General features: G+C 44.5%; 1 protein-coding gene, 10 non-coding genes and 1 pseudogene across 11 annotated transcripts; 5 read left to right on the top strand and 7 right to left on the bottom strand.

Moving 5' to 3' along the window:
* The first annotated feature begins 307 nt into the window (after positions 1-307).
* Positions 308-380, top strand: trnaf-gaa (transfer RNA phenylalanine (anticodon GAA)). Its single transcript has one exon. It is a non-coding gene; the product is annotated as a tRNA-Phe (tRNA).
* Positions 381-1,137: 757 nt separating this feature from the next.
* trnah-gug (transfer RNA histidin (anticodon GUG)) lies at positions 1,138-1,209 on the bottom strand. Its single transcript has one exon. It is a non-coding gene; the product is annotated as a tRNA-His (tRNA).
* A 15,845-nt stretch (positions 1,210-17,054) lies between these two features.
* trnal-uaa (transfer RNA leucine (anticodon UAA)) lies at positions 17,055-17,137 on the bottom strand. The gene has a single exon. It is a non-coding gene; the product is annotated as a tRNA-Leu (tRNA).
* An 8,364-nt stretch (positions 17,138-25,501) lies between these two features.
* Positions 25,502-25,574, bottom strand: trnaf-gaa (transfer RNA phenylalanine (anticodon GAA)). The gene has a single exon. It is a non-coding gene; the product is annotated as a tRNA-Phe (tRNA).
* A 1,713-nt stretch (positions 25,575-27,287) lies between these two features.
* trnav-cac (transfer RNA valine (anticodon CAC)) lies at positions 27,288-27,360 on the bottom strand. Its single transcript has one exon. It is a non-coding gene; the product is annotated as a tRNA-Val (tRNA).
* A 1,522-nt stretch (positions 27,361-28,882) lies between these two features.
* trnaf-gaa (transfer RNA phenylalanine (anticodon GAA)) lies at positions 28,883-28,955 on the bottom strand. The gene has a single exon. It is a non-coding gene; the product is annotated as a tRNA-Phe (tRNA).
* A 1,024-nt stretch (positions 28,956-29,979) lies between these two features.
* trnad-guc (transfer RNA aspartic acid (anticodon GUC)) lies at positions 29,980-30,051 on the top strand. The gene has a single exon. It is a non-coding gene; the product is annotated as a tRNA-Asp (tRNA).
* A 621-nt stretch (positions 30,052-30,672) lies between these two features.
* trnav-cac (transfer RNA valine (anticodon CAC)) lies at positions 30,673-30,745 on the bottom strand. The gene has a single exon. It is a non-coding gene; the product is annotated as a tRNA-Val (tRNA).
* Positions 30,746-31,439: 694 nt separating this feature from the next.
* Positions 31,440-31,511, top strand: trnah-gug (transfer RNA histidin (anticodon GUG)). The gene has a single exon. It is a non-coding gene; the product is annotated as a tRNA-His (tRNA).
* A 13,504-nt stretch (positions 31,512-45,015) lies between these two features.
* On the top strand, positions 45,016-45,087 carry trnaa-ugc (transfer RNA alanine (anticodon UGC)). The gene has a single exon. It is a non-coding gene; the product is annotated as a tRNA-Ala (tRNA).
* A 5,714-nt stretch (positions 45,088-50,801) lies between these two features.
* On the bottom strand, positions 50,802-58,181 carry LOC148663030 (uncharacterized). Its single transcript, XM_088633023.1, has 7 exons — positions 57,931-58,181; positions 55,800-55,912; positions 55,104-55,157; positions 54,837-54,908; positions 54,517-54,732; positions 51,547-51,753; positions 50,802-51,266 (listed from the first exon to the last, which is right to left on the bottom strand). Exons 1-7 carry the CDS (start codon positions 57,980-57,982, stop codon positions 50,886-50,888), a joined length of 1,095 nt encoding a protein of 364 aa, XP_088489149.1. The 5' UTR covers positions 57,983-58,181; the 3' UTR covers positions 50,802-50,885.
* A 12,756-nt stretch (positions 58,182-70,937) lies between these two features.
* The window catches only part of LOC148663031 (uncharacterized), a 12,985-nt pseudogene continuing 12,509 nt past the window's right edge, over positions 70,938-71,413 (top strand).

Raw genomic sequence — 71,413 nt, forward strand, 5'->3', positions numbered from 1 at the left:
CTTTCCCGCCCCCCCTCCGCCCAAGCTCTGCTCCAAAGAAGCCCGGCAACCCCTCACACCTGCACGTGTCACAACCTAAGGTGCGGTCATGAGACACCCATGGGGTGTCGTTCTGTTCTTGCTAATTGTTTCCTGCCCGTCGCAGGCAGGAGTCCATGCGAGGAAGATGCGCTGGACAGAGCTCAGAGGGCGCAGCTGGGTGGCTTTCCTTCTGAGTGACGTTCCTGCAACACTCTCCCGCTACTCTTGGTGCGCTCATGCCACAACACAGGAAGGCTGGAGCAGGTGGCTGTGGGCTTTGCGCACTGCTGAAATAGCTCAGCTGGGAGAGCGTTAGACTGAAGATCTAAAGGTCCCTGGTTCGATCCCGGGTTTCGGCATTTTGTTTCATCGTGCCCTTTGTTCCTCTCTCCAGCGCCCCCTGCCTAAAGTGACGCGTCCCTTTCTCAGCCCGAAACGCAAGCGAGACACCAGCAGCGGTCCCTGCAGGTTTCCGTAGTGTAGCGGCTATCACGTTCGCCTAACACGCGAAAGGTCCCCGGTCCGAGACCGGGCGGAAACAGCCTCGTTTTGCACGCTCCTGTACTTCACAGAGGTCTTGAGCGACAGCTCATTTGTTCCCAATGTATTTCCGGTGCCTTCGTGCACTCTTGTACCAAACGCACGTTCCTTTTGTACGCGGAGCCGATCATTTGCAATTGGGCTGTGCCGACAGACCAGGACGAGCTCTGTCGGCTCAAAAGCAGCGCAGGACCTGCAAGAACAACAGAAAGATTAGGATCCAGCGGGGGCCTCTTAGTGAGCCCAAGAGCTCATCAAGAATCGGCTCCAGCAACAGGGCTGGGCACATTGTTCCATTCTCCGCCCACTCTCGGTGTAAACAAGTCCCTCCTGGTCTCTGCTTGAAATGCACTTTCCTGCGTTTGCTTTGGTGTAACTGGCTTCCCCTGCATGGGCGAATGTGAAGAAGATCCTTAGTAAGTCATTGAAAAAAACCGAGAAGAGGTCGGAGTGGCCTCTGTCGTTCATCAACGATCCAGTCAGGCAGTACTCCTCTGTAAAGCGCCGTTCGTTCACATCGATTGGCTTTTTTTTTGCCTTCATTCGTGCGAGTAGTAAAAGCAGACGCCCCTATTCTGCCGTGACCCGGATTCGAACCGGGGTTGTTGCGGCCACAACGCAAAGTACTGACCACTATACGATCACAGCGAGTTACCGAGACACACGCGGCAGGGCGGAAAGGGCTGTGCTCTCTTCGTGTGACATAATTCGGAAAAGTCCTGACGTTGCATTTCAACTGAGCCCCAGTATACATCGACCCTTCGACACTCTGAGTGACAACTCTCTTGCGTGTTAGTAGTATAAAGCGACACCTTTCGTCAAACTTTTGACAGGTACCACGCCCCCTTTTCCATCCAATGGTCGTCCGCGGTGTTTGGTTGTCCCGCCCCCCAGCCATCCAATGGCGTGTTGTTATTTGTGCATGTCCCGCCCCCTCAGGAGCCAATGGTGTGGTTCGGAACCCCCACCGGCCGGTCGCCCCGGCGCCTCGGGGTCCCAAAGCCCCCAGCCGGCGCATCCCTGGGTGTGTGCGAGTGTGTATTGGTTCGGAATGGGGAGCATGTCTGCCGCGGGGTTGAGTGTGCTCTATTATAACCCTAGGAAATTGGGCAGTTACGGCGGCGCAGGGGGTCTGTTGCGGGCCGCGAGATCCCGGGGTGTGCGCGGCGCCAGCCGTGGCCGGGTGGTCGAGTGGCTGTCCGGCCAGGCTGCTTATACGCTGCACAAGCCGGCGCGCGTACGTTTTAAGAGAAACAGGACGCTGGTGTCCGAAATGGACTGGCAGTGGCAGGCCGACTTGGTGGACATGAGAGAACACCACGCGTTCAACGACGGTTTCTGTTACATCTTAATGTGTATAGACATGCTGTCTAAATACGCTTGGGCCGTGCCGCTGAAAACCAAGACTGGTGGGGCCGTGACAGGCGCTTTCCGAAATATACTGCAAGAGGGGCGTGCTCCTAAAAAGCTACAAACGGACGAGGGTAAAGAATTTCTTAACAGGACCCTCCAAAATTTTCTCAAACGTGAGAATATTGAACATTTCAATACGGCCAGCGATGTGAAGGCTAGTGTGGTCGAGAGGTTTAACAGAACTATTAAAACAAAAATGTGGAGGTACCCGACACACAAAAACACCTTTCGTTATATCGACGTCCTTTCAGATCTTATTTACGCTTATAACCATAGTTACCACACGACTATTAAACGAACCCCGGCTTCTGTTACGCCCGACAACTCCCTTGAGGTGTGGAGAACGGTCTATGACGCGCACTTTAAGAGAAAACCGTCAAAGTTTTCATTTAATGTGGGTGATCGCGTGCGGGTGTCCAAAATAAAGGGAGTGTTTGAGAAGGGATATGAACAGACCTTCACAGATGAAATTTTCATTGTCAAAGAGCGGTCCGCGGCTCTGAGACCCTATTACAAACTGCAGGACTACGCAGGCGACAATATTAAGGGTTCCTTCTATGCCGAAGAGCTACAGAAGATAAACCCGGATGTTGAGAACGTCTACCGCATCCAAACGATTTTAGCAACCAGGGGTCGTGGCAAAAACAAACAGCTTTTGGTAAAGTGGCGTGGCTGGAGCGATAAATTCAATAGTTGGGTGAAGGCTTCTGAGGTCCGAGACATATAGAGGTGGTGAAAAATGAACCCCAATGGTTTCTATGTGACGCTGGCCAGTAATTCATCCTCAAAGATGTTTCCAAAGAACACTAACGCCTGTTTCACAGAGCATCTGGCAAAGGCGATTGACCTGGACGGGGGCTGGGAAGTGGGCCTGGTCGAACTACACTATCCGAATACACTAAACACTTTTGATGAAGACAAAGTTTTTCTGTTCATCAGCGAGGAGCTCAAGACTATCTGGAGCTGTACCTTACCGAGAGGGTACTACGGCAACATCGAGCAGCTCTTGCATGAAATGAAACGGGCTGCTGAAAAATCCAAGTTATCGGCTGTAAGTCTTAAATACAACCCCATTAGCCGGTCGGTAAGGATTGTTAGTGATAAACGGTTTGTTATGCAGCTGCGTAATCGCCTAGCGCGGATGTTGGGTTTCAATTCGGGTGTAGCGGGTGTAAAATCACCGCACCCCGTCGATATGACTGGCGGATTTAACACCATGTATATATACACCGATATCATAGAACACCAGTTAGTAGGCAACGTCTACGCACCGCTTTTGCGTTGTGTGCCCTTCAGAGGCGTGGATGGTGAATTCGTCACAGTATTGTACGACAAACCCCATTACGTGCAGGTGAGCATCGACCATTTTAACAACATCACTATTGAAATAAAGACGGATCAAAACGAACACGTGTCATTTGCATTTGGAAAGGTCATCGTCAAGCTGCATTTCAGACCTGTGAAAGCGTCAAACATCTAAAAGGATGACGGTCATCAAGAGCTAGGGGATCCTTCTCTGTATACGCACTACTACAAACAACAGGCTGGTTATGGATTACCAGGATTTTCAGGGCTACCGGTTCAGTACGGCGCTGGTATCGGGGGTATTTTCAGAGCGCTATTTAGAAAAGCCGTGCCTTTTCTGAAACGCGGGTTTGAAATAGCTAAGCCGCACATGGCATCGGCAGCTAAAAACATCGCCAAAGACGTGGTCGGCAACGTTACAAGCGCGGTCATGTCTAAGGTGGCTGCACATCAGCAGGAAGGTTCGGGTCTAGCATACATCCGCAGGGGTGTCAGTAGAAAAAGACAGACGTCATCATCCCACCGTCGGGGGCCGCCGAAACCTGATAAAAGAACGGCTAAGCGCAGACAGGCAACTCATAGAAGCTTCAGGTCGACCAAGAAGAGCGTGACACACCGCAATCAACGCGACACGAAACGAGACATATTTTAAACATGGCTTTTGTTCACGGCGGGTCTGCAGAATGCGCCAAGTCGGAGCTGGACATATTTCAATTAGCACCTACCCAAACAAGCGTCGAGAAAAGCTTTTACATAGAAGTTCCACCCCTCACGGCCCTCACGGAAAACGCACCTCTGGAGTTCTACGTCGCAGGCAACGGTGAAGATTATTTAGATTTAAACAACACGCTGCTCTATTTGACCTGTAAAATAACGGAAGCAGACGGTCGGGACATTGATGCGGCAGCCCGTGTGAGCCTGGTGAACTACCCCATCGCTGCCATCTTCAGCCAGGTTGACATCACCGTAGGAGACCGATTGATCAGCCAGAGCAACAACTGCTATCCTTACAGAGCCTTTATAGAGTCGGTCCTGAACTACAGTGAAGAGACGCTGAAGACGCAGTATTCAACAGGTCTCTTTTACAAAGACACAGCCGGGGAACACGAGTCCACAATTTTGGATGGTCCCAATCAGGGGTTCCGAAAAAGAGCATCATACACGGCGCAAAGCCGAAAACTGGAGCTCCTGGGTCACATTCACGCTGACCTGTTTTTTCAGGACAAACTACTTCTGAATGGCGTAGACCTGAAAATAAAACTCACGCGAAACAGAGATGCTTTCTGCTTAATGAACAACGCCGGAGAACACAAACTGAGCGTACTCTCTGCATCTTTGTTTGTGAAAAGAGTCAGAGTGTCACCCGGGGTCAGACTGGGACACGCCGAAGCACTCCTGACGGCCAACGCTAAATACCCCATAGACCGCGTACAGATGAAAGTCTTCAGCCTGCCAGCAGGGAGCCGTGTGTGTAACCAAGAAAACCTCTTTCTCGGGCAGTTACCCAAAGTGGTCATTTTGGGGTTTGTGGACAACGCGGCATTCAGCGGCAGTTTTACCCAAAACCCCTTCAATTTTAAACACTACAACGTTAACTTTCTGGCTCTCTACGCGGACGGGGAACAAATCCCCACTAAACCGCTTCAACCAGACTTCCAGAATGGACATTGCGTCCGTGAATATTTTAATCTGGTGGAAACAGCCGGGAAGCGTCTGAAAGACAAACCAGTTCTGGTGGACCGCGAGGAGTACGCGCGCGGTTACACATTGTTCGCTTTCAACCTCAGCCCCGACGACGAGTGCACAGGACATTATTCACTTATCAAAACGGGTAATCTGAGAGCTGAAATACGCTTCGCGCTCCCGCTACCCACTACAGTTAACATGGTTGTGTACGCGCTGTTCGACAACGTGATAGAGCTGGATATGAGACGTCAAGTCATTTACGACTTCAGCTAAAAAGCACTTGGAGACCACACAACCTGCACATAAAGATGAACACCAAACAGCTGGAAGACATTCTAACCCGAGACCGCTATACCCGAGACAGTTTTCTAGGCGTGTTCCCCAGTGATGCCCTACCGAGCGAGAGACTGGCGCGGCGCCCTCTGAGTTTAATAGTTAATACTCACCCACACGACCGCCCCGGTGAACACTGGCTGGCTATTTACTTACCCGACGACGAGGGCGCAGAATTTTTCGACTCCTACGGATTTTCACCCCAAGCCTTTTTCTTTCCCAAGAACATTAATGATTTCTTAAACAGAAATGCTAACTCCATATTTTACAATAACAGATAATTGCAAGATTCTTTTGCAGTGACCTGCGGTCTACACTGCGTCTTTTTTCTATACCATAGATGTAAAGGTTTATCTTTTAGAAACATTTTAGAACTTTATTCTACGGATGCAATCCAGAATGACCGCATGGTGGAAATGTTTCTGAAAAACCGACGTCGTGTCGTGAGACGGAGACCCCTGTACCCTTTCAAGCCCTTTGAAAATACGAATGTTCAATTATGCGGGTGTTTACGACAATTTAAAACATGTCATAAATGTTAATCGGTCGTCTAAAATAAAAATGAAATCGAACCATTTCGACGTCTGTGTGGTTATTATTTAAAAAGAACACAAAACATGGATGAAAATCAACACAATATTTTTATTATACATTCGCTGTTACAGCGCTCAAGCTTTTTTTAATACATGTTACAGACAAACCATTTTTAAACATATTGCGCACGCTTTTTAATATACATTTCAAGTCATTTAACACAAACACACAGACCCAGAGAAAAAAATGTTACAAAGACAGCCATGTGGGTCTAGGTATTAATGATCGTCTCCTTTCAGCGGTTATCTTAGAGACCGGGTCGACCGTCGACAACTCTACCGGTTGTTTTAAAGTTTTGGCCGACGCGGCACACCCCGGCGGGGCAGCCTTGAATTTTTCAAGTAGCTCTCGGTTACCAGCGTTGGCTAGCAAGGTGCCCGGCACGTTGATTTCAGCCATAGCCTCCATGAACACATCCCAACCTTTTGGCTTCTTACCGCCAGCAACTGCTTGCTGCTGCGTGAGAGCCCTGACAAGATCAATCATGTGAGAGCCCTCAACGGGTGCCCCCTTGTACACAAATTCCCCCTTTTCATTCCAGGCTATTAGTGGTTCATTGCGGGCCATGGTCTTTAACAATATCTCGGCATTTCTCCGGAACCTCTGAGACACGCTGTCCAAAATATACTCAAAGTCAGCCTCGCTCGATGACGGCGGTTGCGCGAACGTACGTGATAGTTCGGTGGGTGCATTTTCCGGTAGTACAACGGTTAATGTCCCCTTTTCGGAAGTCTCCTGGCGTACTAATGTCAAATACCGTTGCAACACCTGGCTGTACAATTTCACTTTTTCATATTCGGCCAGATGCGAGTTCTGCAGAATGTCACGCATTTCATCATCCAGGCGACGGGCGGTTATTTTTCTTACATCGCTTTCGAACCCAGACCGCTCTCGGAGTCGATCGAGCTGTTTCTGAGGTACCAGGTAGATTTTTTCAGCGTGCTCCATTATCGAAGTTGTAGAAGCCCCGTAATCAGTGGTACTGCAATACTCAACAGGGCCCCGATAAAACCACCGGACTGGTTCACCAAGAGTCTCTTTCTTTTAAGAGAAAGACCCTTTCGACTCAAAGTCTTTATAAGCTTACGCTTTCTCTTCAGGGTCCCAAACTGCTTAGCAGATAACGGTATGTTCCCTTTCAAGGTATTCAAGACGATTTCAGCTATGGCCTGTACAAGATCATTTGTAGCCCCGCAGAGAATAGCTTTCCGCTGTTTGGGGGTGGCTTTTACCAGAAAATTTAAGAGAGTCAGGTTTCTCCGAACGCGTGAAGACATGACGACGCCCCGAACGTGTTTTTTCGACTGAGTCGGTGGTTGTGAGATCACCGACTTTTAGATTTTTTAAACACATAAGCCGTGGCTACATCTGGGGGGAAAAGACCTGTTCGCAAGCGATAGTCATCTGGGGTGTCGGCATTTAAATCCACCAACAAGTAACCGAAAGGTTTTTTAGTAGCGTCATCGAACGCTTCCAAAAAAAAAATTGGCTTTACCGGGGTACATCTGCCGGGACAGGGTTGTAATCTGTAGTTTATCTCTAGGGTTTTTAAACAGCACCATGTACTTTGAATTTAACGCGATGGTTCTACTTTTCCGGCCTTGACAAAACACATTTTGGACGATATACATGATGCTGAGGTTTCGGTGGTGTACGTATTTGGTAAAAGCTTTTTCTATCTCATTATTTTCACACGCAGACTCCATCAAATCATCCACTATAATCAAATTTACTCTACCCGGCGGCAGTAGCTGGTCGTCGGAAAACGACGTCGGTAGTCCTTCTATAAACTGAATGTATGGAAATTTCACAAGCAACTCGTCGTATAGAGGTTGCCAGCAGCTGTAACACCAGACTATGTTTTCGGGTTTACGAGTCATAACGGTATCACCGCTCTCCAAGAGCTGTTTTATAAAATAACTTTTACCGCAATTCGAGGGTCCGGACAAAATGCACGAAAAAGGGTGTTTTAACCTGACATCCATCGTGTTAATATCCGTAGGGCAACGATGTCAAATTTTCTTGCAGCACCCGCTTGTCGTACACCACCTTCTGGGTTTTCTTTAAGGTCCGGGTCTCAATGCGCCAATCCTTTTTAACACGCACGATCATCGGCTGTTGAATAGAAATGTGTTTAAATTCCCGGCACTCTGCATAAGGGTTAACGCCATAGTCAAAAACCAAGTCCCGCAGACTCTCAAAGTTAACTTTTTCACAATTGTTCACATTGAGCGTAATGCCTTTTACCTTTAAACAGGCTTTCCCTCCAGACAGTTTGTACCCGTACGACTTGGGTCCTGTTGACACAAACTCGGTGATGTGTTGACCAGCATCGATTTCGCTGGTCAACACACCCAAGTAGTCGCCCAGTTCCGGATTCCACTCACCCTCCCGGCTCACAAAGATAATGGAATCTGTGTCGTGGTACAGACAACGGCCTTGCAAAGCATTTAGCAGATTGTATAACTCCAAGCGGGCACAGGCGGTTGTAAAGCTAGCGATGAAAATGTTAGTGTTTGAATGGCCCGTATAGTGGTGTTTAGTGTGTTTCCACGTAACACAGGCTGTGTTTTCATCGATAAACTCGCAGGCTGACACCTCATGATATGGCGTAAATAAGTACCTGAACAATTCATCGGGGTTTCTCACAATGGTGGTCTGTGGTAAATTGTCTCTTTGCCCATACTTGCCCCACAAACTGTTCAAGGCAATTTTTGAAAGCTGTCTTTTGGCCGGATTCTTTTTAATGTTGCCGGGGTCCAGCCGGACACCCTCTTTTTCATAATATTCGCAGATATATCTTTGTTGTTTCTCGACATCTGTACACCACTCTGGAAACCCCGAAGCTTCCTGCTTCCCTTTCAGATGCAGTTTGATGTAGTCGGTAAAAAGATCGTGTGAGGCCTTTTCGAAATGCCAAATTTCGTAAATTTTACACACTCTATACCCCAGGTCTAAGGCCTTCTGTAATTCGGGGGTGCACCAGACACCAGTCAAGGCGCGATCTTCATCACCGTGCTCACAGGGGGTGGTCTGTTTTGTTTCAGCACACGTACGACACAGCGTGAAAAACAGTTTTTTGTCAATTTTGGTTGGAAGAACTGGAAAGTACAAACGTCTGGGTGGGTAAACTTTCACCTTCGCTAAACCGAAATACCGTTTTAAATCTCCAAAGTTGTTATATATTATTCGGGGATGCCCCAGTGGGTATTTTTTAGTTTTGTTCACAAACGGATACAGACTGGTTAAATCATAGTAATGAATTTTTTCACCGGGCTGCGCTGTGTAATGCAAACAAATAGCATTTGTTCTCCCCGAAAAAGCGAATCGCGCGGTTGCAGAGGCTCTGGTAACTGCGCAGCTGTTAGAAATTTACCCAAGTCTCCATTTTCAACAAGCATGTCTCTGAACTCATGCTCCCACAAAACACGCACGTTAAAACCTCTAATTTTGAGAAAATTAATTTTAACCATCGTCTTTCTGTACAACCAGCCAAAAGTAGTGTTTGTCAGCGGATTAAAATCGTTTTCACAATAACAAACGCTACAACCGTGAAAAAAGCAACCGTTGAACTCAAAGGCTGTCGGCACTCTGTCAATTACAGCATAACCATCCAGAAAATATGGGCCAACCTTGAACTCACAGGCCGTGGTTAACGTGTGTTGGATTTTAACGGGCTCTGTGTGTTCGATGTACATAAGCCACTTTAACTAACCCCCCCCCCCACACACACACACACACACACCGCATGTCTCCAAAACATCTCAAATTATCTCTAATACGTGATTTTAAAACTTTAAGACCAATCCGTTAAAGTATGAAGAACAACACCCCATCATTTGTTGCCTATTAATACCTTAAAGACTTTTACGCTTGCGATGTGTGGAAATTTATCTCAAACTTTCGAAAAAGCTGTCGCGAATGTGTTATTAAAAATAAACTGTGTCTTATTACATTATTTTAAAAACTTTAAGACCAACCCCGTGTGTTTAAAATTTATTTTCTGGGCAAACCCATCATTTGTGTTTGCGTTGTGTGTTAATACTTTTAAAGTTTAAAACTTTTAAACTGATATGTGAATACTTTTCGCTCTCGATAAAACAAGGGGGGGGGGTCATCACAACATTGGTTGTGATGCGTTTTAAAGCATCACAACCAATTGAAAAATGTCTTGTGTTATGTAGGCGTGGTTACACCATTGGCGCATATTCTTAAACGCTCCGGACTGACAGGGTCGCAGCGCGTCCTTGGAGCTGTCAGACACCGCCCCTTGTTAGGAGCTGCGGAGATGGCTTCTTTGTGTGGAGAAACAACGGGGTCTGCTACTCTACAAAGTGAAGAGGTAGGCGGCTAAAATATTTTTTCTGATCGTGGAATTGTTGTATCGGTGCTTAACGTATGTCATTTTAATACTTGGTCTTCTTTTTAGCAAAACCCGACCCCACCCTCTGCACCCTGTGACAGCAGCGGGGGTGTGAGTTCAGCTGGGGTACCAGATGTTGAAGAACTGCCGGATGCTAACGATGATACCACGCTACAAATGGTAAATATTAAGGAAAAACCTTAGCTCAAAAGTTTTTTAAGCCTTTCTTTTCTTTTTCCTTTAATAGAATAAAGAGGATGTGGACGGGTCAATCTTCAGCCTACCGGCACAACTGAATGTTTCGTGTCTATGCTTGTGTGTTCGGCCAAATGTTAATAAAGCTGATGCCCAACCAGGTTTAGCTAACGATGTCCCTAATGAGCCCGATGTTATGTCCCAGATTGTGAAAGCAGTAGTTTATTGCATCTTCAAACACTGTTTAAAGAGGGTCCTTGTTGATGACTGCCCGGCCTGTTTGATTGACCATCCTGGGCAGCGGGGTCACACATGCCTGTCTGTCGGCTACACAGATGGGTTTGAAGATGTGATGTTTGCCGCTTTAGAAATTTATAAGTCTCATAGTTTAGCCTGAATTTTATCGACTGTTCTGTACACCGCCAGGTGTCTGGGTTCGTACACCATTAGAAATGACACTGAGCGGTGCATAAAACAGTTGCTGAAAAATATAATTGAGGACCGCTCCCCATACGAGCATGTACACACCATACTTGAACAGCTGGATGAAAAATTAGTAGATGTGACTTTTGATGCGTTGCAAAAGAAACACTATTCTTATTTTTACAGACGCAAAAAAAAAGATCTATGTAAAATGTGAATACAGATTTCACTCTGTTTTACAGACCCGGGTGTGCCATCGTCCGAAGAGTGAAGAATTTCGAATGTATACGTCTGAATGCTTACTAAGAGTGCTTTACACACTTCTCTCTACAAAGCTTGATATGCAAAACAAAGAGTCGAATGCTAATATCCTTAAATTTGTTAAAGAGATAGATGTGTATGTCAAGAACTTGAGTGAAATTATTGCAGATCTGATTTTTTCAGATCAGAAATGGAAGCCTGGGGTGTAGGGGAAGCCTACAGTGTGTATTCCAAAATACAGTGTGTTTTGCACAGAACCTGTGGTAACACCATCCCGCTGATTACGCAGGCAAATGTTTTTGCTCTGCTAGATCGGATCGCCCAGTGTGGTTCGCATGGCTTTAGACATGGGGAGCGGAAGGGGGTTATGAATGCTTTTTCAGATGCCTCAAAGTTTCTCAGCAATGTTGGGGTGGTGGTTACATGTACCGAACTAATTTTCCGCACCAACATTTAATTGTTGAATGCAAACAGGAGCCGGTAACGCGTGTGTGCTGCGTTGTTTCAGTGTTTAAAACACCTACTGTTGAAATAAATCGGTTCACATTTCACATGGTGTTTGTCCTGCGAGTTCTTTCCGTGAGACTTTACGCAGTCAGTGTGTGTGTGCTTACAACCCTGCTGCTTTTGAGACACGGCTTGTGCAGCGTATAAGCAGCCTGGCCGGACAACCACTCGGCCACCCGGCCGCGGCTGGCGCCGCTCACACCCCGGGATCTCGCAGCTCACACCAGACTCTCCATGCCGCTGTAACTACCCGATTCCCTAGGTTTATAATAGAGCGCACTCAACCCCGCTGCAGACATGGTCCCCTTCCAAACCAATACACACTTTCACACACCTAAAGCGAGGGATGCGCCGTCTTTGGGCTTTGGGACCCTGAGGCTCCGGACCGACTGGCCGGGGGGGAAGGCGGGAGTTCCGACCCTTAACAACACACCATTGGCTCCTGAGGGGGCGGGACATGCACAAATAACAACACGCCATTGGCTGGCAAGGGGGCGGGACAGCCAACCACCGCTGACTCCCATTGGCTGGAAAAGGGGGCGTGGTACCTGTCAAAAGTTTGACGAAAGGTGTCGCTTTATACTACTCAGAACACATGTAAGACTTACACACAGCTTTTAATATGCTATAGTGAATTTGCAGGTATCCTGGGGAGGGAAGAGAACTGATATTAAGGAAATACATATTTAAAGGGGATGTAAGTATTAAATGTGTTTTGTCACATCTGGGTGTTAACTGAATAACTTTTTAGCATTATTTATTGTGTTTTGACTCTATACTTGTGTTTCTCAGGAGACAGCAGAAATATTGATGTTTACATTTATATTCACATATAAATGATATTGACTTAGGTACTCCACTATTTACTTGTAGTTTGACTGGTGTCAAAAGTTGAAAATCTCTGCAAACATCAAGATGTCTAAGGACGTGGAAAGAAACTCAATCACATTTAGAGAAGGTAATGTTTAGATCGGATTAATTCGAAGTGTGTCTCTGGGTGCGTTTGATCTACCAACGTTGTGTTTAACTGAAGGACACCCTGACTGAGTGTGCCATAGAAACTGACATTTTTTGTATTTTTTCTACATTCACAGATTTTTGGCTAAAGTAAAAAAAAAAAAATCATTGTCATTTTCTTGCCAGCTGGCAGTAATTCTTTTGCACTGATAAGAAAGATGAGCATTTTATCTTTCGCAATGTGTGGATTTCTTGAAAAACAAGTTGTGCCAAAAGCGAAATGAAAACTTCATTTAAACATAATGCAGAAGCATATTGTCTGTAACAATAAACTGAGGGTGAAGACAGGAAGTAAGGCACTGCTGGGATTTGAACCCAGGATTTCCTGTTTACTAGATAGACATTTTAACCAACTAAGCCACAGCGCCGGCAAAGCACTGCCCTTTTTCAGCCAGTTGGACACACTGCTCTGTTATATCTTCGTTCGGTGTGCAGTGAGCCTGCTCACTGAGCAAGTTGAGAAAGGATGTGAAATGGCTTTTATCCGCCAATTTCATTACCAGGGAGCTTAATATGCTTTTGATTATCTACAGGGTGTCTAGTGCAACACAGGCGATGGACTGCTGGGATTTGGAGCCAGGATTTCCCGTTAACTAGACAGGTGCTTTAACCAACTAAGCCACGGCGCCGGCAGAATTCTCCTCTTTTACTGCCGCTTGGACACACCGCTCGGAGACACCTGCGTTCAGTAAGCTGAGTCGGCTGGCTGAGCATGTTGCCTCCTTTACATTCGGGCCCCGACACTAAGAGAAACGTACAGAAATGGCTTTTATCGGGCACTTTTCATGTCCAATGCGCTTGACATCTCCCACGGGCGACAGAGTTCGACACTTTTCCTTTCTTTCTTTCTTCTTTCTGTACTCTTTGATGAAAAAAAAGAAACGAGTAATCATGTAAGGGAAAATGTCTTTTTTCATGGAGAAAACGTGCACCAGGAAATGTTGTGTTTAGAAGAAGTGAGTTAACATGAAAAGTGACCTAATTTACCGGAGCAAATGCTCACCTAGCAAGGTCTGCTTTACTACTAGAGAGACGTAGAGTGAAAGACGTGATAATTTCACGCCATTGTGGAACAAAACGCTATTTTCTTTAAATTATAAATCAATTAGAAATTCAGAGCGACACATAAAGGCTTTGTCTGCTTAAAAGTGATGATTTTTAAAAACTGATAAAAATTTGGAAAACATGTTTCTCACGTAGAAATTTAAGATGGGGGTGGGGTATTACTAGTAGTGGCGCTGAACTCACCATGGTGCAATTCATTTATGTGACGGACTAGTGGTTTAATGGATAACGCGTCTGATTTCGGTTTATTAGATTGTCGATTCGACTTCTACCGGGGTTGTGTGATTTAAATCAGGCTCCTCAGAAATAGATGTCCGTTATGTAAATAGACCGCACCTGAAAGCAAACGTTGGGTCTGGTTTCCTTTCTTTCCTGCATGAAATAGCAAATCGTTACAAAAAACACCAGCTAATGTCCAATAGCGTTAGTCATTTAAGCAAACATGAATATACTGTAAGGTCTTGGTACATGGGAGTGGATTTCAACCACAATTAAAAAAGGACAAATTATAATTACAGGCTTCAGACACTTTTTCATACAAAAGTGACCAAACACTCCCTAACTTTCAGGTTTGCTTGAACCTGTAACAAAAAAAGCAGTCTGAAACTTCCATTCTCTGATGTCACTGTCTCTAAAGCCGGACGTGATGTTTCACGGATGTGTAGTATGCCTTTTCTCTTGTCATGTTCATGATGATTCGCTGAATAAGCTCCTGACTTGGTGTTCTGTAGTGCGCTGTTACTTTGTTCGATTACCTATGTGGTGTACAGCTAAAACCCGACTGCGTGGTGTAATTTCCAGGTTCAGCACCAGCAGCACCTGCAAACTCATCAGCTGACCTTGACGTGATTTGAACATGCAACCTTCTGTTCTGTAGTCAGACACGCTACCATTGCGCCACGAGGTCGCTCGCCACAAGTGCTTTTAATTCCCCCAAAGAGAACAATCAGCGTCCCTGAAAAAGATTTTTTTTCATTCTCTCCTGTGTGGAGCGCCGCTCTTCCAACGAGGGTCTCTTCTTCCCCGACCACAGATTATTCTTTCCGCCCGGCTCTCTCACAGAGAGCAGACACACCGTCTCCACTGATGTGTTTACTACATCTATAGATCTGACCCCCTACAGCCCCGATATTCCTGGACAGGATATTTACCACCAGCCTCGTGAACTTCTCATCTTGACCTCTCCCAGGAGGAGCACAATTAACACAGAATCCTCTCTCCATTTAGCAAATAACACAAAACACTGTTTACCTGTCAAGACAGAAAACCGGGCTGCTCCAGGTGAGGCTTGAACTCACAACCGCAGCATGACTCCACTAATCATGTCATTTTACAAAGCCTGAACCTGGAAAGAGATTGGAAGCCGAAAAGTTATGGTGGGCCTACTCTTTCAATTGTTCCGTCAAGTCTTTTATTTGGGAGTACTTTCAATTGATGTTAATCCTTGTCCCGATACACGTTCTGGGCCATGGTGCATCTTGAATAATGTTCTTATAGGCTTCAGTTTGGAAAAGTGCGCTCTTCAGAAGCTACCAAAACCGCTAATGGTTACATAACACTTAATGCAAAAGCAACGTTCGGGTTTGAAAAAAAATATTACTTGCTATGAATACAAACACTGTTACAGGAGGCGTGTTAGGGATATTTTAGCTTAGATCATCAATTCATCTTACATTTCTTCTCCATCTATATCAACAGCGTCATTGCTACTGAGCGCTAAAGGCAGGTCCTGGCAATACAATCTTCTTTAGAAAACATTTTTAAAACTATTTCCACTACCATACGTAAAGTAAAAGATAGCGATTGCACGCAACGAATAAAATCTCTTTTCCAGGGATGTTGTAGTTAGATGCAAATTACAATAGAAAATGTATCAGCTTTAACATTTTCTTTTGGATTCACAGGACAGTCAGCATGAGTCATCAAAGAGCCTGTAGTGGCAAGAAGTTTAAAAGCGCACAAGTGATCTGTCTTTGGTCAAAGGAATTGCTGGAGCAGTAGGATGCAGAGCAATATCTAGCAGCTGTAGACGATGTTTGGGGAAGAGATAATTCTGTTTTCAGCACAGGGAGTGAGAATGAGCTCAGTCCGGCTCCCAGCAGAATCCATTCTGGTTTGGTTACTGTCAGACTGTGCGTCTGAGGCTCTTTGGATCGCAACGTGAAAAAAAAAGAACAAAAAACATTTGCTCACATCTTGTGATTTCCACGAGAGAAAGAGAAGATATCACTTTAAAAAAAATCAAAACTGAAGATTTGGATCCGGGACCTCATACTTGTTAAATGATTAAAATAATAATTATGAAAATATCATGTTGTGTTTCTGCAACATATCGTGCACAGTATGCCATTTTTTTCTAAAAATACAGTAGATTGTACTTAATAAAAATGTACAATTCACCGCTGATATAAACAGATTTGTGCTGTGTTTGCCTTTGTTAGCATTTGTTTAAAAAATAAGTTCACAATACGATAAAAAACACAGAAAGCACAAACGTAATAATATAATGATACAAAATCAATACCAAATCATAAAGCCAATTAAGTACCTATCCTTTGAAAACAGTGACATTTGTATCTACTTTTGAATTACAAATCAGACAGCGTAGTCCCTTAATTCAAAGATCAGATCTTGGCCAAAACAAGACAACCAGATGTTAGCTGAATTCGGAACAAGAGCCACTGCTTCATCGTTTATTGAGCTTTTGATCAACGTCTGAGTGAAAAAGATTCGCTATTTTAACTATTTGATTAAAGTTCACAAAAGCACCTTTCTTCGAGCTGGAGTCGAAACAGCTACTTAAGGATTCCTAACTGTTTCTAATACAGTCAGCCGCGCTACCAACTGAGCTATCGAAGGGATTTAAAGTACTCCTCTCTGGCACATATTACCCTACGTAGTGAAATATTCCGGGTACTTAAATTCCAGTTCGACATCAAGTTTCCAACTCGTTTCCTTAGTCTTGTTTACCTTGAATTTAAGCCACAAACCAGGATTCTACTGTATAATCTTCCGGGGATGTTACAAAATGTTTGATGGGGCATTAATCATTACAGGCGGAAATTCACTCCTTTTTTTTTCTCGATGCATCATATTAAACATTTCATTTGGATCGAGAAGAGGATCACCATGAGAAACAGAACAAACTGTTTGATTCCGGCTTTATTGGGAGCTGTATCACAGCTAATGCATGTAAAGCCTTCAGTATGCGATAGTGAGAGTTCAGTTATGCCAGGGAGTGGGAGTGAAGAGAACTGAAATTTAGTAAATTCATATTTAAATAGAGTGTAAATCATCAAAGTGTTCTGTCACTTAAAACTTATTACAACACTACCAGGAGTGGGGATTGAACCCACGTGGACATTTGTCCATTGGATCTTAAGTCCAACGCCTTAACCACTCGGCCATCCTGGTCTCCAGCTAGGTGCTGTTCAGTTGTTTAACATTTAAATATGATTCAACAATTAAAAAAAATTAAACCAGCGCCCTGTCACAGAAACGTACCCCGGTCACCCGCGCAACAAGCAGGGGTACTCAGCACTATACTAACGAGGAGCACTTGTCCGGAGCTGAGCGTGAGCTCTGTTTACGGTCAGCAGTCATTTCCTCTTTTCCAAAGACATTTTCGCCTGCTCTCAGTAATTAATGTCGGTTTGAAGTCTGTTCCTGTTGTCTCCACTCTTGACAAAGAGCAGCCTTTCGTAGGAGACTCCCTCTCTCAAGAAGTTTGCCATCACCCTGCAAGAGAGAAGAGCCAACCGGGATTAACAGCTTGAAGTTCGAAAAAGATGTTGGCACGCCTGTAGCGTTTACACGAAACCTCTTAGAGTTGTGAGAATACTTGCTTTGTGTATAAAATACATTGTGAATGCTTTCTCAGCCTTTACTTTTTCGTTTTTATGATATTTTTTTACCAAGCATGAATATTCTTTTGTCCATATCTCCGCAATGGAAGCACAGAATGCCTTCAAACCAAATGCATTTTAAAGACCACGCCTTGTGGATATTTCCACAGCCTTTACATCAAACTATCAGTGAGCTAATTATCTTTTTTTAAACCTCCGGTTTTTCATCGATGCGTAATCACGCACGAACTGGAACCCGGGGGACCGCTGTGTGCACACGGTCACAACGCGAGAAATACTGTTCAATACGGCTTCATGCGAAAAACCCGTATATGACCATAGGAAGCAGAACAGCGCAGTCTCCAATTACCCAGACTGTAAGCCCGGGAATAAAGCTTTGTTTGATTTCTGAAACCCTTCCTTTACGTACTGTTTTCATTCAGGTAAGGGTCAACTATATTCACAATACTACTGACAGCAGCAAGATTAAAATATTCTTTACTCAGCGGCTTATTAAAAACAGCTCCCATGATGTTCATACCGACTTTTTACACAGAACACTGACACAGCTTTGTGTTCTGAATCTCTTTTTCTTATGCTTTTATTTAATGTGGCACAATGCACTGGGATAGGGGTATTCTGTTCACAAACCAATAGCATTTAAACCAAAGCACCCACAATGCTGAAAGTAAGTGTTTTGCACACTAAGCAGGTCCTCTGACTTTTCCCAGCTTTGTTTTGGGTTGTGGAACCTTTATTTTTTTATGATTTTCTGAAGAAAACAATACAGGTAATACACTGGGATAGGTGGGTTGACTTCATGGCTCAATAGCATTTCTAATACAACAGCCATACTGCTGAAATCAAGTGTTTTACACACCAGACAGGCCCCCTAACCTTATACAACCTTGCTGTGGCTGGTCAATATAGTTGACCCTTTTTGGAAAGCTTTCTCAGCCCGAAACGCAAGCGAGACACCAGAAGGGGTGTGTGCAGGTTTCCGTAGTGTAGCGTCTATCATGTTTGCCTAACATGTGAAAGGTCCCTGGTTCAGAACCAGGTGGAAACAGCCTCTTTTTGAGTTCACAGAGGTCTTGAGCGACCGGTCATTTGTTTCCAGTGTATTTCTGGTGCCTTCATGCACTCTTGTACCAGGACCTGCAAGAACAACAGAAAGATTAGCATCCAGCGGGGGCTTCTTAGTGAGCCCAAGATCTCATCAAGAATCGGCTCCAGCAACAGGGCTGGGCGCATCGTTCCATTCTCCGACCACTCTCGGTGTAAACAAGTGCCTCCTGGTCTCTGCTTGAAATGCACTTTCCTGCGTTTGCTTTGGTGTAACTGGCTTCCCCTGCATGGGCGAATGTGAAGAAGATCCTTAGTAAGTCATTGAAGAAAACCGAGAAGAGGTCGGAGTGGCCTCTGTCGTTCATCAACGATCCCCTCAGGCAGTACTCCTCTGCAAAGCACCGTTCGTTCACATCGATCGGCTTTTTTTTGCCTTCATTCGTGCAAGTAGTAAAAGCAGACGCCCCTATTCTGCCGTGACCAGGATTCGAACCGGGGATGTTGTGGCCACAACACAAAGTACTGACCACTTTACGATCACGGCGAGTTACCGAGACACACGTGGCAGGGCAGAAAAGGCTGTGCTCTCTTCGTGTGACATAATTCGGAAAAGTCCTGACGTTGCATTTCAACTGAGCCCCAGTATACATCGAACCTTCGACACTCTGAGTGACAACTCTCTTGCGTGTTTTCTCATATTTATGTAGTTTGCTTGCATGATGCCGGGAACAGCGTGGTTGTTCGCTGCCATATGGTCTAGCGGTTAGGGTTCCTTGTTTTCACCCAGGCGGCCCGGGTTTGACTCCCGGTATGAGAACGTGTCAGTTTTGCCTCCTGCTTTCCAAAAGATCAGCACCGTGTACGAAGGAGCCGCATTAAAACCACTCGAACGTGCGAGAAGAGGGGGCGCTTGTTTCCAGCCGAAACTTCTCGCGTGTGAGACAAGCTGATCATCGCTGCAGGAGGTGGGAGGGTTACTCTGGTAGACAGGGCTGACCTTCGGCAATAGGATTTATACTCTCCAAGATGATATTTGCACTTTCTGGAGAGGCGATTTTCTCCACTTCAGTAGCCCGATTTCGTCGATTGCGTGGAGAGGGCTGTAGAATGTGGCGCCGCCTTTCCTGCTCCGTCCATGACAGGCGTGCCGGTCTCTGGAGAGAGAGCACGGTCCATCAGCGCACTCCAATAAAGGCACTGGAAGCAGCTGAATCGCATTGGCGAAGTTCAGCGCTGGGCCGCTGGGTACATCTTACCACCGTTTCCGTAGTGTAGTGTTTATCACGTTTGCCTCACACGTGAAAGGTCCCTGGTTCAAAACCGGGTGGAAACAGACTTCTTTTGTCGTCACGCACAAAAGGGGATTGGGGATTCGCCTAGCGCTGTGATCGAACAGACCCACTCACCTCTTAGTGTGGCAGGATCTGCACAGTGTATGTCGCAGCGCATCCTGCTTTCACTTCAATGCGCGCCCTGATGTACCCCGGTCTCCCGCGTGACAGGTGGGGACAGGTGACAGGTCCTATACTAACGAGGAAGACATCGCTCTCTCCGACCCCCGGCATCGTGAAAAGGTGCACGACCATAGTGCCTTTAGTGTAAATAATGTTCAATCTGAAATTAAAGAATTATTATTCAAATGATTGTTTAGGAATTGTATGCTAGAGCTTAAAAAGTATGTTCCAAGGTGCTAAATTTGTGTAGGTAACAGTTTAAATGCATTTTTCCACTGTTTACAAATCATCAGTATGGTAACCACAGCAACAGGCGCCACGTCACTGTCCACGTCTAGGTGTCTCGCCTTCGTCACAATGAGCGGTGTGACGTCACCGACAGCAACTAATACTAATATTAGTGTCTTCATGTTAATATTAGTGTGAGTGCAATCGGTAGTTTTAATATTAATGATAGTTTTCATGTGAGTATTAATGATGATAGTGCTATTGATTGTTTTAATGCTAGTATTCCTGTTAATATTAGTGATAATTACAGAGATAAGGTTAGATTATTTACACTAGTAGTCATGTTAGTTTTAGTAATAGCATTACTGTTATTATTAGTATTATTAGTGTGGCAGTATTTTGTGTCAGTGTTAGGATGATAGTGTAAGTCTTAGTGATAGTGTTACTGTTGCAATATTAGTGGTATTTGTATTAGTGTTATTTATAGTGTATTTGTAGTTATGAGTGTATGTGTCTGTTTGTGTGTGGTGTTTGTGAGGAGTGTGTGGTGTCCGTCAGTGTGTGAGTGTGTGTTTGTGGATGTGTGTCTATAAGTATTCGTAGTGTCTATGTGTGTGTCTGTGAGTGTGTGTAGTGTCTGTGTGTGAATATTTGGATGTGGGTCTTTCAGTGTGTGATAATGTGTGAGTGTGTGTGCATATATCTGTCAGTGTGTGTGAGTATGTGTATAGGTGGGCTTGGGCTCCACTGCTGTGTCTGACCCATCAACAGGTGTTGAGGTCCAGAGTCACTTGTGAGCGCTTCCTGCTTTCACTTCAATGCGTGTCCTTATGTCGAGTCGTGTGGCGTGCAGAGGCTCTGAAAGCGAGAGCAATGAAAAGGTGCACAGTGCTGTGAAAGAAGACACAGAGAAGTGAAAGGCAGTCCTTTCTCTAAGGAGGTAGAAGAAGAGTGACTCCCCGTCGGGGAATCAAACCCCGGTCTCCCGCGTGACAGGTGGGGATACTCACCACTATACTAACGAGGAAGACATCGCTCTCTCCAACCCCCGGCATCGTGTCCCGACCCACCGTGCTGGAAGCCGACACGTGCTGTGATTCCTTTACGGAGCAGAAATGACAACCGAGGAGCCGAGAGATCATTTCAGCAATTCAGCATTTCGAAAACACAAACGACCAACTCGGAATGACTTGCTTTTGACGCTTTTCAAAGCGTTCTTTGTGCACGACGACTGCGCCGCCTAGCAGATACAAATGGGTTGTACAACTTTGAAGTAGCAAATGGAAGAGGGCTAAGTCCCCTCTCTTTTAGCCCAGGTTCGATCTGTCTCCCAGAATCACCAGGGCACACACACACACTGTCTTGTTTCTCGTACACGTATAGTGTAAAAATTAAGAACCCAGGACGAAGATGTGACACTCGAACAAACTCTTTATTATTTAACCTGTAACTCCGAACCAGTTATCTCCTAAATTCACTATGGCCTGTGACCCTGAGCAACCGTTATTCCCCGCTCAGCCCTCCATCAATCAACATGCAGTTTCACTACTGACGCACACAAATATTACACCTTCTCCAGCTGTTATGAATCCCCTCTCTTCAAAGCCTGGTGTGTTTTTTTTTTGGAGATGTTATATATTTTAGAAAGAGCACTGTGACGTCAGAGACACCAGCCAGAGCGCCGGGATCAGAGAGCGAGACCGCGGGAGGCGCGCGGAGCGCACTGCGGAGAGTTATTGATCACTTATCTATCGACAACCTATTATTTCAACTGAAGAACTGTAGAATTAACGATTAACTTTACCGATTGGTGAGTACTGATTCTTTTCCCATTCTTGACCCTTTCCTATTATTTAGGAATTTAATCCTAGAGCTAGATAATTATATTCCAAGTTGATAAATGTGTTTGAGTAACAGTTGAAATGCATTTTCCATTTGTTTACAAATCATAAGTATGGTAACCACGGCAACACGCGCCACGTCACTATGCCCGGCTAGGGGTCTCGCCTTTGTCACAAAGAGCGGCGTGATGTCACGGACAGCTACTAATACAAGGGACATTTAGCCTCTGACTGTTCAATGCTGCCAAAGTGCAATTTATGTGGCTCGGAAGGACACGTTTTTAAGAACTGCCCTCACGCCTACGCCAATAAACTCAAAATGAGAAAGGATGAGGCAGTGCTTGTTTCAGCCAAACCGGCCCGAAAATCCAAAGCAAACAACAAGTCAAACAAAGAACCCTTGTTGGACAAAGACTCTCAGCCTCCAGCCAGGATCAGTCCTGCTGTGGCTCCGGGGCCGGTGGAAGAGAGATCCACTACGCCCCCACAACCGCAGACTGCACCAGACAAGCACGAGGGTTTGAAAACCCCCGAGAACAGCGAGGACCCCTCCCCACTCCTGCTCCTCAGAACGAGGGCCAGTGTGGGGCCCCCCGGTGGAGCGGGTCCAGCGAGGATACCCAGGATTCAGCGGAGCTGCTTTTCTCAGACTCTGCAAGTGCTAGAGATGTCCTCCTCTCCTCCATCCAGTCCATCACGGAGGATCTGCAACAGCTGGTGGGTGAGGGGGAAGAGGAGACTGGTGCATCGGCTGCACCCCTTTCCCCCAGGAGCTGGACTTGAGGAAAAGGAAAATGACTCTGTTTTCTCCCCGAGCGAGGAGGAAGGAGAGCATGATGATGGGGACAGCTGGAACCCCTCCACCCCTCCCTCTACCCCCTTCCTTGAAATGGACTCCGTGAACGCTTTTACTGCTGCCACCCTGATGAAGGTTCATTCAGAGGATGGCTGGCAGGAAATTGGTAAGAAGAAAAAGAAAAAGAAGTAAATCAAGAGAGATATAAAAGCTTTGCAGATAGGTGGGATAAAGGGCCTTCTGATTGGTCAGGGGACAATAACAACAGAACCTCTGGCTTGGCCATTCTTTTCAAAGGATGGGCATTCAAATTGAAAAGTATTCAGAGGGTCATAGATGGCAGGTTGCTGTGTGTGGATGTGGAATGGGGGACCGTTAACCTGCGTCTAATCACTGTGTATTGTCTTACTGACGTGGGAGGAAGGGTGGAGCTACTCAAGGCACTCTCTACCCTATTGTTATGTAGCACAGATGTGATAGTGGGAGGGGAATTGAATTCTATCTTAGAGCACACAGATAGGCAGTCTAGCTCTCCGATAAAATTGGATTCCAGCTCACTGGCCCTGCAAAACTTAGTTCAAGACTTTAAACTCTCAGACACATATAGATGTATATATCCCACAACAGCAGGATATACACGGTCAGGGAGGAATAGCAGCTCCAGAATTGACTATTGCTTTGTCTCAGAGAGAGTGAAAGTTGTTGGGGTCACTCTTCAGCCTGTCTTCTTCTCAGATCATCAGGCTTTAGGGTGTAGAGTGGAACTCCAAGGCGGGACTCTCTTTGGCCCAGGCCTCTGGAAACTCAACACAAAGCTGCTAGAGAACGAGGGGGTAGTATCCCGCTACAAGGAGAAACTATCACAGTGGCTGTCCTTGCAGTGTCTGTACGGGTCAGTAGGAGAGTGGTGGGAGGAGGTGAAGGTGAGGACAAAGGCCTTTTTCATGGCTGAGGGAAGGAAGGGTGCTGCCAGACGGAGAGGAGTGCTAGCCAGGAAACAGAGGCAGCTGCAGCGTCTCTACACGAGACAGTGGCTTGGATGTGCTCGAGGATATCACCCTTTTAAAAAAGGATGTCCGGAGCATAGCGGAAGAAAGTAGTCGAGGAGTGCTGTTAAGAAGCTGAGTGCAGTTCTTGGAAGAAAATGAGAAGTGTACTCGCTTCTTTTTCAGGAAAGTGGTAGGCTCCAAGTCTGTCATGGAAAGTGTAGTTGATGAGGAGGGAAGAGAGAGTACAGAGCTGAGTGCTATCCTCTCCTGCATCGAGGCCTTCTTGTCACGGACGTCCAAGGGGACTAACCGTGGGGAGCAGGAGGGCGGAAAAAGACCCATATGCATAGCGGCGAGATGGGAAAAAGGCCCGGGCTCAATAGTGCAAAGAGTTCAGGAATGCCGTATAGAAACCTGTGCCCTCAGGGAGCGGACGTGGGGCGCCCTGGTGCTAGGCGGGTCTCAGGAAATCCGAACGTCAGTGCTGAGCGAGGACAGAGTGCAAGACCCTGAAATATTTAGCCCAAGGGAAAGAGAGGGACAGGAAGGACAGCAGACCAGAAACTAGGGACAGGACAGAGAAGGACCGCCCTCTGGCTGCAGAGGGCGTGACACTTCTACTCAAGACTGTACAACTCTACAGAGGTAAAGGATGAAGAAATTCACTTTTTTACCTCAAAGCTAGAAAACGTTTTGAGTGAAGAAGAAAGGGAAGTACTTGAGGGGGATTTGACAGTAGAAGAGCTGAGAGGCTATGGAGAGCTTAAAGAAGGGGAAAACTCCGGGTGCTGACAGGCTCCCTAAAGGGGTGTCTGCTTTTACTACTTGCACGAATGAAGGCAAAAAAAATGCCAATCGATGTGAACGAACGGCGCTTTACAGAGGAGTACTGCCTGACTGGATCGTTGATGAACGACAGAGGCCACTCCGACCTCTTCTGGGTTTTCTTCAATGACTTACTAAGCATCTTCTTCACATTCGACCATGCAGGGGAAGCCAGGTACACCAAAGCAAACGCATGAAAGTGCATTTCAAGCAGAGACCAGGAGGGACTTGTTTACACCGAGAGTGGGCGGAGAATGGAACAATGCGCCCAGCCCTGTTGCTAGAGCCGATTCTTGATGAGATCTTGGGCTCACTAAGAGGCCCCCGCTGGATGCTAATCTTTCTGTTGTTCTTGCAGTTCCTGAGCTGCTTTTGAGCCAATAGAGCTCGTCCTGGTCTGTCGGCAGAGCCCAATTGCAAATGATCGGCTCCGTGTACAGAAGGAACGTGCGTTTGGTACAAGAGTGAATGAAGGCACAGGAAATACATTGGCAACAAATGACCGGTCGCTCAAGACCTCTGTGAAGTACAGGAGCGTGCAAAACGAGGCTGTTTCCGCCCGGTCTCGAACCGGGGACTTTTCGCGTGTTAGGCTAACGTGATAGCCGCTACGCTACAGAAACCTGCAGGGATCACTGCTGGTGTCTCGCTTGCGTTTCGGACTGAGAAAGGGACGCGTCACTTTAGGCAGGTGGCGCTGGAGAGAGGAACAAAGGGCGCGATGAAACAAAATGCCGAAACCCGGGATCGAACCAGGGACCTTTAGATCTTCAGTCTAACGCTCTCCCAACTGAGCTATTTCAGCGGTGCGCAAAGCCCACAGCCACCTGCTCCAGCCTTCCTGTGTTGTGGCATGAGCGCACCAAGAGTAGCGGGAGAGTGTTGCAGGAACGTCACTCAGAAGGAAAGCCACCCAGCTGCGCCCTCTGAGCTCTGTCCAGCGCATCTTCCTCGCATGGACTCCTGCCTGCGACGGGCAGGAAACAATTAGCAAGAACAGAACGACACCCCATGGGTGTCTCATGACCGCACCTTAGGTTGTGACACGTGCAGGTGTGAGGGGTTGCCGGGCTACTTTGGAGCAGAACTTGGGCGGAGGGGGGGCGGGAAAGCAGACAAAGAGGTGACACCTCAAGGTCTGCACGATCACAGCTCTCCGCCGCCCCAGGCTTACGCTCGATAAGCTACTGGACACACCCGCCCCTCCTCACACAGACCGTGGAAAAGCCCCCGAGTGGGAGGGCTCTCTCTTCCTCCCAGGAGCTCTTGGACACGACGCCCAGACAGGGCGCGGGGAGCCGCCGCCTGCAAACACGGCTCCTGGCAGGACTCCACTCCGCAGGAGCCGCAGAGCAGAGGAGATGAGGGCAGCTTAGCTCCTGTGCAGAGACCTGAGCTGTTGTTGCTGTGGATGCTGTCTTTTCTGCACTCGGGGTAGGAGTGAATGTTGAGTTGCCCTTAGAAATGAAGCAGAGCACTTCAACGGCACGGGTGTGTGTGTGTGTGCGCCCTGGTGATTCTGGGAGACAGATCGAACCTGGGCTAAAAGAGAGGGGGCTTAGCCCTCTTCCATTTGCTAGTTCAAAGTTGTACAACCCATTTGTATCTGCTAGGCGGCGCAGTCGTCGTCCACAAAGAACGCTTTGAAAAGCGTCAAAGGCAAGTCATTCCGAGTTGGTCGTTTGTGTTTTCCGTTCAGACGCGAAATGCTGAAATGATCTCTCGGCTCCTCGGTTGTCATTTCTGCTCCGTAAAGGGATCACAGCACGCGTCGGCTTCCAGCATGCTGGGTCGGGGACACGATGCCGGGGGTTGGAGAGAGCGATGTCTTCCTCGTTAGTATAGTGGCAAGTATCCCCGCCTGTCACGCGGGAGACTGGGGTTCGATTTCCTGACGGGGAGTAGCTTTTCTTTCACCTCCTTAGAGAAATGACTGCCTTTCACTTCTCTGTTTTCTTTCACAGCGTCGTGCACCTTTTCATTGCTCTCGCTTTCAGAGCCTCCGCACGGCACACGACTCGACATCAGGAAGCACATTGAAGTGAAAGCAGGAAGCGCTGCGACATGCACTGTGCAGATCCCGCCACACTAAGAGGTGAGTGGGTCTGTTCGATGCACAAAGAACGCTTTGAGAAGCGTCAAAGGCAAGTCATTCCGAGTTGGTCGTTTGTGTTTTCCGTTCAGACGCGAAATGCTGAAATGATCTCTCGGCTCCTCGGTTGTCATTTCTGCTCCGTAAAGGGATCACAGCACGCGTCGGCTTCCAGCACGGTGGGTCGGGACACGATGCCGGGGGTCGGAGAGAGCGATGTCTTCCTCGTTAGTAAAGGACCTGTCACCTGTCCCCACCTGTCACGCGGGAGACTGGGGTGCATCAGGACGCGCCTTGAAGTGAAAGCAGGATGCGCTGTGACATGCACTGTGCAGATCCCGCCACACTAAGAGGTGAGTGGGTCTGTTCGATCACAGCGCTAGGCGAATCCCCAATCCCCTTTTGTGCCTGGCGACAAAAGATGCCTGTTTCCGCCCGGTTTCGAACCGGGGACCTTTCGCGTGTGAGGCGAACGTGATAACCACTACACTACGGAAACGGTGGTAAGACGTGCCCAGCGGCCCAGCCCTGAGCTTCGCCAATGCGATTCAGCTGCTTCCAGTGCCTTTATTGGAGTGCGCTGATGGACCGTGCTCTCTCTCCAGAGACCAGCACGCCTGTCATGGAAGGAGCAGGAAAGGCGGCGCCACATTCTACAGCCCTCTCCACGCAATCGACGAAATCGGGCTACTGAAGAGGAGAAAATCGCCTCTCCAGAAAGTGCAAATATCATCTTGGAGACTATAAATCCTATTGCCGAAGGTCAGCCCTGTCTACCAGAGTAACCCTCCCACAGCGATGATCAGCTCGTCTCACACGCGAGAAGTTTCGGTTGGAAACAAGCGCCCCCTCTTCTCGCACGTTTTGCACGTTCGAGTAGTTTTAATGCGGCTCTTTCGTACACGGTGCTGATCTTTTGGAAAGCAGGAGGCAAAACCGAGTCGAACCGCCTGGGTGAAAACCAGGAACCCTAACCGCTAGACTATATGACAGCGAACAACCATGCTGTTCCCGGCATCATGCAAGCAAACTACATAAATATGAGAAAACACGCAAGAGAGTTGTCACTCAGAGTGTCGAAGGGTCGATGTATACTGGGGCTCAGTTGAAATGCAACGTCAGGACTTTTCCGAATTATGTCACACGAAGAGAGCACAGCCCTTTCCGCCCTGTCGCGTGTGTCTCGGTAACTCGCTGTGATCGTATAGTGGTCAGTACTTTGCATTGTGGCCGCAACAACCCCGGTTCGAATCCGGGTCACGGCAGAATAGGGGCGTCTGCTTTTACTACTCGCACGAATGAAGGCAAAAAAAAGCCAATCGACGTGAACGAACGGCGCTTTACAGAGGAGTACTGCCTGACTGGATCGTTGATGAACGACAGAGGCCACTCCGACCTCTTCTCGGTTTTCTTCAATGACTTACTAAGGATCTTCTTCACATTCGCCCATGCAGGGGAAGCCAGTTACACCAAAGCAAACGCAGGAAAGTGCATTTCAAGCAGAGACCAGGAGGGACTTGTTTACACCGAGAGTGGGCGGAGAATGGAACAATGCGCCCAGCCCTGTTGCTGGAGCCGATTCTTGATGAGCTCTTGGGCTCACTAAGAGGCCCCCGCTGGATGCTAATCTTTCTGTTGTTCTTGCAGGTCCTGCGCTGCTTTTGAGCCGACAGAGCTCGACCTGGTCTGTCGGCACAGCCCAATTGCAAATGATCGGCTCCGCGTACAGAAGGAACGTGCGTTTGGTACAAGAGTGCACGAAGGCACCGGAAATACATTGGGAACAAATGACCGGTCGCTCAAGACCTCTGTGAAGTACAGGAGCGTGCAAAACGAGGCTGTTTCCGCCCGGTCTCGATCCGGGGACCTTTCGCGTGTTAGGTGAACGTGATAGCCGCTACACTACGGAAACCTGTAGGGACTGCTGCTGGTGTCTCGCTTGCGTTTCGGGCTGAGAAAGGGACGCGTCACTTTAGGCAGGTGGCGCTGGAGAGAGGAACAAAGGGCGCGATGAAACAAAATGCCGAAACCCGGGATCGAACCAGGGACTTTTAGATCTTCAGTCTAACGCTCTCCCAACTGAGCTATTTCGGCAGTGCGCAAAGCCCACAGCCACCTGCTCCAGCCTTCCTGTGTTGTGGCATGAGCGCACCAAGAGTAGCGGGAGAGTGTTGCAGGAACGTCACTCAGAAGGAAAGCCACCCAGCTGCGCCCTCTGAGCTCTGTCCAGCGCATCTTCCTCGCATGGACTCCTGCCTGCGACGGGCAGGAAACAATTAGCAAGAACAGAACGACACCCCATGGGTGTCTCATGACCGCACCTTAGGTTGTGACACGTGCAGGTGTGAGGGGTTGCCGGGCTACTTTGGAGCAGAGCTTGGGCGGAGGGGGGGCGGGAAAGCAGACAAAGAGGTGACACCTCAAGGTCTGCACGATCACAGCTCTCCGCCGCCCCAGGCTTCCGCTCGATAAGCTACTGGACACACCCGCCCCTCCTCACACAGACCGTGGAAAAGCCCCCGAGTGGGAGGGCTCGCTCTTCCTCCCAGGAGCTCTTGGACACGACGCCCAGACAGGGCGCAGGGAGCCGCCGCCTGCAAACACGGCTCCAGGTAGGACTCCACTCCGCAGGAGCCGCAGAGCAGAGGAGATGAGGGCAGCTTAGCTCCTGTGCAGAGACCTGAGCTGTTGTTGCTGTGGATGCTGTCTTTTCTGCACTCGGGGTAGGAGTGAATGTTGAGTTGCCCTTAGAAATGAAGCAGAGCACTTCAACGGCACGGGTGTGTGTGTGTGTGCGCCCTGGTGATTCTGGGAGACAGATCGAACCTGGGCTAAAAGAGAGGGGGCTTAGCCCTCTTCCATTTGCTAGTTCAAAGTTGTACAACCCCATTGTATCTGCTAGGCGGCGCAGTCGTCGTGCACAAAGAACACTTTGAAAAGCGTCAAAGGCAAGTCATTCCGAGTTGGTCGTTTGTGTTTTCCGTTCAGACGCGAAATGCTGACATGATCTCTCGGCTCCTCGGTTGTCATTTCTGCTCCGTAAAGGGATCACAGCACGCGTCGGCTTCCAGCATGCTGGGTCGGGACACGATGGCGGGGGTTGGAGAGCTCGATGTCTTCCTCGTTAGTATAGTGGCAAGTATCCCCGCCTGTCACGCGGGAGACCGGGGTTCGATTCCCCGACGGGGAGTAGCTTTTCTTTCACCTCCTTAGAGAAATGACTGCCTTTCACTTCTCTGTTTTCTTTCACAGCGTCGTGCACCTTTTCATTGCTCTCGCTTTCAGAGCCTCCGCACGGCAGTCGACTCGACATCAGGAAGCACATTGAAGTGAAAGCAGGAAGCGCTGCGACATGCACTGTGCAGATCCCGCCACACTAAGAGGTGAGTGGGTCTGTTCGATGCACAAAGAACGCTTTGAGAAGCGTCAAAGGCAAGTCATTCCGAGTTGGTCGTTTGTGTTTTCCGTTCAGACGCGAAATGCTGAAATGATCTCTCGGCTCCTCGGTTGTCATTTCTGCTCCGTAAAGGAATCACAGCACGCGTCGGCTTCCAGCACGGTGGGTCGGGACACGATGCCGGGGGTCGGAGAGAGCGATGTCTTCCTCGTTAGTATAGGACCTGTCACCTGTCCCCACCTGTCACGCGGGAGACTGGGGTGCATCAGGACGCGCCTTGAAGTGAAAGCAGGATGCGCTGTGACATGCACTGTGCAGATCCCGCCACACTAAGAGGTGGGTCCAGTGGGTCTGTTCGATCACAGCGCTAGGCGAATCCCCAATCCCCTTTTGTGCCTGGCGACAAAAGATGCCTGTTTCCGCCCGGTTTCGAACCGGGGACCTTTCGCGTGTGAGGCGAACGTGTTAACCACTACACTACGGAAACGGTGGTAAGACGTGCCCAGTGGCCCAGCCCTGAGCTTCGCCAATGCGATTCAGCTGCTTCCAGTGCCTTTATTGGAGTGCGCTGATGGACCGTGCTCTCTCTCCAGAGACCAGCACGCCTGTCATGGAAGGAGCAGGAAAGGCGGCGCCACATTCTACAGCCCTCTCCACGCAATCGACGAAATCGGGCTACTGAAGTGGAGAAAATCGCCTCTCCAGAAAGTGCAAATATCATCTTGGAGACTATAAATCCTATTGCCGAAGGTCAGCCCTGTCTACCAGAGTAACCCTCCCACAGCGATGATCAGCTCGTCTCACACGCGAGAAGTTTCGGTTGGAAACAAGCGCCCCCTCTTCTCGCACGTTTTGCACGTTCGAGTAGTTTTAATGCGGCTCTTTCGTACACGGTGCTGATCTTTTGGAAAGCAGGAGGCAAAACCGAGTCGAACCGCCTGGGTGAAAACCAGGAACCCTAACCGCTAGACTATATGGCAGCGAACAACCATGCTGTTCCCGGCATCATGCAAGCAAACTACATAAATATGAGAAAACACGCAAGAGAGTTGTCACTCAGAGTGTCGAAGGGTCGATGTATACTGGGGCTCAGTTGAAATCCAACGTCAGGACTTTTCCGAATTATGTCACACGAAGAGAGCACAGCCCTTTCCACCCTGCCGCGTGTGTCTCGGTAACTCGCTGTGATCGTATAGTGGTCAGTACTTTGCGTTGTGGCCGCAACAACCCCGGTTCGAATCCGGGTCACGGCAGAATAGTTGCGTCTGCTTTTACTACTCGCACGAATGAAGGCAAGAAAAAGCCAATCGATGTGAACGAACGGCGCTTTACAGAGGATTACTGCCTGACTGGATCGTTGATGAACGACAGAGGCCACTCCGACCTCTTCTCGGTTTTCTTCAATGACTTACTAAGGATCTTCTTCACATTCGCCCATGCAGGGGAAGCCAGTTACACCAAAGCAAACGCAGGAAAGTGCATTTCAAGCAGAGACCAGGAGGGACTTGTTTACACCGAGAGTGGGCGGAGAATGGAACAAAGGGTTTGTGTGTCAATTGTTTCGAATTAATTTCGAACGCAAAGAAAAGTAGTTTTCTTCCAAGAAATCACACATTTGTCGCATCCTCCATACTATACTTCTCTCTTGTAGTAGTAAAGCATTTTGATTTAAACTGAACAATATATTAAATGTTTCATCTATACACTTACGATTAACATAGGCAGTCTTGAACGGATTGCGGAAATCAAATATACAGATGGATTCAGAGTGTGCTTTCCAACTTTTGTGTAACATTTTCCTTTGATAGGGCGGAGTTGTTTTTAAAATCTGGATTAAATAAAAAGGAGTGACGTCAGTGTAAAACAGCTTTCCTTCATGGGGAACAACAGTTGTGTTCCATATTTCTAATTATTTTGGTTTCAAGATAGCAATTTAGTATGAAACATAAAAGCCAGCTGGATAAATCTGTTACACGTCATTTACAATGGTCTTTCAACTAATAGCCCGTGCAGGGATCAAACCCCAACTGTTGTTGCGAGTTGCATAAGGCTCTGCAACATGCAGATGAGAAACTAACCTCCGCTTCTTCATTATATACACAGTGAGCTATATTTGCGAGCCTACTGCCCCCTGCGGGCTCTGTATTTGATTGCGGTACAAGACCGGCCGTGGAGGTAAAGTGAGACGGGTGTGTACATTAAAAGGCTCATAGCGTCCCTGGGAAGGTTCAAACCACCACCCTTTTTGTTAACAACCGAGCCACAAAGACTCATGTACAGCTTAACACTCCTCGGTCTCAGTGAAAGTGAAAATTTCTGGAGAATCATTTGTCAATTTCCCTACGGGATTAATAAAGTATTATCTATCTCTCTTAAAGGAAAATCGCCAACAGTGGCCGATATCTATTAGAGTTTTTTTCATTCTATACTGCAATTTCTGAAGGGTACAGGCTTGGGAATTGGACCTTATGGTGAAGGCTGCGGGCTCAGCAGCAGCAGAACCTGATCAGTATCGGTTGACTCCGATATACTTTGACAACTTAACTTCTGGATTTAGAGACATTTACCTTAGTGTCGGTATACTAAGATGTTTTGGTAACGAGGAAGGAGGGACAAAGCAAATTGGCAGAATGTGTGCTATTTTGTTGACTACAAGTCTTCACATGCCAGAGGGTCAATATTAAAAAAAAAACGTAACAGTATAATCTCTTGTACTTCACAATTTAATAGTGTCTGTTACATTGTGTCTCACACCTCAGTGTCAGAATTGTGAGACGAGTTTGTAATCAGGAGGGAGGGCAATAGCAATTCAGCAGAAATTGCATTCACCTTTTCCCAATGCATTCTCACATGCCATTTTCTCACATGCCATGCTCAGAGGGTCATATTTTTAAAATGGTATCATAAAATGTCCTGAAGTTCAGGATTTTGACAGTCTGTTATATTGTGTCTCACACCTTGATGTCAGAAATATGAGACGATTTTAAAATCAGGAGGGAGGGCCCTAGAAATATAGCAAACATTGCATTTACCATTTGACAATGTATTCTCTCATGCCATGTTCAGAGGGTTGTATTTAAAAAACGGTACAGTACAATGTCCTGAAGTTCAGGATTTTGATAGTCTTTTCCATTGTCTCTCACACATCTGTGTCAGAATTTTTAGACATTTTTATAACCAGGAGGTAGGTTCAATCACCCTCTGCTCATCCTCAGTTAACCATATAGTCTCATATGCCATGTTCTAAATGTCCCATTTAAAACTGCTATATTAAAATTTCTTGTAAAATGCAAGAGTTTGAGACTTTTTATGATCAGAAGGCAAGGTCGTGGAAAATATGCAGGAAGTGCCAGTGAATTTACGTTTTGCCTTTGTCTTATTTACTCGTGGTATAACATGCCAGTTTGTTTTATTGTGAGTTGTGTTTCTGAAATGTGTTTCATACAAATATGCAATTTGGACAGTCTCTACTTACATATTCCCCTTTACTGAGGAAATGTACAATAATACATCCGGATAAGTATTTTTAAAAATGACTGTAGAGAGCCATCTACAGGCGAAAGACGACATAACATCACAGCAGTAGCATTTAAGATGGAACGAAAAACACAAAGCAGCAGCTGGTGAATAAGAAGCCAACTCCAGCCTCGTTAATGCAATAGCATTAGGTGAGGTGGAAAAATATTTCTTGCTCTGAATCTTAACATTTTTATAGGAGGTGTTCTAGGACCTCTTGCCTCAGAAAAAAAACTGCCAGTACATCAATTATTTCTACTCAATCAATAGCAGCAGTGTTATCAGTACTGAGCCCTAAATGTAGGTCCTATCATCATATAAAAAGTCGAAAGTATCGACTGCATTCAACTGATAAAATGTATCTTCTATGAGAGTTATATCTTTATCCAAAATACATCGGAAACAAATTTGAACGTTTTTTGGGGGGGATCCTGAAGACTGAGACTCAAAACTTTTTTTTTCCTTCTTTCCAGGAGGAAGGATTATTCAGATGCAAACATTGTCCCAAAATCGATGTACTCTTTATTGATATTCAAATCGTCAAATTCTTCATCTGAATGTCGATATTGAAATATGATATTGTACAAATTGTGGTTTTCTTTTTAAAGCAAATTTTATGCTTTAAATTAAATAAATTGTATTTATTATGAATGTGCCGGAATTTTTTCAGTACTTTAGAGGGTTCTGCCATTTTAAATGTTATGCTGTTCCTGTCCGATTTATCAAATGTGTCATTTAAATCTCCCGTCATTTCTATATCAGCCTGAAGGCCTTGAAGTAAAGATTGCAATTCATCCAAAAATGCAATTCATCCAAAAAAAGTTTCCCACTGGTGATACATACAAGGAAATGACTGTACATTTTCCCCCCAAATCAACAAATTTAAAATCAAATACCTCCCTCATCTGCAGGTGGAGAGAATAATGTCAGAATAAATACAGGTTTAAAAGTCAGGAGCATTGATCGTCCTATTTTAAAATGACACTAAAATGCTCACAATATATTAAAAAGCTCTGTAAAATAATAAAAAAATAAAACAAGGTAAAAAGAAATAATACACAGTTATAAAGCTCAGGAATTATCAATGGGAAGTTACAATGGGTTGATATGATTTAAAAAATAAAATGTTTGAAAAAATCCACTTACAATATGCTAAAAATGGCAAGAATACTTAAAACAGGTGTGTAAAATTGTAAAAAATAAATAAAAAAAGTTAAAAATAAATCCTAAATGGGTTTAAAATTCAGGAATGTGATTGGTCAGATGCTTACAATGAGTGTTGTTGGTGTTTCGTGTGATTTACCGAAATGAAAAAAATATTCAATTTAAAAACGGCAAGAGCTCGTATGAAAAAAAAGTTCTTAAGTATCTTTGTTGTAACAGCTGCGCCAGAACTAGTGTTCATATACATCAGAAAAGTAGCTGAACTTGACTGGTTTATATTCAGTTATATGCATTGGGGACGAAAAGGAGACTTACATGGATTTTATTAGGTTTGAGGAATCAGAAAATAATTTTTTACATGTTTATGCCTACGAGCAGAAATAACTTCCTGCTTTCAGCACTTTTATTGTTTCTGCTTGTAACCTCGAACAGAGAAACCCAGTACTGACTCATAGAAACGCCCCGGAGTTTCTGTGTTTCTGGGATTTAAGAGGGATGTACTGTATGAAGACAATAAAGGGAGTTTTTTTTCCCGCTGTAGAGTATGAAGGCGGTTTGATGAGTCTGGAGGGAGGAGACACGCATTCCGCACGGGGAGCGCAGAACAACGAGTTTCACCTGCAGCTCGCCGAGTCCTGTCCTATATAACCGCTGAGCCTGGGACACACTGAGTCTCTAACCAGTGTTTGAGATGTAAAGGGTTGAACCCAGAAGTCGAGAGTGGAGTTTTTGTATAAGTGGGAATAAGGTTTTGGTGGGTTTGGTTAAGGGAATAGGGTTTTGGTGGGTTTGGTGCACAGATGAGGTTTCGGTTTAGGTTTAGTTTGCTTTTGACACATTTGTAACGGCCATGGCGGCCTGTAGAGTCGGCATGTGCTGTTACTTTTGCGCACATTTGGTGTATAAGGGTGGTGAGGTTTCGGCTCACTCGGGTGATATTTCATGGTTGGACTTTTCAAGGAAGGTATTACAGAAAGGATTAAGGCATTTGATGTCAAATGCTTAATCACTTTGCTGAAGGGAATTGGTTTTGACATTAGTTTCAATCGGTGAAGTTACTGGAAGAATTTTGGATGAAAATAGAGGAGGAAAAAAAGATGTGGGCCTGATTAGAATGTTTGAATGGCAGAAGCTGATGGATCTTTCTAATGTGGTGTGAGCCTGGTCAGTACCTGGATGGGAGACCTCCTGGGAAAAACCAAGGTTGCTGCTGGAAGAGGTGTTAGTGGGGCCAGCAGGGGGTGCTCACCCTGTGGTCTGTGTGGGTCCTAATGCCCCAGTATAGTGACGGGGAAACTATACTGTAAACAGGCGCCGTCCTTCGGATGAGACTTAAAACCGAGGTCCTGACTCGCTGTGGTCATTAAAAATCCCAGGGCGTTTCTCGAAAAGAGTAGGGGTGTAACCCCGGCGTCCTGGCCAAATTTCCCATTAGCCCTTACCAATCACGGCCTCCTAATAATCCCCCTCTATGAATTGGCTACATTACTCTGCTCTCCTCCCCACTGAAAGCTGATGTGTGGTGAGCGTTCTGGCACAGTATGGCTGCCATCACATCATCCAGGTGGATGCTGCACACTGGTGGTGGTGGAGGGGAGTCCCCATTACCTGTAAAGCGCTTTGAGTGGAGTGTCCAGAAAAGCGCTATATAAGTGTAAGCAATTATTATTAATTAATAGGACTGTGACTGTTTGCATGTTTAATGAGATGGTGATGAAGGAAGATGTTGTTACATGGTTGTCTAAGTATTGTTTAGTGAAAGGTGAGCTTCAGAAAGTCTTGGATGATGATGGCATCTGGAACTGTGCATGGAGAGTACCTGTTTCATTGCATGAAGACAAAAAATGGTTATGGTGGATTTAAACACATTCCTTCTTTGATTGAATTAGGTGAAAATAGAGGCCTTGTGTTCTACCAAGGGCAGCCAAAACCGTGCAGGAGATGTGGGGAGATGGGTCACTTTGTGGATGCCTGTACAAAGGTGGTGTGTGGTAAGTGCAAGGAAATTGGACATGCATATACTGAATGTACAAGCGTGAGGAAATGTAATCTCTGTGAGTGTGAAGGTCATGTGTTTAAAGACTGTCCAAATTCCTTTGCAAATAGAACAAAACTGGGAAGACCATTGCTCTTCCAATAGCCTGCCACCTGTGGAGGCTGAAAGTGCTCAAATGAAATGTACAGAACAGAGGGTGCAGTCTAAAAGAGACATTGGATTTAGAAAATGATTGAACTCCGAGTAGAAGAGTGAGGGAAGATCATTTTCCGAGTCCTCAAGTAGGTTCTCCCATGGGTTTAGATGTCTCTAATATATGTGATCTTACTTACCAAGCTTTAGAACCAAAGACTCAAGGAGGGCAGGTGGTGAAATATCCTATGGATTGTGGGGGTGGTGGAGGAGGACACAATTAAAGCAAAAGGGGGGGGGGAGGCCTGTTGGGTAGGTGTCATCTACTGAATGATTGTAGCCAGAGCTTTTAGTCTCCCCTGGTCCTACTTTAAGTATGGCTCTTAATATTGTGTCAATAAATGTGAGAAGCATTCGCTCCAAGTTAAGGGCAAGGACTATACTATCATTTGTGAGGAAGGTAAATGCTGATATTGTGTTGTTACAGGAGTGTGGGTTACCCTTTAAAACTGCTATAAGGATATGGAAGAACTGTGGACATTGGACCCATCAATCTGGAGTGGGTCCAAAGAAAATAAATCTGACGGTATAGCTGTTCTAATTAAAAATAAGATGGTAGAGGTACGTCAGCACCTTGTAATGAAACCAGGGAGAGCACTGGTGGTGTATCTGGGTTTCATGAATGTCTAATTTAAACTCTTAAATATATATTGTCTGAGTTGCTCACATGACAGATATGTCCTAATTCAGGGACTGAGTATATTGATTGGGATGGGAACCAGTGGTTTTAGCTGGGGATTTTAATTCTCTTTTAGAAAGAGAAGGCAGAATGAGGGGCGAGAGGCGGGTCCAATTTGATAAATCATCAATATTATTGCAAACATTATGTAAAGATTTTAAACTGAAAGATGGCTTCAAACTTCATAGTCAGGGGAGGGCAGGTTTCACATGGGACTAGTCTAATGGGACCCAAGCCTCACGCATTTTGTTTTGATACGTGATTTTACTTGCAAGACCACAGGCCTAACCCCTGTTTTTTTTTCTCTGACCATTGTCTGCTGTCATGTACAATTTTTATTCCAACGGCTGTTACTGTGGGGAAGGGTGTGTGGAAGCTCGATATTTTGCTTCTGGAAGGTGAGGAAGTGACACACAGGTTCAGGGAAAGATATAAGGAATGGCAGTCTTTGTATGACCTGTTTGGCACAAGAGCACAGTGGCTGACCCGCTCTGACCCCCAGCTTCTCTCCCTGTCTGTGTCTCATGGAGTTAGACTACAAGCTGTGCAAACTTCCAAATCTGTAACATCATTTCAAGGGTGTATGATAGATCATTCACAAGATCAAATGGCTATTTATTATTGTAAGAACTGTAGTTCACTACTGTTCTTTTGACTCTTGAGCTTGCATTATACAGCCGTTGAGTGCATTTAGAACCTAAGAGATATCCAACTGATTCAACCTGTCTAATGAATGTTAAATGGGTTGTGACTTTTGGCAAAGTTTTTTGCAACATTATTTGTTTCATGAATACCATTCATCTCTATAACAATTTTCCTGTACCCTGAACATATGTTTTAAATTGCTTGATCCCATTTGGTGCAACCTTTCCGTTGTACTCTTAATGTGTTGTTTGCATTAGGAGTGTGTTAAATAAGCAGAAAAGAAGCCCGTTTCTTCTACTGCTTCTGATCTTATATAGTGGTCAGAATCTCTCATCCAAAAGCTGATGAGTGGGAGGGGGGGAAATTAGTGCAATTAAATTAGATCAATTAAAGGACAACAACCAGAAACACTGGTTCTCACACTGAACACATTCTCCTTCAATAATCTTTTTTACCAACAGGTGAGTGGAGTTGCCATGGGCACCAGAATGGGACCCAGCTATGCCAATATCTTTGTTGGCTGGGTAGAAGAACGCTTCTTCGCTTCCTACACTGGCTATGTCCCTGACCTCTACAAGCGATATATTGATGACTGCGTCAGTGCCGCCACATGCTCCAACAATCAACTTAAGTGCTTCCTGCACCATTTCACCAACTTCCACCTGTCCCTCGAATATATAATTAACATATCTTCCACTACTCTTCCGTTTCTGGACATCAACTTCTCCATCAACTACCCCAGACTCTCCACTTCTGTTTATTACAAACCCACGGATTCACACAGCTATCTCTTGTATAGCTCATTTCACCCCAAACATACTAAAAATTCTCTCCCTTTTTCACAGTTCCTTCGGCTACAACAAATATGCAGTGACGACGTCGACTCCCAGAACCAAACCCTCAAAATGTACTCCTTTTTCATCAACAGAGGATACCCCAGCAGTGTTATTGACAGGGCCCTTGCCCGAGCCAAAAACACCCCTCGGACCATCAACCCAATCAGGAACTCCCACCGTAACAACCGCATTCCTTTGGTGCTTCCCTAACACACTTCCTATATGCAGGACTGTTAACGACAACTTTTCCATCCTACAGGATGATCCCTCCATTGGGGCCCTCTTTTCTGACCGCCCCATCATCTCATATCGCCAATCACCTAATCTGCGCAACCTTCGTGTTCACACCTCCCTTGACCGCTCTCAGCAACCATCCACACCAGGTATTTTCCCCTGCAACAGAGCTCGCTGTATCGCCTGCAAGTACACATCCAACACCACACTCATTCAAGGCCCCTCAGGACAATTCTGGATCACCCAGATGGCATCTTGTACCTCCAGCAACCTTATTTACTGTATCTCTTGCAGTAAATGCCCAGTTTCTCTCTATATTGGAGAAACAGGAAGGAGACTTGGAGACCGCTTCAGAGAACATGTCAGGGCTGTGAAGATTGAAGATCTCTCCAAAAACCATTGTTTCTCATTTCACCTCTGATGGCCATGACCACTCTAATCTCTCCGTCTGTGTTCTCAAAGATGGTTTTCTGAACTCATACATTAGAAAGACTACCGAAACCAAACTTATCCTGCAGCTAGGATCACACCTTCCCCCTTCTCTAAACAACAGACTACTATTCTACTAAGTTTTTCTCCATTCATTGGAAGTTTCATTTCACACCTCTCAACACCTTTTCTGACTTCACACCTCTTGATTGGCCTCTCTTTCTGTCCCCTGCTCCCGCCTCTCACCCCTCCTCCCTCCCAGCCTTTGTTCTCCCACTACATTACCTTTGCCTACTGCCTTCTCTCTCTCACACCTGAAGAAGGCTCCATGGCCGAAACATTGTTTTCTCTCTTCTTTTTTTCAGCATGGAATAAACCTATTACTTGTTCCTTAACAACCGGAAACAATATCTTCGGTCTTTCCAGAGCTGTAAGTAGTCATTCCAAGTTTATTAACTTGTCTCTGTGCTTGTATGTACTCTTCCATAGCCACTGATGTTATTTACAACAGCTATTTTAAAAAAGTAAATTTGCATTCTTTTGGACTTCTTTCTAAAGAATTGGCACATTTGGCAGAGCGGTGGCTCTGTGGCTAAGGATCTGCACCTGTGGCTGGAAGGTTGCTGGTTTACATCCCACGGTCGGCAGAGGAATCCTACTCCATTGGGCTCCTGAACAAGGCCCTTAACCCCAACTGCTCCAGGGGTGCCGTATAAATGGCTGACCCTGCGCTCTGACCCCCAGCTACTCTCCCTGTATGTGTATCTCAAGGAGAGCAAGCTGGGGTATGCAAAATAGGAATTCCTAATGCAAGAAATTGTATATGGTCAATACAGTGATCATATCTTATTGGCACATGGTAATCTCCAAGGAACAAGTAATAGGTTTATTCCATGCTGAAAAGAGAAGAAGAAAACACAATGTTTTGACCATGGAGACTTCTTCAGTTATGATTTGATTTTTTACAATCATACCCACACAAACTTTGGAATTTTTAAAAATCTTGCAAACACAACCCAGATATGTTGACTTTTAAAAAACAAAAACAATTTGGGGGTATTTTTTTAAAGAAACACATACTTCTTTTCTAGTTTTTTTTATGTGGCTTTGACTGTCAGAAATCCTCAGTGAAAAGGTATGCAGATCCTATGCAGATGCAGGAGCAAGTAGTTATTGAGACAGGTGAACAATCCAGAACGTCAGGTGAGATTGTTAGGTGAAAGGTAGATCGAAATACTTGAAGTACAGAGAGAAGCAAACAATCCAAATCGGAAGGTGAGGTCCAAGGTCCAGAGGCAAAAGGGAGTTCAGTAACCAGTAAGCGAGATTCAGAGTAAACGCGAGGTAGAGCTCTCAAAGAGAAGACTCAATACCGAGTAGCGGGAAGCGGGTTTGAATGGTTAAAACAATGCTGCTTGCCGCACAGTAGAGCATGTGCTGGTGGATTAACACATGTTATTATTAACCCGCTGCTGGTACTGGTTAGTTCTTTTGTGAGTTGATCTCCCCGGGCTGGTGGTCGTGACATTGACAGAATGCTGTTTTGTGATTGATGCTATATCAAAATATAGGGTCCCTCAAAAATTAAACACAGAAATAAAAATATTTAATGGACTTGTACATCTGTTGCACTCCTACACTATTAACATCCAGTGGGTGTTGAATTTCAATTATGTTTCCACTTCATTCAGATGTGTTCCCTATTTTTCAGATTGTTGGCAATGCCACATGTTAAAGGAGGACAGAGGAGTAGGATGCCAGACCTGTGGTCAAGGGCTGGTGGAGTAGGGAGTGAGATCAAAGAATTTCTGAAGTTTTCTAAGATAGAAAAAAAAATTAGGTGGCATGACAATATGTGGTCAACACTGTCAAACAGAGTCCTTGGAGAGGATTGCTGCAGCAACAGGAAATGGTTATCAGTGATTTGGCATGAAGATAGAAAAAAAGTAAGAATCCAAGTGCTTAGGGCGCAGAAGGAGGTGAGTATTGGTAAGGATTCAAAACCAGATGACAGTACACAATCTATAGTCCATATTTCAAGTCAAAGTGAGGGACATAGTTTGGAAGGCAACACAGAGCTCAGAAGTTCATCAGGAGATACAGAAGATGCATGGGCTGCACACGGCAGCACAGACAGTGGTGACATGTTTGAAGGAGAAAAAATCTGTGTAGAATCAGAAAAAAAGCCTGAAGAGCACAGTGAATATTCCCAGGGGGAAAGCTTACCTGGGACATCACCTCAGGATAAAAAGGGATTAAGAAAGATTATGTCTGTGCCTAAAACTTTCCAAGTATGTCTGAAGGCTGAACAATGGAGAATAATACCACCTTTAAAAGGTACATCTAAACTAAGATGATCATGGACCCATATCTTATATAGAGAGTTCAGGAAGATAAATCCTTGCTGCCCAATAGCCTTCAAATACCAATACATCAGGAAAGAGAACAGTAGAAAAAAAACTTTTTTATAATTATAGCAGTCTGTACTTTCAGTTCCTACCTTCAGTACCTTCAGTTCAGTACTTTCAGTTCCTGTAGTGTAAAATACACAATGACAACAAGACACAAACCAATGGGCAATGATGACATCACAATTGATGTTGTACGAGTAGGGCAAATACAACACAGTGAAAGGGAAACACAATTTCGACAGGCACGTCAGCCTTATCGTTGAAAGATTGCCCGTGCCCTCACAAAAGGAATCAGCAATGTGTACTAGAGGCAGCTGAACAGAACTCCGCTTGCTGAAATTGCAGCAGCCAATTTATCTAGGGCTCACAAGCAAGTATTAAACTTGCTCGGCAAGTTCGGCATTTCATTTATTCTGCGGAAACATCGTATCGGAATGAACTGCCCGAGATAAAAGAGTAATTGCGGCTTCAGGTTGTTTTTACAGAGCATTGCGTTGTTCTGTTCATGCTGACTACATGCTTAAAAGTAGTCATTTACTGCAAGCGTTGCTTTTCCAGGTTTTTCTGAAATTCCTCGCATGTGAGCCAGCACTAAAATATTTCATTCCCGTCGCTGAATACATCGTGGAAACGGTATTTGCAACAGAATGCTGTCACACATGAAACCTCTTTGTTATTCGGTTCTTTAGTTTGAAAATGAAAATAAAACGGGGGTCACTTCATAGGCTTGAAAGAAGTCCAAGCAGCATAAAAACCCATGAATTCTCACAAATTGCATTGTGCAATACTAATCACTGGCGACAGTTATGTTCTCTGACTATTGAGACTCCCACATTGCAAGTTTTTTTTGAAGACTTTGAAACAGGCATGGGTGGGGTTTGAAACCACAATCTTCAGTTTAGGAATCCAACGCCTTACCATCTGGCCACTGCAACTTTGAGTAAACATGGGAATAATGTTGTTCAAATTATTTTTTTTCTGAATCTGGTTTACATCGCCTGGAGGTAGCAACAACAATAAAAGGGATACTTAACAAGGAGATACGCTGTAGCAGTGTGACTCCAACAGATGCTCCTGAAGAGGCTGGAGGTTTAAGCCAGCTCCTTAGAGCGCTCGGCCGCGTTACTATCAACAGCGGCTCTTCAGCTCTTGTTGTTTGACCTAGTGGTTTTATAAGGCGTGGAAACGACCGCAACTTCGTTTTCTGAGATGCTTTCTCTCACGTGGTGAAATCTCAACCTCTTTGACATCTCTGGCTATAGTTTTTCTGTAGAGCACATCTGCTTATAGTGCCCTTGAAGGCATTTTATTTTTACAGGAAGACGCATTCCATAACAATCTCCCCTGTTTTAGAAATGCTTCATAAGGCGTGTTTGATTCAATGGACAAACAGTATACTAATTGTACAATGCAGATCTATGCGGCATTCGTATTGGATTTGAGTGGGATTCTGAAATACTTCTTGAAAAGGTATTCAGATTTTCTTGAACCTATAATAAAAACACAGACCTGAAACTCCCTAGCTTCCAATCTCTGATGTTGCTGTCCTTAAACTCGGACGTGATGTTCTGCAGACGTGCAGTGTCCCTTTACTGTCGTTGTTTTCAAAACGACCTCCGTTGTCGGGCGCAGTTAATGTGGAACTGGCCTGACTGCACAGGAAAGTACAGAATGATAAAATGTTTCTACGGCTCAAAATGTCCCTTTAGACCCTCGTCATGTCTCTTTGAGGAACAGGTAGGTAGAGAGGTTTAACAGATGCACATGATGTTTCACACGGGGTGTTACCTGTTGTAGTGTTTCAAAAGATGTGTTAGCGGACCACAGATTATCTTGAAAAGATTTGGGTTTGCACTGGCTGGGATTCAAACCTGACTCAATTATTTGGAAGGCGCCTGTACTACCAACGCACTTCTGAGAAGCACCTGCAAATTATCACAATCCTCTCTCTCACCTACAAAGTTATGGAGACACAGACGTCCAATGAAAGCTCAAGGCTCCACTCAAGGCTTTATTCACTCAAGCCTCCACTCTTTTGTTGTGATGTCATTTTAATTAATATTAGCTTTGATAAGGTGTCATTTTTGCCTCTTAAAGGTAAAGTCTGCTCCTTTCTTCCTGGTATAGAAAGAACGTGTTCCATCTTTGTTTAAAAACACCAGTAAAAGTAAATTATTGAGCTCTACCGCCTGTGTGCATTGACAAGACATCTCAAAAGGACATATTAAATAAGAACACGATCCTTTCTGTTACCATTCCTGTGGTTGGGGCGTCGTTTCACCCTTTTACGTTAAATCATCAGCACTGCTGTTTTTCTATGCATAGTTTAATCAAGAGCACTTAAAAGATGCAAAAAGCTTTCAAATAAAATAGAATTTTAAAGACAGTCGAGTAAGGAAGTAGAAAAAAAGCACTCCCCCATCTGGGAATCAACCACCGTCGCCCATGTAACTGGATGCAAAAATAACAGATTAATTTGTGCCCAGTCTCTTGAAGCTTCGATGCGATTATTTTTCCTTCCTTATTTTTTAATTCCTATGAATTTACTCTGTAGTAGAAGAAACGCGAAAGTGGGAAACTGCAGGCATTCTTCATGAGTGGTGTGATCAGTGAGCATTTGCACATCTCTAAGTCTGTTCCATAACCTTTTTCATCGGGGATGTAGCTCAGTGGTAGAGCGCATGCTTTGCATGTATGAGGTCCCGGGTTCAATCCCTGGCATCTCCGGGTGCTTTATATTACAGTACTCACATCGCAATCTTCTGTTGAGTGAGAACTCTTTGCTTGTGTTCAGAGAGAGGCAGGTTTACACAATTAAATGCAGGCACACTCAACGTGTTGCAGAGTTGCGCTGCTGTTTTAAATGTACCTCTTTTAGTTCTGTTAAATCCTAAATTATTTGAACTAATAATATACTATAATAATATACAGTAAATATACTGATCCACATAAGAAGTGCTTTCGGTTTCTGATCATTTTTATTGAGCGCTGCTCTAAACTTTACATTTGCTCGGGCTAGTTTTCCCCATGAAAAAAAGACATATCCCTAACATAGAATATGTGAATATGGAATATAGAATATGGAGATCATCTCCAGCTTTGAGCTCAACTACAACAAGAAGTCATGCTAAATGAAGTATAGTAAGTAGACATCGCCAGACAACAGAACGAGAGAGTAGAAGGCAGGAATATATCTGTGTAGTTAATAAAATAGTTAAAACAATATAAAAACGTCTCTTTATTAAGACACACAACATGGCGACGAGAGATGAATGCTTGACGGACTCAAAGCGAGCAGAACACTGCAGATTTTAGTTCTCTTGCTGGTAGAAACGAACTTTTGAATTTTCGGACTTTTCGTTTAGCTTGCGCCATGGAAGATATGGCAGCCGCACCAAGAAGCTTTGCTTATGCCCAGCTTTTTCCACCGCCTCTACTGAACCTCGGAGCTCCGGATTTGTATACGGAATACAAGATATGGAGTCGTACAGATTTTTTTTTTAAATAGCCAGTGGATCTACAGAAGCTTAGGATGCCGTGAGACGTGCTACATTACTGCACTGTATCGGGGCTCCAGTGCAGCGGATTTTCGCCAACCTCCCTGTAGAAAAAGGTACACATGAACAGACTGTAGCTGCCTTAGACGCTTACTTTACACCGCGGAGAAATGTGGTTTTGGAACGGCATAAATTTAGGCAGAGAACTCAGGACGAATCTGTTGATGTTTTTGTGACTGTACTAAGAGAACTGGCTAAATCGTGTGACTTTGGAGTATTGGAAACTGACATGCTAAGAGATCAACTTGTGGAAAAATGTGCACATAAGAGACTATAAATTGCTGCAGGAGGAAGGGCTGACTTTAGAAATTGCTCTTACAGTCGCTAGAATTCATGAAGCAGCTCAAGCAGAATCAAGAATGCTTTCTGACCACAGTGACAAAGTGACACTGAACGGGGCGCTCGCTCATACTTTACAAACAAAAGCCGAGCAGCAGGGCGCAGTCATGCTAGAGAAATAGAAGAACAGGGGACGGCTGACATTACATGTTACAGGTGCGGACTAACAACGCACAAAGCAGATGAATGCGGAGCGTGAACAGCAAAATGTCTACACTGTAAGAAAACAGGACATTATGCACGAGTGTGTAGAAAGAGACGCTTCTCATCAGGAAAATAAATTTAATACAAATAAGGAAGGGACAAAACTGCGAGCAGTTCAAGAACCTTCTTCAGACACAGATGAATTTGTTAATTCCACTGACCCTGAAGGTAAAGAACTGTTCAAATAAATGGCCAAGAGATAAAAATGGTGATAGATACAGGAAGTCAAATAAACTTCATTGGAGTAGAACTTTTCAAGAAAGTGTTTGCACACAGAACTAAGCCTCAGCAGACTAAGAAGAAAAATTATGCCTATGCACATATGAGTCCACTTAAGTGTGTTGGCTACTTCGAGGCACAGCTGAAATGGCAGAAAAATGTAATAAAGGACAAAGTCTTTGTAGTTGAAGGAAATATAGAAGTGTTGTTGAGAAGAAAAGCATGTTTTGATCTGAAGATTCTGAATGTAGGAGACACTGTCAATGCGGTTGACCAGTCTTCAGAGAGGTTTAAGCGGTTAGCACAGGAATATGAGTCACTCTTTAAAGGCTTAGGACAGATCAAGGGGTTACAGTCACAAGGTTACAGTAGATGAGAAAGTTTCACCAGTAGCTCAAAGTCTGAGACAAATACCCTATCCAATGATAGAAGCTGTTAATCAAGAGTTAGATAAAATGTTGGATGATGGAATTATTAAAGACGTGAATGAAGGTGCAGAATCTCAAATATTCTGATAATACCTAAAAAAGACACCAAGGAAGTGAGACTGTTTGTGGATCTGCGAGAAGTGAATAAAGCAGTTATCAGAGAGAGACATCCAGTACCAATGGTTGGCAGCATATTGCAAGCAGTGCAAGGAGCCAAAGTTTTTGCAAAGTTAGATGTTCGAAAAGGATTCTGGCAAGTTAAGTTGGCCCTGGGATCAAGACACCTTACTACCTTCACCACACACAGGGGTTGTTACCATTTCAGAGTAGTTGCTTTTGGCTTGTCTAGTGCCCCAGAGGCCTATCAGAAGGCTATGGACTCAATGTTGTGTGAAATGCCAGGTGTTTTATGGTATATGTATGATGTTGTAGTAAATGCGGAAAATGAAGAACAACTAGAACAGAGGCTCAGGCAAGTATTCCAAAGATTCCAAGACAGAGGCTTAACTTTAAATAAAGATAAGTGTATATTTGGCCTGAAAGAGATCGAGATACTGGGACATTTGGTCACTGCAGAAGGAATAAAACCAGACCCGAAAAAGGTGGCAGCTGTTTGCAGTGCACCGAGACCTGAGAATGTTGCGCTTCTGCACTTGTTCTTAGGCACTTGTGGATTTTTGATTAAATTAATTCCTAATTATGCAGATATATCAGAACCCCTTAGAAAACTAACGAGGAAAGGACAGAAGTGGGAATGGAGATCGGAAACTGAGAAAGCCTTTGCCGAGTTGAAAAGAGCACTTGTAACTGAACCGTGTCTGGCATACTTCAAACTAGATGCGTCACCAGTAGTGATCAGTGACGCGAGTCCTGTAGGACTTGGAGCAGTATTGCTACAAAGACCAGAAGAAGCCAGTGGCATATGCAAGTCGCTCACTTACCCCAACAGAAAGGCATTACTCGCAAATAGAGCATGAAGCCTTGGGTTGTGTTTGGGCAGTGGAACATTTTAGGACATATTTATGGGGAGGCAAGTTCACACTTCAAACAGATCATAAACCCCTCATTTACATGTTCAATCCCAAAAAGGCAACATTGTTACCACCCAGGATACAAAGACTTGGATTGAGATTACGGCCATATGATTACAAAATTGAACACATAGTAGGGAAAACCAGTGTCGCAGACTCATTGTCACGTCTTCCTTTACCAGACACAGAAGACACTGGTTATGTAGACACCTATGTTGATAGAGTGCTTTCAATCAGCACTTATGAACTGCATGCACTGACATTTGAGGAACTTAAGCAAGCCACAAACGAAGATGACACATTGAAATTGTTGATGTCCATATTGGAAAAAGGACAATGGCCTAATCCAATTCCAGAAGAACTTCAGCCATACCACTGGTGTAGGTTGGAGTTATCTACATATGATGGACTGCTTTTAAGAGGACAGAGGATTGTGTTACAGAAAACAAAAATCAGACAAGCATTGAAAATAGCACATGAGACACATCAGGGTGTGGTTCGTACAAAACAGTACCTGAGAAGGAAATTTTACTGGCCCAACATGGACAGTGATGTTGAAAGACTAGTCAGGAATTGTTCCACTTGTGTGTTGAATCAGCCATTGTAGGAGGATCAACCTCTCCAACCACTTGAATTACCACCAAGGCCTTGGACAAAATTGGGCATTGATCTGGTAGGTCCCATTCAGAATGAATACATATTGATTCTCACAGACTATTATACCTCTTACCCTGAGGTGGTAGTTGTATCAGACATATCTTCAGCCACAGTTATTAGAGAGCTGATGAACATCTTTGCATGATTTGGTTATCCAATAGAGGTAGTAACAGATAATGGCAGGCAATTCATAGGACAGTTGTTTGAATAATTTCTGACTAACTGTGGAATTAAACACATCCGTGCATCACCTTACTATCCGAGCAGTAATGGCAAAATTTAAAGATTTAAATTTTGCCATTATCACAGATACCTGAAAAAGGCCTTGAGAGCAGCTGCGACAGAAGGAAAAAAATGGAGAGAGGAACTCCCTAAGATTTTGCTGGCTTATTCATCAACACCTCACAGGGCATCTGGAGAAACCCCAGCTAATCGTATCTTTGGACGTGATATCCGGACTAAACTACCAAACGTGGAAAAGAAAGAAGAAGAGCCAAGGGACATTCAAAAGACAAAAGATTTCCATAGACATCATGAGGAGTACGCACACAAAATGAAATTATATGCAGACGAGACACATCGATCAAAGGGATCACAACTTCAAGGTCGGTGATGTAGGGTTTGTAGCTGGCCTAGACAATGGTAAATTGGATGCCAAGTTCAAAGACACTCGCTATATGTTATTGAGAAACAGCTCTTGTAAGTCTTTTGAGTTAGTGAATGTGGAAGATGGCTAAAAAATAATGAGAAATGTAAAACATCTTCGACACGCTCCTCCATTGGACCATGATTTTGAATCTGCAGAAACAGAAAATGCTGAGAATACTGGACTTTCTGATGTGCAGGAAGTGCCGAGTTCCCAGACAGTGGAGAGTACATCCATAGGAGAGCCAGTAACTTTGCCCAGAAGTGAAGTAACAACCAGAAGTGGCAGGGTTATCAGGAAACTGGCTCATTTCAGAGACATTTAAAAATATAAGACTTGCACAGCTCTCCAAATGTTAAATTGCCCTATTTTGTTTGTGTTATCTATGTACAGTAGATGTTGCTTAGACTGCTAGAAATGAGGTGATATTTAGAAATGACTTAAGTAGAAATTGAACTAAAATTTGAGTTGGAACACATAGAAATAGTTGAAAAATAAAGTTGTAGGTGTTGAATAGAAATGGAAGGTTTTACATACATTTTGTTGTAATAGTTAATAACCGTTTACTGTTTGTTGATATAGAATTGTTACAATTGTATGGTAAAGTTATGGACTTTAAAAATAACAAAGGAAGGGATGTAGTTTAGTGAGTAGACATTGCGAGACAACAGAACGAGAGAGTAGAAGGTGGGAATATATGGTGTAAGGGCGTGATCTGTGTAGTTAATGAAATAGTTAAAATAATATAAGAACGGCTCTTTATTAAGATACACAACAGAGATATTTCAAACTTGATGGGAAATTAATTTTTTGACACAGAATCAGATTGAAATAACACAGACGACCGGGATATGTAATATCACTTTAAATCTCTGAAAGTCACAATCAGCTTGACACAAAGTACACAAGGAGTCTTGTCTGCACTAGAGTTCAAAGAACAGTCAGGCAGGCTCATAGTTCCTATTAGCTGTAGACCTCCACTAATTAAGACTGTAGACCTGAGGAGTTACTCTGCACCATTGAGTAAGAAAAATGTTTAAGGGCTTTTTCTGGTTTTGAGTCTCTGTAAGAGGCGAAGCAGACTTGGCTCTTGAATGCAGGAGAGAAATCCAGAGGATTCCTACCCACCCCCCCATGCAGGAAGGCCAATGTGCAGGGTGTGAATCCACACTCTGTAGGGGAATGTTGGGCTCTGTGGACACTGTGGACAGAGAGTCAGCACCAGGAATGGCTACTGGTGGATATTTCTTCATTACTGAAAACTCTGCCAGATGCTGTAGCACCCCCTGGCGTTCACCCATCTGCACAGCGCACAGTGGTTCCCTTGTCTGCACTGGTGCACCCTGTAGCAGTGGCCATAGTCAAGACAGGACACCTGAAGATAAAGAGTGCAGTGCCTCTCTCACCAGCCGTGGCTCAGTGTTTGAGAGGATAGGTATCACTGTTATGGCCTGTTCCTCTTGATCCGCTCGTAGACGTCTGACGCTGCTCTACCCACCCATACACTGGCCGTAGTGCCGACTATAGTTCCTGTGGCGATCCCAGCCTGCACAGTTATAGCGCCCCCGACCAAGAAGGCCCCAGCCACGCCTCCAGCCACACCCCCAGCCACGGTCAGCACAGGTATGGTCACCACACAGCCCACAGTCAGGCCAAACTTGATCTGATAGATCTGCAGGAACTTCTCACTCTTAGTGGCTGTGTACTCGCAGAGCTCCTCAAACTCCCACTGGCTGACTTTGTCCTTTACATAGTCCAGCAGTTCTGTCTTCTTTACCTCCAACATCTCCCTCATCTTCTTTGGACGTTTCAGCATGTTATTGCTCTACAGAACATTGAGGGGTAAGTACACTTCAGAGTAAAGGATAGCTCCATATATCTTTTGAACATTCCAGTACACCCCAGAAACAAGCAGAAGACTGCTCCAGAACACCCTGGACACAAGAGCCTATGCCAGAACACCCCGGACAAAAACAGAATGCAAATGTACACAAAGAAACAAGGAGTGTCCATCAGGACAGCCCAGAATGAAGCAAGAGGTACCCCAATTAAACTCCCACACACATCTATAAACTCAAAATATTCCCACACAATCATATATTTACCTGCTTATGCAGAAAGCCATCAAATTCCTGCTGCGCCTGCAGGAGAATTAACTCCTTCAGGAACTTCTCTCGCTCAGAGCCAAGGAACTGTGAGAGCTCCTGGAAGTCCTGCTGACTGACTTCACCCTGCACATGGGACAGCAGCTCTACCTCCTTCTGTTCTACAGTCCTCCTCATCCCCTGTGTGGGGACGGGCATGATACTTCTCTGAGGAAACAGAGCACAGGTTCACTTTAGAGCAGAGGGCATCACACTACACCCTCTGAATTGCACAGGGCTCCCAGAAACAAAAAGGAGCCAACCCCAAAATACCCCAGAAACAAGCAGAAGACATCCCAGTGGCATCCAGTAAAATACACAGACAATGTGACTTACAAACACTCTCTCATACCCTCCTTGTTTGTCACACTCTCACAGCCTCCGTGTTTCTAACTCTCACATGCTTCTTGTTTCTCATACTCTCACACCCTCCTTGTTTCACACACTAATACACCCTCCTTGTTTCACACACTCACACCCTCCACATTTCTCATACACACTCCTTGTTTCTCACACGAACACACCCTCCTTGTTTCAAACTCACACCCTTCTTTATTACTCTCACACCCTCCTTGTTTCTCACTCTCACACCCTCGATGTTTCTCACCCTAACACACACACCCTCCTTGCAAGACTTTAACATATCAAAGGATCCTCAGTTCCTCGCAATATTGTCTGCAAGGTGAACCTTTGTAGGGATGTCTGAGAACATTTTGGGGTAATGTTTCTTTCTTGAGGTTTGGGAGCGAGCCATAAACTCTACTGGAGCTTTCAGAGGAGTAAATGGTTTTCTGGAGGTCAGGTTGTCTCAGTATCTAGGACACATAGAGCGCAGAGACAGTAAGATCTGACTTCAAGCAGAACCTTTTCAAATCTTAGGTTCTTTTAAAACCCTGTGTGACAGAGGGATCTCTTTCACCGTCCACGGACGGTACAGTACACAACACACATTATCCCACAAGTTACACCTGTATTGCATCCACTTTCCTGTCAGTTAGCTAGCTATTGAGGGTGCACCCTTGTGGCTTGGCTGGCAGTTTCCCATTTCATACATGCAAAACATTACCAGAATTTATTTTGAAATCGGTTTCCTGTTATCTGTAGTAAATCAGACACAAACACAAACTCTGAAGGGCTAACGTTATATTTTCTGTTTATTTGTACTTAGCTGTGTGAGAGAGCTGATAGGGGCTAAGTGTGTTGGGACTCCTTGTTTGTAATTATCAGAGGAAGGGCTTATTATTTTTTGTGTATATTTGTTTCATTTCTTTACTTTTCCACTATATATAATTGTTTGTTGGTTTGTGGGGAGCACTGTCCTAATAAATCATCACTTTTGCACCTAAGTGCTATTGTGGCCGAGCCATTGTTCTGTTTTAAAATAACTAACTTGGGCACCCCTCCTGCCCTCCCTGTGACACCCTGCTCCCTGATATTGTGACAGAAAAGAAGTAGGATTGCTTTGTAGTAACAATAATGGAAAATAAAGAAATTCTTACTGATCATAACTGATAATTCTGTTGCTGCATGCTGTAGGTCAGAACCAGTAGGTTCTTGAAAAACCTCTAGCAGTCACAAGACTTTAACATTAGGGGAAAGAGAAACACAGAGAGGACATTGCTGCACAACAGCTTGAAAGCAGGAGTGTGAAAACATCAAATCTTGAAAAAGATGAGGGGACCCATGGTTAGTATCGCTGTCTCGCGCCGCTGGTGCCTTCATTTCAGTTCTGGTCCTGGGGCTCTATCTGGGTGGAGTTTGCATGTTCTCCTGTGTTCATGTGGGTTTTCTCTAGGTGCTCCTGTTTCCTCCCAAAGTCCAAAGACATGCTGGTAGATAAACTGGCTTCCCATGCTGGGAGTACCCTGTCTTCTGCCTGCAATCTAAAAATGCTCTTGGAAAACTAGTTTACACAAATGTTGTTGCGTGGAACCTTATTATTTTCTGTGACCCCTAATGTAACATTTATAATGTGCTGGCTGTCTTTGCAGTTTAGTTAATACATTTGATGTTGTTTTGTAATATTTTGCAGAGTCTATATGTATTTGCCCTTCATTGTAGTATTTCGTCTCCGAATAATAAACTTCAAAAAAAGAAAACAGAAGGATTATAAGTAGAACACACACACACTTCTTGTTTCATACTCACACCCTTCTTCATCACTCTCACACCCTTCTTCATCAGTCCCACACCCTCCTTGTTTCTCTCACACACAGCCTCTCAACCCTCCTTGTTTCACACACTCACACGCTCTCCTTGTTTCTCTCACATAGTCTCACACCCTCCTTGTTTCTCTCACACACTCTCATGCCCTCCTTGTTTCCTCGTTTCTCACTCTCATACCCTTCTTCTTCATCACTCACAGACCCTCCATGTTTCTCACTCTCACACACAAACCTTCCTTGTTTCTCATTCACAAACCCTCAAAGAAAAAAACTCAGTCTTCACTCAGCTTTCCAGACAAGCTTGTCAGAAGATTGTCAAACAGAGATCTTTAATTCAATATTCTGAAGGGGAGCATATCACAGAGAATGGGTTTCTCCTAGCACTCAGTAAGATATGCTCAGTTAACTGAAGTTACACTTTCCTTATTATACATTAAAAGTAGGCTAGACTTTAACATATTAAATAAATATACAGGGAAAAGACAGTGTCAGAAGTGTTTCAAGCATAAACAAAACAGGACAGGAAGATGCCATTTGTCTCTAGTTGAATACAGGCTTTAGTTGCAGAAAGACTTCGGTCTTAGGTGCAAACAGAAAACCTTTCCTGTGCATCGTCACTGTCTAGACCCATGTCACTCAGTCTTCCACACCCTCCTTGTTTCTCCCCTTCCCCCCTCCAGTTTCTTATATGCACACACACACACACACACACACACACACACACACACACACACACACACACACACACTCTCACACACACACTCACCTGCTCATTCAGAAAGTTGGTGAATTCCTGCTTCTCCCTCATGATGATGAGGAGAGTATATTCTTTCAGGAATGTCTCACGCTCAGAGCCCAGGATCTCCAAGAGTTTCTGGAAATCCTGCTGACTGACTTCACCCTGCACACGGGCCTTCAGCTCAGCCTCTTTCAGCTCCACAGTCCTCCTCATCCCCTGTGTGGTGTTGTGGATGATCATTCTCTGAAGAAAGGGGGAGCAAGGTCAACAAGCCCAGGAGTTCAAGCACACACACACTCTCTGACACCTTTATACTAACATTGTCACACACTTTCACACACTGTTACCTGCTCATTCAGAAAGATGGTGAACTCCTGCTTCACATGCCGGAGAGTGAGCTTGTTGAGGGCATGGATTAGCTGGAGGAGGAAGCAAAGGAGTTACCGATTTAACTGACATTGATAGAGATGTTCTGGAATGAAACACACATTTCAAGGAATGTTCTATCCTGACAGGCTGAACGAACTGAGTCTCTTTATTCTGAAGGAACTGAAAACAGGAACAGAGAACAGTTGAAAAGGTTTTCTGGGTCAGCAGGGAAGAGAGGGACACACCTCTGCAGGAGAGGAAATTCTGTATGTGCTTGTGAGAATCACTTGTGCCACTTCCTGTGAAGACAAGAACAAGTTCAGTGTGGTTTCGTTGTGTAGTGTGGGGTCACAGCTTCACAGTTTCCATCACAGGCTATGCAGGTGTTAGTTAGCCCCAGTTCTGTCAAATTGGGACTGACACCTACACAGCTTCTTCCCCCAGGCCATAACTCTTATAAACAAGGACACTTCTCTCATCCCTCCTCTGTGATCAGCTGTACATCTTCATTTGTAGTGCAAAAACAAAATCTACAGATAAAAAGTGATATGTACAATTTAACGATACACACAGTTAAGTAATAAAATGTAAAATTAATACTGTGTTTATTTACAGAAAATATCAGTAGCATGTGCCATTAAATATATATATAGAGATATTACTTTTATGTTATTGGAATTTATGTCAATACCTGCACCAAGAGAAATTTATTGTACATTTTGTAATTAATGAATAAGGTTTCTGAATTCATTCTCAATAATTGACAGACAACACATCAGAACAACTAACAGTTCATATCACACTGTATCCACTGTATGGCTTGTAGTATATAGGGCTTTACTGCACTGTACTGGTTTTTAACTTTTTAACATGATCTTTGATGTGTTTTACCCTAGTGGTGTATTGATGGCTGTTGATTGGTTCAATGAATAATGTCTTACCTTGAATATCTCTGCCAGTGTCTTTCCTGTCACAGTTGACTGTATTGTCTGCAGGACCTGGACAATGTGGTTGATGTACTCTTTCAAGCAGTGCTGAAACTGTTCATTCATTTCTTAGAAAAACACGAGAAAACAAATGAGTAATAGAAGCTAGTCTTGAATTTAGACTAGACTATTAATTTTTGCTATTCACAATCCTCACAAACTCTGACACATGCAACCCAGTGGATTTCCTCAAAATGAACACTAAACCACCAACCAGATGTCACACTCCTTTATAAGCTCTTTGGGGTTTCTTTTCTTTATCATACACACACTTTCCACTGAGGGTGGCAATCACACTAACCACATCATTGAGGTAGCAGGATACATAATGTTACGATCCGTGCCTCTCGGCAACGGAAGAGGCAGAAGTAGGTGTAGCCCCTATCCATCAGTTCACCTATCAGTTTTCCCATTCACCACCACACCCCCGTCTCATCCTACTTAAACACCTGTCCTTCCCTACCTCGTTGCTCAGTATTGGTTTTCCCTATCGAGCTTCCTGGTTGCGCTTCTTCTACTCTGTGTTTGTCTTGGATTTCGGCTTACGGTTTTTCCCTTTGGACTTCGGCTTTTCGGATCTCGGCTTGGATTGGTACTTTCGCTCTGTCTTGGATAACTGGCTACCTCTGGATTCTCGGATTGCTCTACGGACTACGACTTCGGATCACACTTCGGCTTCGGTACACGTTCCCTTTCAGATATCTTGCTCCCCCTGGACTCTCGGCTCGTTCCTACGATTACGGTTTACTTTCGGTTTACGACTTGGCTTTGTTCGCTCCTGCAAGTGGGTTCACTCACTAGTTCGGTCCCTATTACCGAACTCGTAACACATAAATCCATAATCCATTACATCTGGGCCCTTTGACTTCAGAGTCTCCAGTTCATCCGTTTCTCCTCACTGCTAGGAACCTCCTGCTTCCAGACCCCAACACAGAGCCTCATGCTTCTACTCCATTAGGTCACTGTTTCAGACTCAACAGGTGCCTCAGATTCCCAGGTCCACCTCCAGCCATGATGTCCTCCCCTGACGCCACCAGGTTGAGTTACAACCTGGTGGCTCACACAAGCTCACACTACCTACATCACAGAGTCTATTCGGCACTACACACTGTGCCGAGACCCAACACACTTTCCCTCTCTAACACACACTCACAACCTCTCTGGTTTCTCACTCTCACACCTTTAGGTAATGAACTCACAGCTGCCAGCGCACCACTGTGTTACACCTACGTAGCTGCCAGCTCACTTCATTGTGCCCAGCCACCACCGCACTATCTCCCAGAGGGTGCAACTAGATAGACCCCACTCGCTTCCCCGATAACAATGTATTGCCAGGGGGAGGGTCCCTCTACCACACAACCCTCTCTGATCCACACACACTAACTCACAACTCACACATACAGTGGACACGACAGCCCTGCTCTCACACACTAGCAGGATGCTGTCCCTTTAAATCTTTCTATGATCTCATAAAGCTCAGTTTCTTCTGTCAGTCTCCTCACAGACTGACGTTTTCACTCTTTTCCCCGCAGGCTATTCCTCTCATAATCCCCGCTGGAATTGTCATTCGTCTCCACCCCCTCACAAGGTTAATTCATCAGCGAATCATTCTTTATTCACTCATACTAGACATGGCGGCACACTCTTCTAACATCGTCCCGACTAGTAGGGGCTCACAGCAGCTCACAGCCGCTACTGTCAAGCTTCAGCCCGGCTCTCCCACAGCAGAGCCTCCACATTTGTCCTTTCACTACTGCAGCCACAGCCACACTATGTTCTTGCTGGATGTCCCCCCCCTTTTAAACCACTTCTACAGCTGCAGTTCATTCACCTATTCAAGTCTGGTGTGGTTTCCATGGCAACGTGTCTTCCTTAATCCGAGTTTCCACCCTCCACACCAAACACTCCCTGCATTGTACCACACATGCTTCCAGGCCATTAACAAACTCACAGCATTGCAGAACTTTACCACCCGGAGCTACCTGTAGCTGGTTTGCTACTCAACAGTACCTCCCTGTGGTTGACCAGAACACCTGTCTACAAGATTAGGGCAGCTGCTCTGGGAGTGGAACTGTCCGGTTTTTACCTTGCATGGTTCCCTGTTGACTCCAAAGCAGTCGGTCCCCAGGAAAGGGCATGAGGTGGCAGCATGGCCTCTTCTCCCTGAGGATCCTCAGAACCTGTTTGTTTGTCCCTGACTCCTCCAAGCGCTGAAAGCACAGACAGACATGTCGACAGGAAAGGGGTAGGATCCCATCCCTCTGTGTCTAAAATAATGCAGCTCTGAGCCTGAAGGAACAGGCTCTGGAGGGGGTTTCTTTAGTCTTGAGTCCCAAAATGACAGTCTGAAGGAACTGAGTCTCTTTAGTCTGAAGGATGTGTCCCACACTGCCAAGCTGGAGGAACAGAGTCTTTTTTAATCCAAAAGGAGTGTCCCACACTAACAGACTGAAGGAACTGCTTCTCTTTAGTCCGTGGCCTGTAGTTGTCTGTATGAGGCACTGTTGTAGCTCCTGACCGGTCTAGAGTATCAGTATCTCTCTGCCTTTCTCAGCACGGGTCAGGGTTATATATACAGATGCAGCCATTCAAAATGCGCGGGCGATACCACATTATTTTCCGGTATGCTGTACGCAGTCTACCGCAAGCTACCGGTAAATACCGCGAGTTACCGGTAAATACTGCTAGTTACCGTAAATTCTCCTATAATACGACAAGCAAAATAATAGTATCCGGAATTTCCGCAAGGTGGAGCTAATAAAGCTCAACCTCTCATGTTTGAGCTGTGGCCATCAGTCTTTAACGAAGATATTACTAATAGTATTAGTAATGAATGACCTTGGACAAGCTGTAAGTGTAAACTCAAAGTATTGCCCTGGTCAACATTCTTTTTTTCATTGACCGTCTTTGTAAAAGTAACACCACAGCATTTCGCAATCACGCATTTGTTTCCAATCATGCAAAGTACAGTGATTCACCATGCCTTTCACATGCTCATAAAAGAGATTGATTTAGGAACATAAACATATTACCGTATGCAAACTGTACTGTATACAGTATGTATATGTATATTTAATGTCTTAACTGTGCCCGTTTAAGTATTGAATATTCATATCTAATTTTACCACTGAAGGGAAATCTGAGTAGCTGAGCATAAAAAGAATAGGAGCATACTGCAACACGTGTGAAGGCCATAAACGATATTAATTTTGGAACATAAACATACAGTATATAGCTGGTCTTGATACTTTAAAGAAAAAAATACACACCCGTATTCCATTTCTCCCTAAACATTTTAAGCTTCGAAGTCTTTAACTAACGTGATACTGGAGTCAACAAGCATACTTTTAGAATTTGATTAAAAGGGAATATAATATGGAATCGCGTATCTCAAGAATTTAATAATGGTATGATTATATTCGTGTACTGCGACAGGGCTGTGTAAGGCTGTTTCGCCTCCCTGTTCATGCGAGCTGTCTTGTAGCCTACTTGTCTAGGTGTGTGACTAACAATGCACAGGTTGTGTGTTCAAATCCAGCTGGTGCTGGACTTTTCTTTTAACAAACATTTCTTCAAAAAAATAGAATAGCGATATTATGGACAACCAATTGACTTTTATATTTCAAAATATCGCAACATGATCGATTCTAAGTCATTTTTGATAACAATGAATAGTCACCTTCTTCCTTTCTGACAGCGGTTCCTGCTTCTATTGTGTGTGTGTGCAACAGAGTAAATTTTTATAGAGAAATGGAGGCTGGACAGTATGTGTTACAATATAAACATTTATATTGATTTAAATCGTGTTCTGGACTTCACACGCGTTGCAGTATGCTCCTATTCTTTTTATGCTCAGGCACTAAGATTTCCCTTCTGCTTTGTGTAAGGATGGTATCAAAAGCAATCTTAAGTGGTGAGAAAGCTGTGCTCAATGTATTTAAGGGACTTTCGAAACTCTGCCCCAAAGTCATGTGACTGATTTTTCGCCCTGTTTCGTTGGTTAAACGCAATGATCACAAGCACCACCATGGTAACTGGGATGTGTAGTTTTTAATTCGGTTTGAATTATAACTGTACGTACTGTCTTCATATTTGGCCAGAGCTTTAAAGAGAAGGCACGCCAAAAAATTTCGGTGCCGTCGTCTCCGCTTTAAAGGTACCCCCGTGCTGGAAGAATTTGACCTTGGAACGTTTGCCCAGCGTACTGTTAAACCAATGCATTAGCATGTTAAAGCGATTCTATTGAGGGAGTAGCCCAGCTACCACTTAACACTGTACTTCCTACTTTGAATACCTGTGAGACCGGTTTAATTCGTCACAGCCAGCACTCCGGGAGGGAGGGGGGTTGAGTAGTGGAGGCAGGCGAGATTTCCAGCGAAAGACACCTCCCCCTCAAAAACCATGTAAGCAGTAATGCTTTAAGTTGAAAACCGAGGTAGATTTTGAGGATGATAAAGAGGGTAAACTGGGATGGGAGGAGGGTTTGGTTTTGCATAAGGGTTTTGCATAAGGGGCAGAAGATTTCCCTTCTGCTTTGTGTAAGGGAATTGAGTGTAAGTAAAATTACCTTACACTCAATTTAAACACAAGCTGTTTTTCTGTATGAACCTCTAAGCTGGTTCATACAGAAAATGTAGAAATGCATTAGCCTGATTATGATTAAAAAACACATAATTAAACACACGTTTGTGATTTAAATCAGAACACGATTTAAATCAATATAAATGTTTATATTGTAACGCATACTGTCCAGCCTCCATTTCTCTATAAAAATTTACTCTGTTGCACACACACACACAATAGAAGCAGGAACCGCTGTCAGAAGGGAAGAAGGTGACTATTCATTGTTATCAAAAATGACTTAGAATCGATCATGTTGCGATATTTTGAAATATAAAAGTCAATTGATTGTCCATAATATCGCTATTCTATTTTTTCGAAGAAATGTTTGTTAAAAGAAAAGTCCAGTACCAGTTGGATTTGAACACACAACCTGTGCATTGTTAGTCACACACCTAGACCAGTAGGCTACAGGGGAACTCACATGAATAGGGAGGCAAAACAGCCCTACACAGCCCTGTCGCAGTACACGAATATAATCATACCGTTATTAAATTCTTTAGATACACGATTCCATATTATATTCCCTTTTAATCTAAATTCTAAAAGTATGCTTGTTGACTCCGGTATCACGTTAGTTAAAGACTTCGAAGCTTAAAATGTTTAGGGAGAAATGGAATACTGGTGTGTATTTTTTTTCTTTAAAGTACCAAGACCAGCTATATACTGTATGTTTATGTTCCAAAATTAATATCGTTTATGGCGTTCACACACGTTGCAGTATGCTCCTATTCTTTTTATGCTCAGCTACTAAGATTTCCCTTCAGTGGTAAAATTAGATATGAATATTCAATACTTAAACGGGCACAATTAAGACATTAAATATACATATACATACTGTATACAGTACAGTTTGCATACGGTAATATGTTTATGTTCCTAAATCAATCTCTTTTATGAGCATGTGAAAGGCATGGTGAATCACTGTACTTTGCATGATTGGAAACAAATGCGTGATTGCGAAATGCTGTGGTGTTACTTTTACAAAGACGGTCAATGAAAAAAAGAATGTTGACAAGGGCAATACTTTGAGTTTACACTGACAGCTTGTCCAAGGTCATTCATTATTAATACTATTAGTAATATCTTCGTTAAAGACTGATGGCCACAGCTCAAACATGAGAGGTTGAGCTTTATTAGCTCCACCTTGCGGAAATTCCGGATACTATTATTTTGCTTGTCGTATTATAGGAGAATTTACGGTAACTAGCGGTATTTACCGGTAACTCGTGTTATTTACCGGTAGCTTGCGGTAGACTCCGTACAGCGTACCGGAAAATAATGCGGTATCACCCGCGCATTTTGAATGGCTGCATCTGTATATATCATTACTGTCCAAAATTACAAATTAAAATTATACCATGATTTAAATTGTAGGCCACATAGCCCAGCCCTACATTCAGCACACACCAGCTCTCAGTGGGGAGGAGAGCAGTGTGATGAAGCCAGTTCAGAGATGGGGGTTATTAGGAGGCCATGATGGGTAAAGACCAGGTGGAAATTTGGCCAGGACACCAGGGTAACACCCCTACTCTTTTCAAGAAGCGCCCTGGGATTTTTAATGATCATGTAGAGTCAGAACCTTGGTTTACGTCTCATCCAAAGGACGGCGCCTTTTTACAGTACAGTGTCCCCGTCACTATACTGGGGCATTAGGACCCACACAGACCACAAGATGAGCACCCCCTACTGGCCCCACTAACACCTTTTCCAGCAGCAACCTTAGTTTTTCCCAGGAGTCTCCGATCCGAGTGTTCTGGCGCACTATGGCTGCCGTCGCATCATCCAGGTGGGGCTGCACATTGGTGGTGGTAGAGGGGAGTCCCCACTACCTGTAAAGCACTTTGAGTGGAGTGTCCAGAAAAGCGCTATATGAGTGTAAGCAATTATTATTAATAATTATTATTATTATTTTTATCCAGGTACTGACCAGGCTCACACCTGATTAGCTTCAGTGGGTTGCCACTGTGGCTGCTGGCTAGTAGCTAATAAGGCTTAATGCTAATGGTGTGCTCTGTGAAAGAGAACATTTGCTTGCTGTGTACATAAATAATAAAGCACTCTACAGAAAAAAAATACACAATGAGAGGAGACAACAGAATTACACCATTACAATAAGGGTTTGGAATACAGTGGAAGAGCAAAGCAATTGAATGAAGGTTTAAGTCTTGATTTAATTGTGCTCAGGGAAGGTGACTCTCTGGCATCCTTAGGAATAGAATTCCAGAGCTTTGGAGCATCACACCAGAAGGCCCTGTCACCCATAGACAGGCTTGGGGGACAGACAGGAGACCAGAATTAGAAGAGCGAAGGTTGTGAGGTGGGGAGTAGGACAATACTAGCTCAGACTGGTACAAATTCAAGATGCCGCCGTGTTAGTGGCAGCCTGCTACAGCAGCTCTGTGTCTTTTTGTTTCTTTCAGTTAGTAAATGCTAGTGTGTTAGTGTTTTTTCTTCATACCTTTGCCGGCAACTAGATTTGCGATCACAACATAATGGATACTAGGAAGCTGAGAAACTTTTTCTTGTTTTTTCTGATACTCGTACCTCTTTTTCTATCTAATGCCAATAGCTACAGAGGCATTGTCTACACGCGGGACCAGCTGATCGCGCTAGCGCGTCTGGCTCTACTCACTGGAGAAAAGCCATTGGTGCCGGAGGAGCTGAGGAGGAGAAGCCGAGGCGAAAGGCGAAGAGAAGGAGATTTAAACCCTACCTTCCTTCGATCATCCTGGGAAATGTGAGGTCCTTAGCGAACAATATGGGTGAACTGGGAGCATTGGTGAGGAGCCAGAGGGAGTATCGTGAATGCAGTATCATGTGTTTCACCGAGACGTGGCTGCAGGAACTTATTCCGGACTCGAATGTTACCATCGGCAGCTTTCAGACGGTGCAGGCGGACAGAAACACCGAGAGCGGCAAGAGGAAAGGAGGGGGGCTCGCGGTGCTTGTCAACAACAGATGGTGTAATCCTGGACATACTCATGTTAAGGAGCGCGTCTGTAACCCAGACATCGAACTGGTAGCCATAGGACTGCGTCCTTACTATCTGCCGCAGGAGTTTACATGCGCCATCTTTGTCGTTGTTTACATTCCACCTACGGCAAATGCAGAGGTAGCGCGTGACGTCATAAACACAGTCACAGCCAGGCTAAAAACAAAGCACCCTAGCGCTTTTATAGCTATTTCAGGGGACTTTAACCACGTATCTATTTCCACCACTCTGCCTACTTTCCACCAGTTTGTTAAGTGCCCGACCAGAGAAAACAAAACACTGGACTTATTATACGCCAATGCTAAGGATGCATATAGTTCCACAGCCCTTCCCCCCCTCCTGAGAGACTCCTCTCTAGGTTCTTTTGGCCAGGGATCTATAAGGCCATCGAGAAGTACTGTCGGGAATGCCCTGAGTGTCAGAAAAGTGTGCCACAACCTTATTATAGGAACCCTTTGATTCCCCTCCCAATTATTCAAACCCCCTTCGAACGGATTGGGATGGATTTGGTGGGGCCCCTGATCAGAACCACCAAAGGTCTCCAGTATATTTTAGTAATAGTAGACTATGCTACCAGGTACCCCGAAGCCATTCCGTTGAGAGCTGCCACCGCCAAAAACATAGCTAGGGAGCTAGTACAACTGTTCGCTCGAGTCGGAATTCCTAAAGAGATCCTAACTGATCAAGGTACACCTTTTATGTCTAAAGTCATGCGAGACTTATGTAAGCTACTGGGTATACAGCAGATCCGAACCTCTGTTTATCACCCTCAAACCGATGGTCTAGTAGAACGTTTTAATAAGACCCTGAAAAGCATGCTTAGGAAGACGATGCAAAAGGATGGGAAAAATTGGGATCAGCTGCTCCCGTATCTCATGTTTGCGGTTCGAGAAGTACCGCAGGCTTCGACTGGATTTTCCCCCTTTGAATTATTATACTCTCGGAAACCAAGGGGCCTATTGGACGTGGTCAAAGAATTGTGGGAACATCAACCTTCCCCTTTACAAACTATCATTGAGCATGTGGAACAGATGAGAGAAAGAATAAATGTTATTGTTCCCATAGTGAAAGGAAACCTGGAGAAAGCCCAGGCTCAACAACAACAAATTTATAACAGGGGAGCAGTTGCGAGGGAATTTCAGATTGGGGACAGAGTACTGGTTCTAGTTCCAACCCCAGAGTGTAAATTCTTGGCATCCTGGCAGGGACCTTATGAAGTGGTGGAAAAGGTGGGGCCAGTCAACTATAAGGTCAAGCAACATGACAGAAGACGGCAGCATCAAATCTACCACGTCAATTTGCTGAAAAAATGGCATGGCTCCGAAGTTCTGCTCACCAACTTTTCCCCAGACCCTCTGGAAGAAGAAACGGGTGCGGTAGCCGTGGGAGACCTGGCTCCGGCACAGAAACAGGAACTACAAGAATTCCTAAACCAAAACAAAGATGTTTTTTCCCGGACACCTGGTCGAACCCACCTTATACAACATAAGATTGTCACGGAATCAGGGAAAAAGGTAAGGCTACCCCCGTATCGAGTACCAGAAGCCAAAAGGAAATTGATTAAAGAAGAGGTGGGAAAAATGCTGGAGATGGGAATAATCGAGGAATCCCATAGTGAGTGGGCTAGCCCGATAGTTCTGATCCCAAAGCCGGATGGAACTATTCGATTTTACAACAATTTCAAAAGGTTAAATGAGATCTTGCGGTTTGATGCATACCCCATGCCCCGTATAGATGAACTAATCGGGCGATTAGGTAACGCTCGATACATCAGCACCCTTGATCTTACGAAGGGATATTGGCAAGTGCTGCTGGCCAAAGAAGATAAAGCCAAAACCGCTTTTGCCACACCTGAGGGACTATATCAGTATAGGGTCCTACCCTTCGGTTTGCATGGCGCTCCCGCAACATTCCAAAGATTGATGGACCGAATTCTGAGACCGTATCAGAATTTTGCAGCCGCCTACTTGGATGACGTCGTAATCCACAGCACAACCTGGGAACAACATCTACAACACCTGGAAGCAGTAACTGGAGCGTTGCGAGCAGCAGGATTAACGGCCAACCCAAGTAAATGTTGTCTGGGGGCTAGGGAAGCCAATTACCTGGGTTATACGATCAGGAGAGGATTGATCATGCCCCAAGATCAGAAGGTACACTTAATCAAGAACTGGCCCAAACCAGCTACCAAGAAGCAAATTCGAACGTTTTTGGGACTGGCAAATTACTATCGACGTTTCATCCCAGGGTTTGCAGCCGTGGCCGCCCCTCTACACGATCTGAAGAAGATGAGCTGTCCGGAGAAAATAAAATGGACCGACTTGGAAGAGAACAACGAACTACTGCAAGGAGAAAGGTTTATGATTTTGGATTACGGACACAGGTTTAGGATACATCGCAGATTGGCTTTATTACGAACTTTTGGAACTCGGAACGGATCAGGACTAAGGGAACGGATTACGGACTGTATTAGGAAGACAGTTATTGGAAGAAACGCCGCGGATCTGAGGACAGTAAAGTGTGGTGTAAGTACTACCTTCGTTTACATAAACTATCCCCCGGAGACACCACACTACTTTCAGAGAGTCCTTTATTGACCTTGCTGAAGCAGAGAAGCGACATAATCACAAATGTGACCAGTTTTTCTGCTGTTTCTGGTTAATAATGATTATTATTTTGTATTTTGATTAGTATTTTTCATAGCGTTCTTCCTCAGCTTTTAAGTTATTTGGTGAGCAAGAACCACTGAGAACGAGTCTGAATCAATAAAGAACACATATGGTACTGCTGTCCTGAGTACTACTGCTTCGTCCTAATTGAGCTTTTCAGTGTTGAAGAAGACGTTTCCAATTTCGATTGCTGGTTTCAGAGGATGTGCTACAAGATCACAGATTTATTTGAAAAGATTTGGAGATGCATTGGCTGGGATTCAAACCTGGCTCAATTGCATGAAGGCACCTATACTCAGCAATGTGAGGAAAGGAGAGGGGGCCAGAGGTAGTGTGGCTGAATGGTCTAATATGCTGGATTTTAGGCTCCACTTTCTCAGGCGTGTGGGTTTAAATCCCACTACTGCCCAATGTTTTAAGACCTTACTTCCTGTGATTTGTAATATGGTCAGTAAAAGCACTTTATGTGAGTATCTCTTACATTAGCGCTCCAAGTCACTTACTGCTCCACAGGCCCGGGGTTCAATCCCTGGCATCTTCAGGTGTTTTATATTACTGTACTCACATCGCAATCTTCTGTTGAGTGAGAACTCTTTGCTCGTGTTCATAGAAAGCCAGGTTAATCTTTTGAATCTCACCCAGGATTTCCTGAGAGATCATTCAGCGAGCGAGTCCTCCCTCTGGACTCCGCACTGAGCTGAAAGCTGCACGAATTCCTCACTGTGTGTCCTGTACTGTTACAGGTGGTCAAGCGTAAATGTGCAGCACAGTGACATGAACACCTTGAACTTTTTCTGTATGTGAAGGAAAATGCAAAAGAGCATGAAAAATATTGATCGTTTAAAACATCCATGGTACAACTCGAGCAAAAACTGAAGCACAAAACAACGACTTTCGATGATTACAAGAGATTCAAGAAACACAATCGTCTGCAGATGGGTTCAGATCCTGAACGCTTAAGTTAAAAGAACAAAAGCGAAGTAAACTCTCTTCATTGTCTTATAGTTTATGAAATAAAACAATTTCTTACTTTCTTAATAATTTCTTACTGTTGATAGACGATTTATTGAATTTTAACAGATTCACAATTACAAACATTTGGGTTAAACTGTAATTCACATACTCTAACGAAGAGAAACGTTAGTGTCTTCCGGTGTGTGAGCCCATTTCTCAAAAAATAAAAAAATAAGTTATATAAACTGAATTGTTCTACTTTCTAGGCTTGCATAGTCTTATTCATATTTCAGTTAAATCTTTTCTTCTGTAGTAATTTCAGTTGATATTATATTAATCCTGATTTACAATTTTTGGACATGGTTCATCTTAAATAATTTGTAATTAGTTTCAGTTTTGGAAAATCGCGCCCAGAAGCTACTAAAACTGGTAATGTTTGCATAATGTGTAATGTAATAGTAGCATTTGGGGTGGAAAACAAAGAGTACTTCTTGGTATGAATCCCAAAACTTCATAGGCAGCGTTCTAGGACTTTTTGCTTCAAATAAAGCTGTCAATACATCATAGATTTCTACTCCATCAATATCAGCAGTGTTATCACTACCGAACGCTAAATATAGATCCTGGCAATACTTTGTGAGATCTTCGAAAGAAAATCCAAAATTCTACTGAAGCAATCAAATTTATACGTTTCTTTTCGATCGAGAAGAGGATCATTCCTCTCAAAACTCAAAACATGCCTGTCTTTTCTTTTTTTCAAGGACAAATGGATTATTGAGGTGTAAAGATGGATTCAAAAAACAAAATCATCTGCTATTGCTGCTGTTTCTTTGATAGTTTCTTCAAATCCTTCAACTGATCATTGATATCAAGGAATAATATCATACAATTGTCGCCGTGCATCCTCCGCTAAAATGTTTTAAAAAGTGCGACAAAAGTACAAAATAACATTTATGGTTACTTCTATATTAAAATGAAGGTAAATATACCAAGATGTTAAAATACAATTGTACAGTGCTAACCTAATAATGCCTGTGAAGTTTTCCAACAAATTTGAACTGTAATTCTGAAATATTATATCTGAGAATTCAAAGAGAGTACAAAGATCAAATTCAATCAGTGAAAATACAACAGTAGTTCACTAAACTAAGTTTCTTCCCTGAAATGATTTGTTTGCGAAGCACCAAGCACCCTTGAATGGATGGCGGAAATCAAATATACAGATGGATTGAGAGTGTGCTTTCCAACTTTTGTGTAACATTTTCTTTTGATAAGGCAGAGTTGTCTTCACAATCTGGATTTTATTAAAAGGAGTGACATCAGTGTAAAACAGCTTTCCTTCTTGGGGAACAACGGTTGTGTTCCATATTTCTTATTATTTTAGTTTCAAGATCGCAATTTAGTGTGAAACATAAAAGCCAGCTGGAAAATCTGTTACACTTCATTTACAATGGCCTTTTAACTAATAGCCCGTGCAGGGATCAAACCCCAGCTGTTGGTACGAGTTTCGTAAGGCTCTGCAACATGCACATGAGAAACTAACCTCTGCTTCTTCATTATATACACAGCGAGCTATATTTGCAAGCTTACTGCCCCGTACAGGCTCTGTATTTGATTGCGGTACAAGACCGCCCGTGGAGAAATGAAGTGAGGAGGGTGTGTTCATTAAAAGGCTCAGCGTCCCTGGGAGGGCTCAAAACACCACCCTTTTGGTTAACACCCGAGCCACAAAGACTCATGTACAGCTTAACACGTCTCGGTCTCAGTGCAAGTGATACACTCCATAAACGTTTCGGAGATTCATTTGTTTTTAAAGGAAAATCACCAACAGCGGCCGAGATTTATTGGAGTTTTTCATTCTATACTGCGATTTCTGAAGGGTACCCTGTGAAAATACGAGTTTTGACAAGAAGGGATGGACATATAAGGTCAGAAGGCTGGGGAACTGGACCTTATGGCGAAGGCTGCAGGTTCAGCAGCAGAACCTGTTCAGTATCAGTTGACTCCCATGTACTTAAAACACTCAATTTCCGGATTTAGAGTCAGACGTGCTACCGTTGCACCATGGGGTCCTTAATGAAAAAAAAACAATCAGTGTTCCTGGATCTGTTGTCGAGAACAACACCTGCTCAAGAGCTGCGCAGCAAGAATAAAATGTGGTCTGGGAAGAAGAGACTCTGTTTGGAAGAGCGGCGCTCCTCACAGGAGGAAAAAAAAATCGCGACGCTGATGGGGGCTTAAAAGTAACTCTTTGGCGTGACCTCGTGGCTCAACGGAAGCGCGTCTGACTTCACATCAAAAGGCTACGTCGAGGTTTTTCAGGTTCTGCTTATGCTTAACACGGAATTCACACCATGCAGTTGAGTTCTATCTGTACACCACATAGATTATCTGAACAAAATAGGGTAATACAGATCACGCATTTAGTAGCTCACGCAGCGAATACCCTTGAATACAGGAGAAAAGGCACGGTTCACATCTGCGAATCATCACCTCCGTCTTTAGAGACAGCTACATCAGATCTCAGTTTCAGATCTCCTTTATTACAGAGTAAAACAAACCTGAAAGTTGAAGATTTTAAGGACACTTGTGTTTTATTGAACAGTGTCTTAAACCTGAAAATGTAATTTGAAAAAAAAACCGCTATTAGACATTAGCTGGTGCCTTTTGTAACGATTTGTTATTTCATGCTGGAAAACAAAGGAAACAGACCCAACGTTCGCTTTCAGGTGCGGTTCATTACATAATCTATTACTGAAGAGCCTGATTAAAATTTACACGAACCAGCTAGAAGTCGAACCTACAATCTTAAGATCCGAAATCAGATGCGTTATTTATTAAAACTCTAGTATATCACATAACCTGAATTCCCCCATAGTGTGCTCAGCGCCGCTACTAGTAATACACCGCCCCGTCTAAAATTTCAAAGTGAGAAACGTGTGTTTTCTGATTTATTATGAGTTTTAAAATATAATATATTTAAATCAGACAAAGGGTTTATATTTCGCACTGAAATTCCGATTGATTGAGAATTCAAAGAAAGACTGTTTTCTTCCACAATACCGTGAAATTATCACATCCACCAGACTCTCCAAGTTCTCCAGACCTTGCTGGGTGAGCATTTGCTCCGTTAAATAAGGTCACGTATCGTGTTAAATCATTTCTTCTCAACACCACAGTTCCTGGTGCACGTTTTCTCTATGAAAAAATACATTTTTCCCCTTGCACGATTTCTCGTTTTTTTATCAAAGCGTACAGAAAGAAGATAGAAGTAGAAACAGTGTCGCAAAAGAACTCTGTCGCTGTTGGGATATGTCAAACGCATTGAACATGAAAAATGCTAGATAAAAGTCATTTTCTCTTCGTTTCTCAGTGTCAGGGCTGCTACAGTACATCAGGAAAATAAAGTATATGCTCAATAGAGGGGTTGTCATATTTTGTCTGATAATCAAACATAAAAAACAATTATGGAATATGGACAAATTCAAACAATTTATGAAATATGAAATAGAAATCTTGCTTATCAGTGCAGAAGAAATACTGCCAGTTGGCAAGAAACGACAGCATTGTTTTTCTCTAACCAAAAACCTGCATAGGGAGATCAAAATCCACTTGAAAAAATCCACTTGAGATTTTTTCGTTGGGGAGGAGGGTTGTGGAAGGGCAAACAAATAAATCTGTTCCGTTACGAACGGCTAAGGTCGCAGGTGATTCACTCCTCTTGACTAGGTCGCGCTAGGAGGTGCAGAGAAGTTTATATCCGGCTGAAGAAACTCATCTTTCTCAGCTCCGCTTCTCTATTGTTTTGAAGCTGTGGCCGCGCTAACGAATGACGTCATTATACTGCGCGACTCTGCATGTATTTCACCCACGTGTGGATGACTGAATAATTTTCTTTAAAGAAAGTTGTTGTTTTTCTTTAAAATAACTTCAGGTTCTGAATACGTAACGTCTTGTCGACTGTGTTTATGCTTGAACAGAGCACAGCCCTGACAACAGGATCTGTGAAGAATAAAAAATAAGTTGTTCTGTTTAAACTCCGGAAGTCAGCCTTTGTTTCTGACCGACTCTGAAGAAGGATGGCGGAGTGCTTGTTAAATCTGCTAACCCAGCTTGACTCTTTCATGCACGTTTTGCTCAAATCGATCGTGTATGAAGTGTCAGAAGTTTTTGGAAACAGGATGTGTGATTCGGAGGACGAGTTTCAAGACAAACTCCGCAGCGTCTCCCAGATCCTGGTGAGACGGGCCGTGTTTAAAATCACACAGTGTGTGGAGGACAGTGTCGGGAGTGAAATGGCGCAACTGAAGAAGGAAAACGAGAGCCTGAAG

The sequence above is a fragment of the Lepisosteus platostomus genome, chromosome 5 (assembly GCF_059453375.1).
Source record: "Lepisosteus platostomus isolate fLepPlt1 chromosome 5, fLepPlt1.hap1, whole genome shotgun sequence".
Taxonomy (NCBI): domain Eukaryota; kingdom Metazoa; phylum Chordata; class Actinopteri; order Semionotiformes; family Lepisosteidae; genus Lepisosteus; species Lepisosteus platostomus.

What these genes read in the sequence shown, in the direction of transcription:
- LOC148663030 (XM_088633023.1), bottom strand. Translation starts at nt 57,982, where the DNA reads ATGCCCTTTCCTGGGGACCGACTGCTTTGGAGTCAACAGGGAACCATG. An exon ending in CACTGGCAGAGATATTCAAG is followed by an intron (nt 55,158 to 55,799) that starts GTAAGACATTAT and finishes TTGTCTTCACAG; the next exon opens with GAAGTGGCACAAGTGATTCT. An exon ending in ATGGCTTTCTGCATAAGCAG is followed by an intron (nt 51,267 to 51,546) that starts GTAAATATATGA and finishes AATGTTCTGTAG; the next exon opens with AGCAATAACATGCTGAAACG.